This window comes from Adiantum capillus-veneris, chromosome 24, assembly GCF_014529385.1.
Source record: "Adiantum capillus-veneris isolate H3 chromosome 24, ASM1452938v2, whole genome shotgun sequence".
Lineage (NCBI taxonomy): Eukaryota > Viridiplantae > Streptophyta > Polypodiopsida > Polypodiales > Pteridaceae > Adiantum > Adiantum capillus-veneris.
In genome coordinates, this window is record NC_140954.1 from 41,353,908 (window position 1) to 41,425,996 (window position 72,089).

General features: G+C 43.5%; 1 protein-coding gene across 1 annotated transcript; it reads left to right on the plus strand.

The window, feature by feature from the left end:
* Nucleotides 1-12,996: 12,996 nt before the first annotated feature.
* Nucleotides 12,997-49,365, plus strand: LOC147426262 (Ribosomal RNA processing Brix domain protein). Its single transcript, XM_086498636.1, has 8 exons — nucleotides 12,997-13,154; nucleotides 13,277-13,486; nucleotides 41,375-41,620; nucleotides 41,688-41,753; nucleotides 42,078-42,251; nucleotides 42,330-42,395; nucleotides 48,563-48,670; nucleotides 48,764-49,365. The coding sequence occupies exons 1-8, from the start codon at nucleotides 13,086-13,088 to the stop codon at nucleotides 48,767-48,769; spliced, it is 945 nt and encodes a 314-aa protein (XP_086354762.1). The 5' UTR covers nucleotides 12,997-13,085; the 3' UTR covers nucleotides 48,770-49,365.
* Nucleotides 49,366-72,089: the final 22,724 nt, after the last annotated feature.

A 72,089-nucleotide genomic window follows, 5' to 3' on the forward strand; every position in this document is an offset into this window, starting at 1 on the left:
AAGAAGTCTTCTTTGTCGACATAGCTTTGGACATGAAGCCTCAACTTCCCAATCAAGGGAGTAACGGAGGCTTGTTGTCCCTTGAAAGCTGCATCAGCTGTTACTATATCTCCCATCTCAAAAGCTTGAATGCCCAACTTGGTGGCCAACTCTATTGATATGAAGTTGAGAGTAGAGCCAGGGTCAAACAAGATGAAGGCATCATGCTCTCTTACCTTTCCCCAAGCATAGGAGAGTGATGATCCTTTGCAATGAGCATCCTCTTTTGGAGCTTCGATGGTGGAAGCCCTAGGAGTCTCATTGCGAGTATTCTTCTTGGGGCAAGAACGATAGCCATGTCCTTGCTCCCCACATTTGAAACACTTATGGTCCTTGTGAAAAGCTTCAAGCTCTTCAGGAGAGAGTTTGTTTTTACCTTTGTAAACTCCCTTCTCCTTGGACCGATTGTTGCTGTTGTTGTTGGAAGTGCCTTGGGAATTATTTTGAGCATTGGATTTCCCCTTTGCATCATTTTTATCTTTGTTTTCCATGGGCTTGACATTACGTCTAGCCCCTTGATGGAAATTGATGCGTGAAGCAACCATGGTGTGGTGGATTACTTCGGTAATAGTACCGGGCCGTTGAGAGTTGATATATTCGGCCATCTCGTCAGGTAATCCCGCACAGAATTGTTGTCTTTGCTCGGCAAAGTCTATCTTTTGAAAGACAGTAGCTTTGAGATGTAAATCCCAAAACTTATCTACATACTTGTTGATAGACTTATGAGAGAGGAGCTTCAAGCAGCGCCATTCGGTAAGAACTTTATCTTTAGTATCGCTTGGAAGAAATTGCTTCATGATGGAAACTCGTAGAGTTTTCCATGTCTTTGGGGCTTCTCCATTGCCACGAAGGCTAGCCCACCATTGACGAGCTGATTTTTGGAAGTGCATAGCTACATGGCGTAGCTTGGAGGACTCTGTGAAGCCCTCGTCCCCAAAGGCCGCATCAAATTGCTGGATGAAGGCCAACACTTTGTCGGTAGCACCAAAGGTGCCATCGTAGGTGAGAAAAGAGATACTCTTTCCTCCCTCCTTGAACTTCTTTAGCTTTTGTGACCTTCGCCATGCAGGAAATGATTTGCGATGCCCTCCCCTCTTGTATTCTCTAGGAGAATAGCCATAACTTTCATCGGGAGAGAAGGAAGGTGAAGAAGAAGGAGAAGAGGGTGACCTCTTCCTAGCCCTTTTCTTCCTTTGTTTCCTCTCTTGCCTTTGAGAGTGATGAGGAGAAGGACTATGGGTTGCTCTTTTCCTCTTGGGAGGAGTAGGCGATCGTCTAGACCGCCTTCTTCGTGGAGCCACATCTTCAGAAGAACTTAGACTTTCATTGCTTTCTTTCTCTTTGGATTCCTCCTCTCGAATGGGAGAGAGCCTTCTTTTGGGGGTCTCTTCAAGAGGCCTCCTAAGCTCTCTCTCCTCTTGGAGAGGAAGGGAAATTCCATAGGCACGAAGTTGTTGAGTAACTTCGGCTTGCAAGGTAGGGTTGCCCATAGCTTGTTGCAACCTAGTCACAAGATAATTCACAAACATGGGAGCATCATCATTAGCACCTTCATGTGCAAAATCAAAGCTATCAATGTTCATTCTACTCTCTTGATTATTGTCAGCCATGTTAACAAAATTTTATGTATGTACTTAGTGTATGCTTTGGCAATTCAAAACCTTAGTTGCCACTCCTCTTAGCCTTTGAAAATCGGCTCTTAAGTATCTACACCCACGGCTCAAAGTGGTTAATTATAGAGAGTAGAGGAGTAGGTCTAACATAGCAGAGTTGCCAAGGGCTAGCTCCTTTCGGACTTCTTATGGCTCAATAATGGTAAAGCCGTAGGCAAGTCTAAAAATACTCCATTATTAAGTCCAAAGCTCCCGAGGTGTGCACCATCCCCCACATAGTGGGCTTAACAAAACCGGTATTAGATCCCAGTTCCACTTACTCTATTATAATTAACAACATCAACCATTTATAGGCTACTTAAGGACCTCTCTTCTTAAGCAAGAAAAGAGAAACCAAATGCTCTGATACCAATGTAATGGAATTTGCCTATTCAATTTGAGAATAGCGGAATTTAATGAGAGTACTTTCAAGAAATGATTTTGTGAGCATAGCGGGTATACATAATTGAAGATAGCAACATAATCATAGCAATTAGTTAACTTGGCATAGACAATACTTTTGCAAGAGAGAGAGTTTAGACAACATGACAACAATTGAGGACCGGATTTATGTGGAGCCGGTCCCCCCTCCAATAGGCATTTGTATTATGATTTCTCCCATAAAGAGAGACTTGTTACAATACAGTCTTTGTGTTCCTTGTGACCTAGGTGATGCCATGAAGATGGAAGGCTTCATGCACCACAAACATAACATAAACTTGAAGAAAGCTTTAACTATCCCAAGCCTCAGTCCCAAGACCTCAAACACCTTCGAAGGTGGAGAGAGCTAGCAGGGAATGAGGATAGGGAAGAGGAAGAAGAAACATTTCGTAGGAGAAAGAATTAGTTCCTCACTTATCATACTCTTGTTGCTAGCATACATAATAGCATAGTAATGAAGAAGAAGGAGATGGCAAGCTTAAGCATTGAAGCATGGCTCTTGGTTGGATTTGCACTCCATAGCCAAGAGTGTTGGTGTAGGCTCTCAACCTCTACTTGCTTGGAGAGGGAGCTCTTGCACTTTGCATATCACACAATGAGAGTGCTTGTGAGTGTGTGTGGGTGAGTATACCCCCTAGGCACCCCCCTAGCTTGCTTGGGTCGACCCCCCCTTGTAGCTCATGCCTGAAGCTCATTGGACCCCTCCAGGCCTAGCCAATCACAAGCAGGAGCCATTACAAGCAACATGGGTAGCCTTGGGACAAGTGTCCCCCTTTCCCCTTTGAGAGAGAGGACTTGATAAATGCTAAAACAATTAGATAATTCATGTAATTTATCATTGGACCCCTTTGAAGCCTAGCCAATAGGCTTCAAGCAACACATGAAGGTAACATGGGTAGGGGCCTGACATGTGTCCTTGCTACCTCTTCAAGATGGGCTTCCCTTGTGTGTGTGAGTGGGTGTTCTCTCTCTAGGCCCTAGGAAAAGGGCTCGCCCCCCCTCTTGTAGGAATGCTTTTGACTTTTAGGTGATCAAGCACCTTACTCACCAAGCATGACAAAGCACTTGAACTAGGGGGGGTTCCCACAAGCATCTCAGGCAAGCTTCTCAAGGCACCTCAAGTACTTTAATCATGCAGCAAGTCAAGCACCTCAAGCATGGAGCCAGTCAAGCACCTCAAGCATCTTAATCAAGCACCTCAAGCATGAAAAACACCTCAAGCATGACAAGCACCTCAAGCAGGACAAGCACCTCGAGCTTGGGCCGGGTTCCCACCTCAAGCTTAGCCCTAGCTTACTTAAGGTCAAAAGGACTTTTACACACATTTATTGGAGGTCTTCAATGAAGCTAACCCTAAGGTCTTATGATCCATTGGTTAGCCTTGCTCTTTGATAGACCATCTCCCTTTTGGGCCCCTTTACATTGGCCCCGTGTTGAGATAGATCTAAAAGCACATACCTATATCTTAACACTTGTTCCCGTTTATTCTCCCACATTAAGTGATCAATTTAATATGAGAAAATCATTTGGGTTAGTTAGATATTAGATTTTATGACATCACACACCTTTGAAGATGGTGAGAGCTAGCGGGGTATGAGAGTAGATTGAGAGAAAGAAGGAGTATTCTTACGAGAAAGATGTACATCTCCTCACATAATCACTCCTATTAGCATAGCTTAGCTTAGTAATTAGCATGGTAGAGAAGATGAGCATGCATTGAAGCTTGGCTCTTGGTTGGATTTGCATCACAAAGCCAAGAGTTGTTGGTGTAGGCCTCCCTTCTCACAAGCTTGGAGTAGGTGGTAAGCTTTCCATTAAAGCTTGAGAAGGAGAGAGAGTCTTCTTTGCTTCACACATGAGATTGTGTGAGTGTGTGAGTGATAATGCCTTGCAAAAATCAACCCCCTCTCTCTCTTGGTCGACCTCCCTTGCTAATTACTCATGCTACATCCCTATTGGACCTCCCCAGCAGCATAAGTGATAGCCTTCTGACATGTGTCCCCTTTCCCCTTTTGTGAGAGCTTTAGGTAATTAATAAATGAAACTAAACTCTCATTGGACCCCTTTGCCTCCTGGCCAATAGGAATCAGGCAAGCCATTGGGCTACTGAGGACCCCTTGGGAGACTGTCCAATAGTCTTCTAGAGAGCTTAATTCTTATTGGTTCTTTTATTAAGTGTTTTTAAATTAATTAAACTAGACTTACTCAAGCCTAATTCTCATTGGTCCACCTCCAAGGCCATCCAATAGGATTTGAGTACACCTTGTGGGCATATGGCCTAGGGAGCTGACATGTGTCCCTCTTTCCCCTTGTGTACAAAGGAAGCTTGTGAGTGTGTGTGGGTGTTTCTCTCTCATCCCCTACTTCTTGGGCTTGCCCTCTCCTATGTAGGGCTTGACAAAGACTTTTTGGGGGACACTCAAAGCATCCAATTCCCCTTATGTTTGACCTTTGGACACAACCTTTGAATTTTGGAACCTTAGCATTTTGGAAGTCTTAATGGGTTGAACCTTAGGGTCTTTGAGCCCATTGTTGCACATAGCTCTTTTGAAGATGCCCCTCCCCTTGGATCCCTACTGTGGCCGGCCTGCTAGCTTAACCAATATTCTAGCTTTTTCTCCCCTTGCACTTCCCCATATTAAATGATCAATTTAACATGAGAAAATCATTTAGGAGAATTAGATATTGATTATTATGAAATTACCTCTCTCTTGAAATCATAGTCGTCCTCCACTATGGGGTAGAGAAGATAAATCATATTCATTAGTCCTTTTCCTACCGGGTAGAGGATCCCTATGTTACCCTACGACATCATTCCAGAATGGATGACTAGTCCATTTGGCGCTTGAGAGCCTAAGCTGCCGCAAGCATGTCTGCACATTAGTCCTATCAGTCTTCCATAGTAGAGTGACAAGCTCTACTTGGTGTTCGGGAGACGTCGTCTCCGCAAACTTGATCTAAGCATGCATACTACTTCAGTTTTGTGCACAATAAAGAAAAAGAGAGTCTTATAAGACAAAAACTTTGTTCATTTTAAACATTTGTACATTTGCTTACTCTAGGGAAGCATTGTAAGCATTGACAAGGTTTAGGTTATCCTTTAATTGTATGCCTTGCATCCATCTAGTTCTTGAGGTGGCTCTCCTTTGTAAGGCTTTAATAGGCTCACATGGAAAGCATTGTGTATGAGCCAATGGTTGGGCAACTTGAGTTGATAGGCCATCTCATTGATTGGCCTAAGAATTTGGAAGGGACCATAGTACCTTTTTGCTAACTTAGCATAGTACTTTTGGTGTCCTGTAGGATTCTTGCCCGTCGTGTGCTTTAATCGAGCCTTGGGAAATTTGAGTAAGACCCAATCATTTTCTTTAAAGGCTTGGGCTCTTCTGTGCTTGTCAGCAACAGCCTTTTGCCTTTGCTGTGAGATAGAGATAGCATCCTTAATATTTTGGAAAGATTCTTGTAGGTCTCGGTTATACTCATCTACAGCGAAGATCTTCCCGTGTACTTAAGTAGCAAGGGACTTTTTGATCTTCCCTCTATTACCTCAAAAGGTGCTTTTCCCGTGGAAGTATGTACAGTGTTATTATAGGCATACTCCACTAAGGGTAAGTACTTCTTCCATTGGGGCCTTTGATCTACTTCCGTTACATAGGCTTTTAGTAGATCAAGAATGGTTAGGTTAGCTATTTCACTTTGGCCATCCGTTTGCGGGTGATAGGCCGAAGAGAAATTTAGCCTTGTCCCTAAATTCTCACAGAGACCCTTCCAGAAGTTACTGGTCATTCTAGGATCTCTATCCGACACTATGGACATTGGCAATCCATGGTACTTGAAGATTTGTGAAATGAAGAGGGTTGCCATTTGATGGGCTTTGATAGTCTTTTTGATAGGTATAAAATGAGCTTGTTTACTGAACCTGTCTACTATCATCCATATTCCCGTATTCCCATGGATAGACTTAGGCAATCCAAAGATAAAATCCATGGATATGCTCTCCCATGGTGAATTAGGGATTGGCAAAGGTTGAAGCAATCCAGGTTGCTTCCCTCTATCAAACTTTGTCTTTTGGCATACCACACATTTAGAAACATACTCTTGTATGTTTGCTTTCATGGTAGGCCAATAGAAATATGTTGCAATCCCCTTTAGAGTAGGCTGAATCCCTCTATGCCCTGCATAAGGAGGAGCATGTGATTCATATATTACTTTCTCACGTAGTGAGCTAGTAACGCATAGTCTATTGCCGTAGAGAAGATAACCATCTTGTAAAGTAAATGGTTCCTCTTTCTTCCCTACTACAAGGGCTAAAACCACATCTCTAAAATCGGGATCAATAGCATACTGATCTATCATAGAAGATAGATCATTGTGAGTTTCTATGGAAACCGCATTCACTCTCGGCCGTCTTGAGAGTGCATCGGCTACTTGATTATGCTTGCCAACAATGTGAGCAATATGAAAATGAAATTGCGAAAGGAAATTTTCCCATCTCATTTGTTTGTCGGAGAGCTTGGTCTGCGTCATAAAGTACTTAAGGCTTTGGTGATCCGTTCGCAGAATGAAAGGAGTCCCCAATAAATAGTGCTTCCATGATTCTAAGGCATGTAGAACTGCAAGGAGTTCCTTTTCATATATGCCTAGAGCTTGCTCAACAGGGTCGAGCCTTCGACTTTCATAGCCTACAACGTGCCCTTCTTGAAGCAAAACAGCTCCAAGGTAATCACCACAAGCGTCACACTGGACCTCAAATGGCTTTGAGAGATCCGGTAGTGTAAGCACAGGTTGAGAGATAAGCTTTTTGAAAGCATTGTTCTCCTTGGCAGACCATGTGTACCTAACGTTTTTCTTTGTTAGGTATAATGGTCCTGCTATTAGTGAGAACTTTTCTATGAAGCGTCTATAGTATGCACACATACCTATAAAGTTTCTTAATTCATGAAGATTCCTTGGTTTAGGCCATCCTTTTATTACCTCTAACTTTGATGGATCCATTTGGATGCCATCTTGAGAGATAATGTGACCTAAATACTGAATCTCTTGGAAGAAAAATTCACTTTTCTTTCGATTAACATAAAGTTTATTCTCTCTTAGAACTTGAAATATTACTTGGAGGTGTTGCTTGTGTTCGTCTAATGAATTAGAGTAGATGATGATATCATCAAAGAACACTCCAGTAAAGGTTCGGTGAGGCCTGAATAGCTTCTCCATCAAGCGGTTGAATGTGGCTGGTGCATTGGTCAAGCCAAAAGGCATGACAATGTATTCATAAAGACCAAACGTAGTGCGAAATGCGGTCTTCACAATGTCTTGATCAACTATCCTTATTTGATGATAGCCACTTTTTAGGTCAATCCTACTGAAGTAGGTGGACCCTTGTAGCTTATCAAATAGGTCTTCTACCCGTCGAACGGGAAACCTATTCTTGACAGTGATCCTATTTAGTGCTCTAGAGTCGACACACATACGATATGTGTCGTCTTTCTTTTGCACTAGTAGCACATGAGAACAAAATGGAGATGAGCTAGGCCCAACCATGCCCTTCTCGACTAACTCATGCACTTGCCGCATAATCTCCTCTTGTTGAGTTTGAGAAACTCTATAAGGAGGTTTGTTAGGCGGTGAACTTCTTGGAAGAAGTTCAATTGCATGGTCATCATTACCTCGTTTAGGAGGTAGCTCACAAGGGATGTCGTCAATAAATACATCCTGAAACCCCTTGAGAAAATTGGATAACTCTAATTCCTTTTGATTGTGTATATTTTCTTTTGCTAAAACATTAGGTTCATTTTGAGAATCTTTAACAAAAATCATGTACACGGAAATAGAGCTCTTTATTGACTTGTTGAAAGCTTGTGTATGTACAATGGGTATAGTGTTACCCATTTCCTTAGCATCTATATACATATTTTTTTCCCTGAACTTAAAGGAGATTCTCCTTTCAGGGAATTTAACATTGGCAGCCATGCGATCAAACCATGGTGTCCCTATGATTACATCCTCATGATTGAGAGGAGAGATAAAGAAGTCCTCTTTGTCCACATAGCTTTGGACATGGAGCCTCAGTTTCCTGATTAAGGGAGTGACTAAAGCTTCTTGCCCCTTGAAAGCACCATCTGCGGATAGGACATCTCCCATCTCGTAGGCTTGTATGCCTAGCTTGGTGGCCAACTCTATAGATATAAAATTGTGAGTAGAACCAGGGTCAAAGAGAATAAAAGCATCATGTTCTCTTACCTTTCCCCAAGAATGGCATAGAGGAGATCCTTTGTGGTGAATTTCCTCCTCTTAGATTTCGACCAAGGTAGCTCTAGGAGGTTCATGGCAGGTGTTCTTTTGGGGACAAGCGCGGTACGCATGCCCTTGCTCGCCACACTTGAAACAGCGTTATCCTTGCGATAACGCTCAAGCTCTTCAGGAGAGAGTTTATTTTTGCCTTTGTAAACTCCCTTCTCTTTAGCTTTGTTGGAGTTGCCCTTAGGAGACTTTGGACATTGTCCTTCCCCTTATGCTCAGTGGAACCCTTATTTTCCGTGGGCTTAGAATTTCTTTTCTTCCCCCGTTTGGAAATTGATTCAAGAGGCCACCATAGTATGATGTATAACTGTCGATATGGTGTGTGGCCTTTGGGAGTTGACATACTCCGCCATTTCTTCAGTTAAGCCCGCACAAAATTGTTGCTTTTGCTCTCCAAAATCCAGCTTTTTGAAGACAGTGGCTTTGAGTTGTATGTCCCAAAACTTGTCTACATATTTGTGAATGGATTCATAGGGAGAGAGCTTCAAGCTTCGCCATTCGGTGTGTACTTTGTCTTCGGCATCGGTGGCAAAAAATTGCTTCATAATGGAATCTCTTAAAGCTTTCCATGTTCGTGGAGCTTCACCGTTGGCCCGTAGGCTAGACCACCATTGTCTGGCAGACTTTTGAAAGTGTATAGCTACATGGTGTAGCTTAGAGGACTCTGTGAAGCCCTCATCTCCAAACGCCGCATCAAATTGTTGGATAAAGGCCAAGACTTTGTCCGTAGCACCAAAAGTTCCATCGTAGGTAAGGAAAGAGATGCTCTTCCCTCTCTCTTTGAACTTCTTGAGCTTGGATGACCTCTTCCACGCGGCATAGGATTTCCTATGGCCTCTTCTTTTTGATGGTTCAAAGGTTGCACCATCACCTTCTTCAAAAAATGAAGAATTTAAGGAAGATGGAGAAAAGGGTGACCTCTTTCTCGCCTTTTTCTTTCCTTGATCTTCGTTGTCTTCACCATCACTTTCATAAGAGGAAGAGGATGAAGAAGATGGAGAAGAGGGTGTCCTCTTTCTCGCCTTTTGCTTCTCTTGCTTTTTGTCATCCCTCTTTGAAGTATGGTGTGGATAAGTATGCGATGGTCTTCTCCGTTTTGGAGGTGATGGAGAGCGTTTAGCCCGCCGTCTTTGGGAGCCATCTCCACCAAGGTGGCGGGAGACTCGCTTCTTTCTCGTTCCTTCGGTGGAGGCTCTTGAGTTCTCCTTTGAGAAGGAGATGCGTCACTGAGCCCTTCATAGGGATCCTCTTCTTCTTCCCGAATTGGAGAGAGACCTCTTTTGGAAGTCTCGCAAGGAGGCTTCCTAGGTGCTCTCTCGTCATGGTGGGGAGCTTGGAGAATCCCATGAGCACGAAGCTGCCGTTGCACTTCACTTTGGAGGGATGGATTGCCCATGGCTTGTTGAAGCCTAGAAACAAGATAGTTAGCAAGCATCGGGGCATCATTAGTAGCTTGCTCATTAGCAAAATCAAAGTTATCAACATTAATTTCACTCTCTTTACTATTGTCAATCTTCCTAACAACTTTTATGTGTAAACTTTTTAGGTGTAATTTGGCACTTCAAGCCCTAGTTGCTACTCCTCTTTACCCCTTTAGAAAAAGCACTCAAGCTACTGTACCCGTGGCTCGAATACCATTAATTGCAAGGAATAGAAGAAAGGGTTGTTCAACACTAAAACAGCACCGGCTCCTGTCAAGCTTCTAATAGCTCAATAGTAAGCCATAGGCAAGCCCCGTAGGACTCCACTATTAAGACCATAGCTCTCGACGGTGATGCCCCGTTAACTGCACAAAGGCAGGCGCACTGCAAGGCTGAAAATCCCTATTCTACTTACTCACATGCAATTAATAGTACCAACCATTTATAGCTAGCTTGAGGACCTCCCTTCTTGAGCAAGAAAAGAGAAACCTTGTGCTCTGATACCAATGTAACATTTAATGGCCTAGTAACTTGTGTGTAGCGGAAAATAGCATGAACATAGTGAGCATTTCATTAGAATAGATTCCTAATGAGATTAACAAGAGTGCTTGGGTGGAGAGAGCAACAAAAAGCATAACACCTAGGTAGATAGCATGAACAATACTTCAAAAGAGAGAGAAATTAAGCAATTGACAACAATTGAGGACCGGATTTGTATGGAGCCGGTCCCCCCTCCAAAAGGCTTTGTATTATGGTTTCTCCCATCAAGAGAGACATTTTACAATACAATTCTTTGTGTTCCTTCAATACTAGCTAGTGCAATGAAGATGGAAACTTCATGCACTAAGCAAAACACTTATCAAACACAACATCAATTCCCTCACGGTCTCAGACCCAAGACCTCACACACCTTTGAAGATGGTGAGAGCTAGCGGGGTATGAGAGTAGATTGAGAGAAAGAAGGAGTATTCTTACGAGAAAGATGTACATCTCCTCACATAATCACTCCTATTAGCATAGCTTAGCTTAGTAATTAGCATGGTAGAGAAGATGAGCATGCATTGAAGCTTGGCTCTTGGTTGGATTTGCATCACAAAGCCAAGAGTTGTTGGTGTAGGCCTCCCTTCTCACAAGCTTGGAGTAGGTGGTAAGCTTTCCATTAAAGCTTGAGAAAGAGAGAGAGTCTTCTTTGCTTCACACATGAGATTGTGTGAGTGTGTGAGTGATAATGCCTTGCAAAAATCAACCCCCTCTCTCTCTTGGTCGACCTCCCTTGCTAATTACTCATGCTACAGCCCTATTGAACCTCCCCAGCAGCATAAGTGATAGCCTTCTGACATGTGTCCCCTTTCCCCCTTTGTGAGAGCTTTAGGTAATTAATAAATGAAACTAAACTCTCATTGGACCCCTTTGCCTCCTGGCCAATAGGAATCAGGCAAGCCATTGGGCTGGTGAATGCTCATTGGACCCCTTGGGAGACTGTCCAATAGTCTTCTAAAGAGCTTAATTCTTATTGGTTCTTTTATTAAGTGTTTTTAAATTAATTAAACTAGACTTACTCTAGCCTAATTCTCATTGGTCCACCTCCAAGGCCATCCAATAGGATTTGAGTACACCTTGTGGCCATATGGCCCAGGGATCTGACATGTGTCCCTCTTTCCCCTTGTGTACAAAGGAAGCTTGTGAGTGTGTGTGGGTGTTTCTCTCTCATCCCCTACTTCTTGGGCTCGCCCTCTCCTATGTAGGGCTTGACAAAGACTTTTTGGGACACACTCAAAGCATCCAATTCCCCTTATGTTTGACCTTTGGACACAACCTTTGAATTTTGGAACCTTAGCATTTTGGAAGTCTTAATGGGTTGAACCTTAGGGTCTTTTGACCCCATTGTTGCACATTGCTCTTTTGCAAATGCCCCCCCCTTGGATCCCTATTTTCCCTCCTTTGGATCCCTACTGTGGCCGGCCTGCTAGCTTAACCAATATTCTAGCTTTTTCTCCCCTGGCACTTCCCCATATTAAATGATCAGTTTAACATGAGAAAATCATTTAGGAGAATTAGATATTGATTATTATGACATTTCCAGAGTGCTCCCACAATGATGTTTGTGGTTTGATGCATAACCAAACTTTTGGCAACCATTTTATTTCATGACTTCAACTTTGGTTGCTTTTTGGACTTTAAGGACCTATGAGGACAAGGCCAAGGCCACTTTGTACTTGCAATTTTGTGAGTAGACTCACAAAGCAATTATACAATCACTTGAGGATTATTTTCTTAGTAGAGTGTATCCCACACGGATTGTACTATGTGTGAGAAGTCCAAAGTGCCTTCATTTTTTATCAATCAAAGTGCAAAGTTCGAGAGAGGGATGGGCCATGGCCAAATCCTGCTTCCTATGTGAACTCCTATTTGGGCATAAACATTATAAATCATGGATGGAGAAGAACATCTGACATACCATATGCTCGAGTCAAATATTCATGCATCCCTAGAGTTGTGGGGTTAGTTTTGCCACTTGTTGTCTGAGATCATGCAATGTGTTAGCCCTACATGCCCAATCCATTCCTATATAAGAAGCCTCGTTGTACTTCTCTTTCAACAATGCAAAATTTTGCTTTGTCTTTTGCACCATGAATGCTTCACTTTGTTAATCACCCTAACAGAAATGGTGTGACATCCATCAGATCAATATTGAGCCTTGTACACAAACATTATTGAAAATTGACGACCTAGCAATAGTTAAGGTCAACTCCTTTTCTAATAAATATCATAGGCTACATGCCTACTTCAAAAACGATAAAAATGAGGCCTTTGCTTGATCAACCCTAGCACCACACCCCTCCACAATATAGGACAGGTGAAACTTTTACTGCTTTGGGTGGCTATTGATCTTTCAGGAGAAGTGCACACGGGCATAGTGCATAGGGCACACAATACGAAAGGTAGGGTCGTGATGGGTTCAACGGGCATAGTGCTTAGGGCACACAATACAAAAGGTAGGGTGGTGATGGGTTCAACGGCCAGGGTGCCCGAGATGGAGCCCAACCCAAATTCTCTAAATTTGCCAAATTTTAAAAGTACATCGGAAGGCTTGATCCATTGATTCCCCCCCCCCCCGCCACGTGTTATCAGATAATGCCTTGGCCCGCCGCTTGGGTTCAAACCCTGTTAATGTCTTGGTTATGAGATATTGAGAGAGAGAGAGAGAGAGAGAGCGCAGCCGCCAACTGTCAACATGTTACGGGTTGTGAAACCTAAGACCAAGCGAGGCCTCAGGGAGCTCGAGAAACGCGCTCCCAAGCTTGTAAGCTACCTCTTGTTGACTGGGTGTATGTGTGTGTGATCAAGAGAGAAAAATAAGAAAAATTGTGCTTGATGCGTTTGTGCATGTTCTGCGTGTTTGATGTTCATCACAACTTTTTACAGACAGAGAATGGAAAAAAAGTACTTCTCCTTCATGGCACAACGACAAGTGTTATCATCAAGGGTGTCCTCTCAGATTTGTACAGTCTCCGGAAAGCCGGTGAGAATGCCATCAAATACACAAAGAAGAATGCGAATATACGCCCTTTTGAAAGTGGCGGCGAAAGCTATCTGGAGTATCTTTCTCGGAGGACAGACTGTAGCTTATTTGTGGTAAATTTTTGTTCCTGCAATTGATGTTGCATTTCTTTATAACTGACACCTTGTAAAGGATGCTAGTCCTTTTTTTCTTGTCAATCAGTTTGGCTTCTTCATGGTTGATCTGAAAAGATACTGTCAAATAAATAAATAAATAAATGAATAAATATATGAAATGATATATTGATGTCTTTAAAAGGCCAAAGTGACCTATGAGACCAAAAAATTAAAAAGTGGTGAATCTGATACAGTGCCTTAGTATTGAAAAGCAAAGACTACATGGTACTGAAAAAGATAATCTAACATCCTAAACTGCTGGAAGTGAGCTCAGCAGCTAACTGGAACTTTGTAGGGTATGAGTAAAGGGCTGATACAGTGAGTGATACAATCTCAACGGAGGTGAGTGCCATGGTCAGTGCTCTGACTGGGCGTCTCGCGTGTCAAGCTAGAATGGTCTGTGCAGCCTCTGTTGATGCTGTGAAGCTTGTGGGCGTTTGGATCAGTCACTTGATCAATCAACGTTCCTCTGATGCGGGTGAGATCTGAGCTCCGCTGTGAGAGCTACTCCTCAGGCTACCCAGTGGCTGATCTAAAGAAATCTGTAATTTGCGTATGAGACCGGCTCTCTCCTGATCTCCTCAATAGGCTCTCTGTGTGACTGCACAACTCTAGTAAAAACAGTCCAAGACATCTCTGATTCTGGTATCCCATGACTCTAGAAAGTGGTCCAAAACCCTCTCTGAACAGGCAATGAAAGCAGCCATGTATCTCATAGTATACCGGGCAATGACATATTAGTGCAGCTCTTATCTCTGGCTCCAAATGGCATAAGTGACATATCTCAGCCTCTGCAAGTACTTCCCCTCCAAATCTACCAGTCTCAACTTGAAGCTGATGGGAAGATGACCAGTAGCACACCGTATCCCATGCGATAAGTGTGTATACATGTATCCGGGCCTAGTCACAAAGCCATCTTCCATGAGTTCGAGAAGATGCTCTCTACAGAAAGCCATCGTCATGCCCCACTCTTATGTCGACTGTATCTAGGTCCTCCTGGTATCTAGAATCAAGTCCCGACGGATTGAGGTAGTGATCTCTATCCTTGTGAGAGTCAAAGAGGGTGCAATATTGTAAGGGGGGCAATCTGTCCATGCTGAAACCATGATGTCATCTGTCCATACTAGCAGTATAAGGAGACTCATTGAGTAATTGCCTCAACTACAAGGGGAGGTGCTGCCGACTCGGCTCGAATAATCTCATGTGGTACGGAAGCCTTGGCTCTAATCATTCCACACACACACACAGAGAGAGAGAGAGAGAGAGAGAGAGAGAGAGAGAGAGAGAGAGAGAGAGAGAGAGAGAGAGAGAGAGAGAGAGAGAGATGAAATGTTATATTAATGTCTTCAAGAGGCCAAAGTGACCTATGAGACCAAAAGTTACAATTGGTGAATCTAATACAATGTCTGAGTACAAAAAGTTCAAAGAGCTGAAAAAATTGAAGCTGAAACGAAATAGGCAGGGAGGGGTGATGGTGTCACATGCACATCGAACCCGATGTTCATGTGGACAAGCTGTACCTACTTCTAGGGTTTAGGTAGCCTAGGAAGTGTTCTGGCACCTTTGTGAGCCTGTACGTAGGACGTGCATGTCAAGGCACTTAGAGTAGCTGCATACCCTCTGATTGCACAACCCATGATCATTAGCATCAATATCCAATTCCCAGCATGAGCATTTTCCACCGTATGAACCCAGTTTTGCAACTGCATGTGAATCACCTCTTATAGGGCATTTTATTATTAAGTGACTTATTATTATTTTCAGAATTCAGAATCGTGGGGCTGAATATGAGGCTGCTCGACCTAGTTGTATGCACCTATAAAAGGAGACCCAGGGCGCCTAGTAGAAGCAGAGCAGGAAACAGACAATCCTTTCCTCAGCAGCAGACCAGCAAGGCCAGCATTTTTGCACCAGCAAGGACCAGTGTTCTGCAAACCCAGAAGGCTTGCGTTTTGAGATCAGCCCTTAGCCTTGCCGTACCTCACCCATCCGGTAGTAGATCCTCGCCATTTTCCATCTATTGTAGCAGATCAGCCAACGCTTAGTTTTCAGCCTCAATAACAGCGTTTTGTAGATTCAGCCCAAGAACTGCCAGCGTTTTGCAGTTCTCAACCCTTGCATTCATCGCCGTTGCAGATCAGCCGGGTGTTGTCAACGTAGTGCAGATCCACAACAGTAGACCCTAGCGTTTTCAGATTTCAGCCCATTGACAGCCTCGTCGTTGGCACCGTCAATGTCGTCGTCATCATCGTCGTCGTTGTCGACAAAGACCTCATCAAGAATCATAGTATCTAGACCCATTGTGCCAGACTTGTGCAATCTAAAGCAAATACCTAGCAATTGAGAGGGGGGCCCTTGGAGGGGGCTTTGGGACCCCATTTGGTGTCGTCTCTCTCTCTCTCTCTCTCTCTCTCTCTCTCTCTCTCTCTAGCGCTCTCATGCACTCACTCACAGTTTGCATTCCCTTTTGTTTTGGTCATTGCAGGTTCTCTCATGAAGTCGAGGAAGGCTCTCCCTTTCTCTGAATCTCGAGCACTCACTATTCACTCATCCTGAGCTTACGCTATCATTCACTTCCGCTGCACATTACATTGGTATTAGAGTTCTATGGTAGTGTTCGATATCATCACTCATCTTGAGCTTACGCTATCATTCACTTCCGGTGCACATTACATTGGTATCAGAGCTCTTTGATAGTGTTCGCTCAAGGAAAGAAGCACACACGTAACCAAGATCACTTGGGCGTGTCGATCCCTAGTCTGTGTTTTTGAAGAGTGGCAGGTAACCCAAGAAAGAAGGGCTTGTCCAGCCTCCCTTCATTCCTCTTTTCCACTCTTTGAGAGCGGACCTTGCACTTAGTGGCAGACCAATCGATGTGAAGTGGGAAAAAGCAACCTTCGTATGAGCGCAAGGCGGCCAAAAGGTGCACCCACAGGAAGGAGTTGAGCTTGGGTAAGAGAAAATTCTTCTTAAACACAGGTTGCAAGCCAAGAACCTCGAGTACTCAAGAACCCCAAGAACCCCGAGTATCCAAGTGCTCAAGCACCCAAGAACCCAAGAACCCCAAGAACCCACGGTCATCTTCCGAAGCGGAACGGATACTTTGCGTAAAGATGATGAGAGTGGAGTTGGAGAAGAAGAAGTTTCTAGACCAAGAGGATTGTTCCATGATCCTCCCTTATTTCCATCTACGCCACAGATTGTACCATACCCTATCTAGGCTTTGGTGAAGCCGATGATGGAGATGATGCTACAACAAGAGGCGCAACGCGCAACCATGGACCGCGACCGTGAAGAAAGAAGGGCAGCTATGGAGCTCGAGCGTGAGCAAGCACGCGAAGCTCAACGCTTAGTGGTCGAAGACAGAAGGGCAGCTATGGAGCTCAAGCGTGAGCAAGCAGCGAGGCTCAATGCATAGCGGCCGAAGAGAAGCGAGCGACTATGGAGTTAGAGCGAGAGGCGCAGAGAGACCAACGCATGCAGGAGTGGGTCTTATAGGTACTTTCGTCGAAGACCGAGCCACTCAAGGAGGTTGGCGAGTCATCACGTAGCACAGGTAGAGGCGACGACTCTGACTTCAACAATCCAGTCACTGAGAAGTTGACGTTTAGTAAGTATGATGGTAAGATGGATGTATCTGTGATTCATTCTTGGTTGCATCAATTTAATGCTTGCTGTGCAACTAACATGAAAACAAGCAACACTAAAGTGTTGTTATGTATCTAGCAGGTGATGCCATTAATTGGTATCAAGCTTGGCAGAGTCACAGTTGCCTGAGCATCTTGAGCATGCCAAGGAAGGCATATCTCTTTTAGTTGGGTCGACTTCGAAGACAAGCTCAAGGCACTCTTCATGCCGCCACAGTACCTTAATCGGTTAAAAGAAGATTGACGTGATCTTAAGCAAAATGGCACTCCCGTTATGTCTTTTTCTAACCATATTTTGCAGATTGACGTTCAATTGCGCAAATTGGATGCTGAATAAAAAGAGGCTTTCCTTCTCGGGCTGGACGAGTACATCAAGTTCGATGTGCAAGTCTTCAATCCTACGGACTACAATGATGTCGTTAGAATTGCTCTGGCACCAGAGATGAAGCACGAGAAAGGTAAGCCGAAGGAGAACAAGTTGAGTACTTCTCAAAATCAACCGAACAGTAAGACCAATGGTAAGCAGAACGGTAATTCTTCTTCTCAATCTTCTTCTACACCTCTAGCACATAACTCTCACAATGATAATAAAGAAAAGGCTAAAACTCAGGAAATCCCTAAGTTGACACCGATGAAAAATCTGCTCAAGGAATTCTAGAAGGTAGGTTAACTCTTGAAGAACGAGCCGTATATGCACACCAAAGGTCACATTAATCGAGTTTGTTCTAAGAAAGCACCTAAAGAACCCACAAAAGAACCCACAGAAGCCACGTCATCTGTTAATGCACGCAGTGAGAACACTAATGTGTCCGAAGTTTCTTATGATCATGTAGATGAGTCTGTCATGCAGTGTTATGGTCATGTGAATAGTAAGTGCATTGTGATCTTGTTTGATTTGGGTAGTATGCATGATGTAATTAGCGATTCTCTAGTGAAGAGCGCACGTTTAGAAGCTCTTTCCATAGATCCCATAGCGATCTTTGGTTTTGCTCCTGGCATGCACTCTTCTTTCAAGCATGAATGTCTTGATGTGCCAGTGTTTGTTCAAAATGTCCGTTTTTGTTGTAGATTTGTGGTTTGTGATTTAATTTTTGGCATCAGAGGATATAATCCACGCATTGATTGGAAAGAAAACACTCTCTCTCTCATAGTTGAAGGAGCACCTCCCGTGGTTCTTCGCTGTGACAAGAACATTCCGTCTTTGCCATTTATCTCTCACTCTCATGTATTGAAAGAGGATAAAACACGTAGTCTCATAGTCTCTCTCAGTACACAGTCCCACAGTTTAGAAAAGAATTAGTCATTGCATGAAAAGGGATCTCTCTCAATATTCATAGTCGCTCTCAGTACATAGCCCCACAGTTTAGAAAAGACTCAAGAGTTGATCATTGCATGAAAAGGAATCTCTCTTTGTCGTTCATTCTCCTAAGCACGATACACATTTTTTGCATGATAGAGATATGATAGTTCGTAAGGATCATCAAGCCTTCAAGTTGCTCCAGTGTGTACCGAGTACACCTTGGGGTGATCATCAGGCTAAATGGTTCCAGTCTTGTGAGCAATTTGGTGGTTTGGATGATGATGTTTCTATAACAGCTAACCTCATTGCAGTCTTTATGTGTTACCTTTTCATAGGAATGCCGTATTGCACGATGCACATGATTCACTCACGGATGAGCACAGATGCATGACGACCGCTCTAGAAAAGATAGAGAGTTTGCATTCAAGGAATTCACGATGTTTCATCATTGTTAGTCATGCATTCCATCTGCAGTCATTTAGGAAGAATACTCTTTTTTCAGTCACTCGACAAGATACGAATATGTTTATGGTTTTGTGTTTGAAGTGGTTTCAGGGATATTCCTCAACGGAGATCTCTGAAGAAGATGAACCCGAGATCGTAGACTCAGTTGAAGACATAGAGCTGCAACAGATTTTTCTGTGTTACTTTCGGCGCGGCCCAAAGAAGCAAGCATTACAGACTTTCCTGAAGTTCAAGTATCGTGCGACCCACGCGATAGAGTGGGCCGGCGAAGAGTTCTTCGCAGACTCCCAAGAGTTGTTCGAAGTGTTGGACACTCCAAGTCGAGAATCTACCGCGACAACACAAATAACGGCTTCAAAACATTTCACAGTTCACAATTGATTCGACACTGGCCCGACGGATTTCCGTGCCTAGAGATATTGGCCCCAAATTCTGGCGCCCCTTTCGGTATTTCTTTTTATATTAATCTGTGTTTAAAGTACAAGAATGCGGGCAGACACTCACACTCAGACTTTGCGTCCAGATGCTCTAAGTTATGAGGCCCTGTCTGCTTATTTAAAGAGTACAAAGGGATGCTAAAAGCAGAGTCCAAAAGCTGAAAATCAAAAGCCCAAAATAAAGCAAAGGCTTTCTCTCTTGCTTGTAAAAATAAAGCAAGTTTCAAAAAGTTGTCCATAATTTGCTTTTTAAATAAATAAAAAAAGCTCTCTCTTTCTCTTCAATGACATAGAAAAGCAAAAGGGCTCTCTCTCTCTCTCCCTTGCAATTGCGTAGCCTAAAAAGCAAAAGCTGCTGCTGAATCAGCCCCCAAAAGCTGCGTCGTAAATCGTGAAATTCGTACAGCAGGTCTGCCACGTCAGCGTGCCATGTGTCATTTTTCCGCAAGCTGCAGCCATGTCAGCAATTCGAGACCACCATGTCGGGACTAGGGGGGGGGTGTGTGTGTACACTGGGCAGCCACGTCACCAGTTTGTGACATACCCCCCTCTTGAAAGCATTGTAATCGCCCTCGACTAAGCCTGCAAAACAGACAGAAGCCATAAACTGTCTTAGCAGACACTGACTGCTAGTACCTACGCACTAGGAACACACATCTAGCACATGTACCAATCGACAGTCACATCACACGTCCATTCGACACACATCCTTCTCCATTCCAGTGCGAAGTAGGTCTTGAATTTAACCAAGAACCGTCAATTCGCTTTACCTTCTTTCTTTCTTTCTGTGCCAATGTCAGTCCTGGAACGAGTATCTGCTTGTTTTCGTCCATTTCGGGTTGTTCATCATTAGGCACATCGCCTTCAAAAGGCTTCAAGAGACTCACATGAAAAACATTGTGAATCCTCCAAGTATTCTGGCAGCTTCAGTCGTAAGGAGATATCGTTTATCTTTTCGGAAAATTTGGAAAGGTCCACACTATCTCATGCTAAGCTTTCAAAGAAGCCGCTCCTTTCCCTTTTTTCTTTCTCGGGCGTGCCTTCCCATAATGTAAGAGCACCCAATCATTCTCCTATAATTTCAAATCGCGACAATGGCGATCTACTGCCTTTTTCTGTCTTTCTTGAAATTTTTGCAAAGCCTTTCGAACCAAGTCCCTCGTGAACTGGTCGGCTTCAAAGAAAAATCTTTTCTTTCGCGCTAAGGAAGGGTGGAACCTTCGTAGCAAATTCAAGAATCTCAAATGGCACCTTCCCCATCAAAGAGTTAAGCGTGTTTCACTGAATTAGCGATCTCTGATTGCCCGTCAGTTTGCGGGTAGAACGATGACGAGAACTGCAACTGCGTGCCTATGTTCTCCCAAATAGCCGTCCGAAACAAACTCGTGAACCTGGGGTCCCCGTCGGAGACAATCGTCTCAGGCATGCCATGTAATCTGAAGACCTGGGCAATAAACAATCGTGTCCACGCTGTGTTCTCGGGAGGTGAAATCCATTGCAATACTTTCCCAGGGGTGGGTGGGTATGGACAAAGGCTGTAACAATCCCCGTGCTTTATGCCTGTCAAACTTGACCTTCTGGCATACCAAGCAATTGTGCACAAACTCGTCCACATCCTTCTTGAGTCTCGGCCAAAGAAGTATCTCTCTACCCCTTCCAAGGTGATAGCAATGCTGCGGTGACCCGTAAAAGGTGGACAGTGGCATTATGTTAGAACCTTTTCCCTCAACGGTTGTGTAACGCACAACATGGTTTTCTTCATCAAGTAGCTATCCCGAATGGAATAGTCCGCTACCATCTCCCCTTTCTGTATTCAATTGAATACATCTGCAAAATTTGTATCTGTGGCGTATTGACTGACCAATACCTCAAAGTTTCTATGATGAATCGCGGAAATAGCCAGAACCAACGGCTTTCGGGACAAAGTATTTGCCACCAATTTCTTCTGTCCCTGCACATGGACAATCCGGAAGTAAACTGTGACAAGATGTTTGCCAACCACATCTGCTTTTTCCGATAGTTGCTTCCGTGACAAGAAGTAGCGTAAACTCCGATCATCTGTGAAAACCGTAAAATCGGCTCCGAGTAGGTAATGTCGCCATTGAATAAGAGCATGGATAGCCGCCAAAAGCTCTTTCTCATAAATCTGTGCTGTCAATTCCGGCCTTGAGAATAATCGGCTCTCGTAAGCAATGACATGGCCTTCTTGCATTAAGACCGCACCCAGACTACGACCACAAGCATCACAATATACTTCAAATGACTTCTGCAAGTCCGGCAAAGTCAAAACTGGTCCCGTAGTCAATTTCTCTTTCAAAGTCTGAAAGGCAGTCACCTCTGTGGGTCCCCACGAGAAAGGGACTCCTTTCTGTGTCAAGATATGCAAAGGGGAAGCAACCTCTGCAAACTTTCTAATGAACCGCCTGTAGTACGAACACAATCCCAAGAAGCTTCTAACTTCATGGACATTCTTCAAATCGGGCCAATCACGGATAGTGTCTATCTTGGCCGGATCCATATGCACTTCTGTTGCTGACACAATGTGTCATAATAATCAATATCTAATTCTCCTAAATGATTTTCTCATATTAAATTGATCATTTAATGTGGGGAAGTGCCCGGGGAGAAAAAGCTAGAATATTGGTTAAGCTAGCAGACCGGCCACAGTAGGGATTCAAAGGATGGAAAATAGGGATCCAAAGGGGGGGCCATCTGCAAAAGAGCCATGTGCAACAATGGGCTAAAAAGACCCTAAGGTTCAACCCATTAAGACTTCCAAAATGCTAAGGTTCCAAAATTCAAAGGTTGTGTCCAAAGGTCAACCCTAGGGAAAATTGGATGCTTTGTGTGTGCCCTAAAAGTCTTTGCACATCCCTACATGGGAGGGGGCGAGCCCCAAAGGTAGGGGATGAGAGAGAAAGCCACACACACACACACAGGCTCCCTTTACACAAAGGGAATGAGGGACACATGTCAGCTCCCTAGCCCAGATGCCCACAAGGTGTGTCCAATTCTTATTGGAAGACCCTTGAAGTGGACCAATAAGAATTAAGCTAGAGTAAATGTAGTTTAATTAATTTAAAAACATTTAATAAAAGAAACCAATGAGAATTAAGTCTCCTAGAAGACTATTGGGCAGTCTCCCAAAGGGTCCAATGAGCATTCAGAAGCCCCATGGCTTGCCTGATTCCTATTGGCCAGGAGGCAAAGGGGTCCAATGAGAGTTTAGTTTAATTATTTAATTACCTAAAGCTCTCACAAAAGGGGAAAGGGGGACACATGTCAGAAGGCTATCACTTATGTTGCTTAATACCCATTGGCTTGACTTGGGGAGGTCCAATGAGGCAAAAGCCAGACCAAATTAGCAACAAGGGCTCGCCCAAGAGAGAGAGGGGGCTGATTTTTGCTTGGCATTGACACACACACACACACACTCACACTTGACCATGTGTGAAGGAAGAATACTCTATCTCCTCCCAAGCTTTAATGGAGAGCTCATCACCTACTCCAAGCTTGTGAGATGGAAGCCTACATCAACACTCTCTTGGCATGTGGATGCAAATCCAACCAAGAGCCAAGCTTCAATGCATGCTCATCTCCTCTACCAAGCTAATTACTAAGCTAAGCTATGCTAATATGAGTGATTATGTGAGGAGATGTACATCTTTCTTGTAAGATACTCCTTCTTCCTCTCAATCTACTCTCATACCCTGCTAGCTCTCACCATCTTCGAAGGTGTGTGAGGTTTTGGGTCTGAGAACGGGGATAATTCAAGTTGTGTTTGATTAAGTGTTTTGCTTGGTGTATGAAGCTTCCATCTTCATTGCACTAGCTAGTCTTGAAGGAACACAAAGAATTGTATTGTACAATGTCTCTCTTGATGGGAGAAACCATAATACAAAGCCTTTTGGAGGGGGGACCGGCTCCATGCAAATCCGGTCCTCAACTGTTGTCAATAGCTTAATTTCTCTCTCTTTTGAAAGTATTGTTGATGCTATCTAACTAGGTGTTATGCTTTTTGTTGCTCTCTCCATTAAGCACTCTTGTAATTCTCATTAGGAATCTATTCTAATGAAATGCCCACTATGTTCATGCTAATTTCCGCTACACATAAGTTACTAGGCCATTAAATGTTACACAATGTGTCCCAAAAAGTGTATCTCTGGTAGGAAAAATTCACTTTTCTTCGCATTAATCACTAACTTGTGATCTCGTAATGCCTGAAAGACTTGAAGCAGATAATCTCTATGTTCTGCCTCATCCTTGGAGAAAACAATGATGTCGTCAAAGAAAGTGCCAACAAATAGTTTGTACTCGCTAAAAAATCCTGTCCATCATCCAGTTAAATGTCGCAAGAGCATTGGTTAAGCCAAAAGGCATCACCAAAAACTCAAATAACCCAAAAGTCGTCCGAAAGGCTGTCTTGTAGACGTCTCCTGGCGCGATTCGGATCTGCTGATATCCACTCTTCAAATCAATCCTGCCAAAACACGAGGACCCCTGTAATTTATCGAGTATATCATCGATCCTAGGAATCGGAAATCTGTTCTTGATGGTGATGTTGTTGAGAGCTCTATAATCGATTCACATTCTCCAAGATCCGTCTTTCGTCTTTCTTCAAAACCAACAACACTGGAGAGCAATACGGTGAAGTACTAGGCTGGACAAGACCCTTTTCCAAGAGGTCTTTCACTTGGTTCATAATCTCTTCGTGCAGGGCTCGGCTCACACGGTAAGGTGGCCTGTTCGGTGGTGTGCTTCCAGGTATTAGATCAATAGTATGATCTTCAAGACGAGCGGGTGGTAACTCGCCTGGCAGGCCCTCTGAAAAGCAATCGGGATGAGTGTGGAGAAAATCTTGGCGTTCTTTTGTTCAGGTCAAAACATATTCGACCTTCATCCTCTTTCAGTTCTCTCCCAAAAAGTGAGTAAAGAAACTGAAGTTCATCAAGTACAATCTCTCTGAGCCCTTCATTTGTCAAAGTCGCATTCTTGGCCCAGTAGTCTACCACGGCGTTGTTCTTGTGGTACCAAGGGGTTTCGAATAGAACGTCACAACCTTCCAAGGCAATTACGTAAAACTCCGTGTGCCCTAAACACCCCTGTCATTGCAAACGAAGTTTGCCCATGCTCGGTGTAATGGCAACATCTCGTCTGTGTGCCACTCGAACTACCTCCGCCTGTGGCCTCAGCCTGTCGGGCATAATTCCAAATCGAGCCGCCAAGTCAAAAGAAGTTGGCCTTGGCTCATTCAAAAGAGCTTCCTGATCTTTCGGGTCCCACACAATGTGGTACCAGTGCTGCTTTTTATGTACCTTTTCTGCCACGTCCCTCAGCTTCTTTAGAACTTTATGGCCTTTCTTCATCCTGTTCATTCAATGCCTTGTCAGGGCACTTCACGGATATATGCCCAGTTTCCCCGCATTCAAAGCACTTCCCCTCCTTTATGAAGCGAGCCCTCTCTTGAGGAGTAAGCTTGGGTCGTGCGTCCTTATCTTTCTGTTCTGGGTTGCTCTTTCTCTTTCTACTTTCATTTTTCGAAGTCTGTTCGGCTCTGTGTCATGATCTCATCTGTGGGGTAGGTCAGACTGCCAGAGTGAATGGCAAAACCCTGTTTTGCCTGACTCATCAACTCTTGAATGGAAGCTGATTTTTGTTCCAAGCAGTGATCTCGGATCTCTGTAGGTAGACCTAAGGTAAACCGCTCAATCAGTTCCTTGAACGAGATCTTCTTAAATGAAGAGGCGGGTAGAAAAGAGCTCCAGAATCTCTCGCAATACGCGTCCATTGTATCCTTCTTGGTCATCTGAAGATGGTTCCAAGCAGTTCGTATGTCGTGTTCATACTCTCGAGTCAACCATGAAGAAATAAAAAGCCTCTTGAATTTCAGCCATTTAACTGGCGTTGTCTTGTTTAATAGAAGCGTGGACCACCAAGTTCGAGCATTCCCCTTAAAGTAAGAGGCAGCTCTCCGAATCTTAGAGTGCTCTGAGTAACGCCCTCCCGCGAAAGCGATGTCAAATTGATGTACATAAGACAAAGTCTTCGAAGCATCTCTATAACCAAAAAAAGTGTCAAATTTAATTGACTGTCCAACTTCCTTAAACTCTCGGACTTTCTTGCTTTTGTCTTCTAGAAAGTCATATTGGTTGGCTTTGTAAAAATTTTTCTTCTTTGCATAGAAGTTGCTGTCATCAGAGTCCGAACTGTCTGTAGGCGAGTTCTTTGTAGAATTGTCAATCACGGGGCGAGATTTACACTTCTTTGCCTTTTTCTTGCCCTTTCCGAAGCGTTGCTTTTCGCTTCTTTTTTTGCCTTTTCTGTCTTCTTCGCTCGAGTTAGATGAGCTAGAAGAACTATCAGAAGAAGAAGAAGAAGAAGAAGAAAAAGAAGAAGAAGAACTGGGTATCCCTTCAAATTGAACACGCTTCTTTTGCTTTCTTGCCTTTTCAAAAGGAGACTGACGACCCAAATAACCCAAGAAGTCAGCACCTTTCTTTTGCTTTTTGTCGTGCTTTTTAGCTTTGTTTTGCGTGTCAAAAAGCTGAGCAATTCGTGCATCAACCACCTCTTCTAATTCTTGCTCCGTGTACATCCTGGGAGTAGGAGGTTTCTTGGGTGGTTCTATGGTGTGCCGCCGTTGCGGGTGCACCTCCTCGAAAGAGGTCTCGCTCATATATTTTGTCCTTCGCAAAATTGAGCATCATCTTTGTTGCGTCGCCGTTCAATCGTTGACGCTCCATCTCTTGACGCTCCACTTGAGTAGGCCGAGGCGGGCCGTACTCCTTGCCTGAATCTTTGTTGTGATCCCTTCCCGCATCTCCGGATGCAGAGGGAGTCGACTGATCTTTGCCTGAAGCCATAGGTGCCGCGGAAAATAAAATAAAATTTAGGGATCGGATTTCCCGTAGAAGAGAAATTGGCCGTGCTCTGATACCACTGGAGTAGACTTGGACAATCCAAGTCGAGAATCTACCGCGACAACCCAAATAACCACTTCAAAACAGTTCACAATTGATTCGACACTCGTCCGGTGGAGTTCTGTGCCTAGAGATATTGGCCCCAAATTCTGGCGCCCCTTTCGGTATTTCTTTTTATATTAATCTATGTTCTAAGTACAAGAATGCGGGCAGGCGCTCACACTCAGACTCTGCGTCCAGATGCTCTGAGTTATGAGGCCCTGTCTGCTTATTTAAAGAGTACAAAGGGATGCTAAAAGCAGAGCCCAAAAGCTGAAAATCAAAAGCCCAAAATAAAACAAAGGCCTTCTCTCTCTTGCTCGTAAAAATAAAGCAAGTTCCAAAAAGCTGTCCATAATTTGCTTTTAAAATAAATCAGAAAAGCTCTCTTTCTCTTCAATGGCGTAGAAAAAGCAAAAGGGCTCTCTCTATCTCTCTCTCTTGCAATTGCGTAGCCTAAAAAGCAAAAGCTGCCACTGAATCAGCCCCCAAAAGCTGCGCCGTAAATCGCGGAATCCGTACAGCAGTCCTGACACGTCATCTTGCCACGTCATCTTACCACATGTCACTTTTCCGCAAGCTGCAGCCATGTCAGCAATTCCAGCCCACCATGCCGGGACTAGGGTGTGTGTGTGTGTACATTGGGCAGCCACGTCACCAGTTTGTGACAGGAAGACAATATGGGAGCCATACAGCTCGGTTCCATACCTCACCTTGATAAGGGGGGGATGTCATGTGCACGTTCAACCCAATGTGCATGTGGACAAGCTTTACCTACTTCTAGGGTTTAGGTAGCCTAGGAAGTGTTTTGGCACCTTTGTGAGCCTGTACGCAGGACGTGCATGTCTAGGCACTTAAGAGTAGCTGCATACCCTCTGATTGCACAACCCATGATCATTAGCATCAATGTCCAGTACCTAGCATGAGCATTTTCCACCGCATGAACCCCGTTTTGCAACTGCATGTGAAACACCTCTTATAGGTCATTCTATTATTAAGTGACTTATTATTATTTCCAGAATGGTGGGGCTGAACATGAGGCTGCTTGACCCAGTTGTATGCACCTATAAAAGGAGACCCAGGGCGCCTAGTAGAAGCAGAAGAGGCAGTAGACAATCCTCTCCTCAGCAGACCAGCGAGGCCAGCGTTTTTGCACCAGCAAGGACCAGCATTTTGCAGACTTAGAAGATCAGCGTTTTCAGCCAAGAAGACCTGCGTTTTCAGATCAGCCCTTAGCCTCGCCGTACCTCACCCATCCGGTAGTAGATCCTTGCCGTTTTCCACCTATCGCAGCAGTTCAGCCAGCGCTTAGTTTTCAGCCTCAAGAACAGCCAGCGTTTTGCAGATTCAGTCCAAGAACAGCTAGCATTTTGCAGTTCTCAGCCCTTGCATGCATCACTGTTGCAGATCAGCGTGGTGCAGATCCATTGCAGTAGACCCTAGCGTTTTCAGATTTCAGCCCATTGACAGCCTCGTTGTCGGCATTGTCAACGTCGTCGTCATCGTCATCGTCATCGTCGTTGACACAGAGCTCATCAAGAATCATAGCATCTAGACCCATTGTACCATACTTGTGCAATCTAAAGCAAATACCTCTCTAGTAATAGAGAGGGGGGCCCTTGGAGGGGGGTTTGGGACCCCATCTGGTGTTGTCTCTTCTCTCTCTCTCTCTCTAGCACTCTCACTCACAATTTGCATTCCCTTTTGTTTTGGTCATTGCACGTTCTCTCATTAAGTCGAGGAAGGCTCTCCCTTTAAGTAAAAGGAACCTTGCGCACTCACTGTTCACTCATCCCGAGCTTACATCATCATTCACTTCCGCTGCACATTACAGATGGGGTGAGGGCTGATATAATGGGTTAGCTGATGGATACACATCACTAGTGATCCAAATGCAAATGAGATACAATTCATCAGAGGTAGGCGGATCAATCTCATACGAGATTCCTCATCGGTTGCCGCCGAATCTCGTCAATATCCTCCATGGTCAATACTCTGACTAGTTGTCTCGCATGTCGAGCTAGGATAATCTGGATCCTTGACTGCCACCCCTGTCGATGATGTGACGTCCCCCATGGTCGTGGGTGCCTGGATTTGACTAGCTCAATGGTTCGATCAATCAGCGTACCTCTGGTGTAAGTGGGATCTGAGATCTGCTGTGATGACTGCTCCCCTGGCTGGTGTAAAGACGTCTGTGTTATGTCTTTGAGACTGGTTCTCCCGTGATGTCCTCAGCAAGCTCTCTCTATGTCTGCGCAACTCTAGTAGAAACAATCCAAGACATCTCTGATCCTCGTATCTCACGACTCTAGAAAATGGTCCAAGACCCTCTTTGAACAGAGTGTAAGCGGCCTCGTATCTCACAGTACACGAGGCAGTGACGTGTAGTGTAGCTCTGTCTCTTGCTCTAGGCGACATAAATGACATATCCTAGCCTTTACTGGTACCCCTCGAAATCGGCCAGTCTCAATCTGGAGTTGATGTGAGGATGTGCGTATCTGTCCGATAGCACACGGTATCCCATGAGATAAGCGTGTATCCATGCATGCAGGCGTAGTCACATAACCGTCCTCCCTGAGTTGGAGAAGATGCTCTATATAGAAAGCCATCTTCGTGCCCAACTCCTGTGACGGCTGTATCCATGTGCTTCTGGTATCTACCTGAATAAGATCCTGACGTACGAGTCCGGTGATCTTTGTCCGTGTGAGAGATAGGGAGGGTGCACCCAAGGAGTATTGGAACGGAGGCAATCTATCCATGTTGAAACTATGTGATTGAAACCATGAAGTCATCTGCCCATACCAACATGCCGTGTCACCCTGCAGTGCTAGCTGGCGGGATGATGGGATGATTCCAAGGCTAGCTGAGCGTATCTGTCTCTGGGGAGGTCCCATACATTGTGTATAAATGTCACGATTGTGACTATGTTACAGTACTACATCTACTCCTAGTTGCAGATATGCAAAGTGCCATGCCAAGGAGAACCCCTACGCTTGGATGGTCACGACCCTTCGCTTAAGAGACGTACCTCTTCGCCAAAAGCCACACTCCTTCGACGATTGGTCACACCCCTTCGCTCTACGGTTGCGACTCTTCGTCCAATGGTTGCAGCTCTTTGTTGAAAGGATGTGTCTTAACGTCTAAAGTTGTGTCTCTTTACCATGAGACGCGTCTTTTCATATGTGTCCTTAATTCCAGATTCCTCTACTCCATAACTCGAACCTGTTCGGGACAGAGTTTCCACTCTCGGAGCACCCATTCAAGAACCTGCTCTCGAACAAGAACTTGCACCTATTTGAGTTGCCTTTGAGGCGTAACCATGCCGACATCACACGACGGAGAAGGTCAATCTGAGGATGCCCTTACTCTCATCAAGGAGCAGATGGCCACACTTTCCATAAGTCTCGCATCACTTCACACTCGCTTGGATAAGATGCAGACGCAAAACACTCCTCGGAGTCGTCCTACGACTTCTCGGACGACTAATGTTGCTTCTTCCACACCTTCTTCCAAAGCTTCAGTGGACGAATCCAACTGATGAGGTAGACAATTGCGAACTTCAATTACTTTATACAATTTTTAATGCTGCACAGAAGAAGAAACTGGATGTTAAATTGGCCGAGCCTTATAATGGTCGCCGCGACAAGCGCATACTGGACCAATGGCTGTTCAAAATGGAGGTTTACTTATCAAACACAAATCTAGTAGAAAGCAAAAAGTTGCACTTGCTAGTTCTCTGCTCAAGGGCACATAATTTCTTTGGTGGCAACGACGGGTTGTTGATGATAAACACACCTTCTTGGGACAAATTCCGGCGTGTTGTTTGCAAGGCGTTTGAACCTGCCAATGCGGATTTTCATGTCCGGTCCTCTCTTTGCCGCCCGAGCCAATAGGTTCCTTGGCCGCGTACATAACAGAGTTTCAAAAACTAACCCTGGAGATAGAGAATCTTAGCCCCTCTAAATAAACTACACAGTTTCATTGACGAGCTTGAACCAACCCTGAAGGACGATGTGTACAAACACAACCCTTGTCACAAACCACGTGCCAATAGAAAAGAGTAGATTGAACAAACTTTTAGCACTTCAATAACAATTGAATTGAGAGAGAGAGACAACACGCGACACGGAGTGGTGGAATTCCACCCCAGAGAGTATTGGCCCCAAACCTTGGCGCCCCTTTCGGTATTTCTTTATATTGCATCAACACAGTACAAGTCGGTACTCAAGACTCTGCATCTTCTCCAGGAAGCATGTCCAAGAATGAGCCCATGGCCTCATATTTAAAGGCCCTAGGCCCCAAATGCAGTCTACAGTAAAAAGCCTTCAAACTCAAAAGCTTCTGGTCCAAAGGCAATGCCAAAAAGTTGCCAGCGTAAAAAGCGGAAATTTGTACAGTCCTGCCACGTCAGCATTGCGAGTGTAAAAAGCGGAAATCCGTACAGTTCTGCCACGTCAGCAGTCACCGGAATTTCCGGAGCCTCCGTACAGCTGCCACGTCATTTAGTTTTTGGCGCAAGCCTTTGTGTGTGTGTGTGTGTGGGTCCTGCTTTATTTTAATTCCTTGATGTCTCTTGGGGCCCCATTGGACGGAGTTCCCATAAGTTGGTAGGATTTCTTCTTCTGTTACTTATTCTTCTTAAGGTTTAGGCCCCTCCGCCGGCATCTGCAAGTTGGCTCCATTCTTCAGGGCTTTGACACGTCAGCAATTTGTGACAACCCTACCACCTTAGATGCTGCAATTGCCTATGTGGAGCGTCTTGGCGATAATCGGCACCCTACATGGAATTTTTCCCTTGGTAACAGATCTTCAAATAGCGCTCGCTTTTCACAGCGCGATCGCAGAGTATCTATAGCCAAAGTCAACAACAACAATGTCAGTTCAGACAACAAGCCACATCACCTTATTTAACTTCAAATTATCGACAACCTGGTTTGCAACTCAGAAGACATCTCACTTATATGATGTGGAATTAGCAAACGGATCAGTTTTAACTTGTGTTGAGACGGTTCGACGGTTGCTATTCAGTATTCAAAATTATGCAGATCAATTGGATCTCGAAGTCATGCCTTTATCTTACTACGACAGGATTCTCGGTCAGCATTGGTTATTCTAGTATGATCTAGCTATTAGCTTTCGAGGACATACTATCAACTTGTTCAAAGATGGACGTGAACTGATTTTACAGGGGCTTTATCATACGGAATGAGTGATTCAAGCCTCACGTGTACAAGTCAAACAACATGATTTAGTGGATTATGAAGCGAATATGATTTTCGATGCAGATGCAGAAATTATAATTGAAGAATTTTTGAATTTATTCACTTCTCCCGAATCAATCGACGAAGACAAAGATGATTTCGAGTAAGAAGTTTTTCCAAGAGATACTTCGTTATGAGACAAAGATAAGGACATAGTTGCTGATTCTGAGTCAGGACTTAGAAGATGATTAAGCTTTCTTTGATTCTTTGTTGGATGATGATATACCAATTGCAAGTCATGAAGTGGCAGTTTCTGAAGATGAATCTGAAGAATTTTGGGATTCGTTATTGGAAGATGATTGCAGTCTCAATCCAAAATCCTCTTCAGTGATTCGTAAAGATGAAGTTACTCTCTTTGAAGAATGTCTTGAGAATATTTCCTCTTCACTAAATATTTCATAGTTATTGGAAGATCTTAAACCAGAAGTCTTACATGACATGAAGGATTTTGAAGATCAATCTCTTGTTGCAGTCAACCTAATTATGCCAGATTCCTCTAAAAAGTCTTTGAATAATGCAATGACATGGGATTTAGCAGTCAAAGAAAAAAGGTTTTGCAAGAAGCAAAAGTTCAAGACAAAGGTTTCAGATAACTCAAAGACTGAAGATTTTCGAAGATTCAATGCTTTTCGAGAGTTCTATCAACATCAAAAGTCATTCCTTTAACCGGAGCTCTCATTTTAAATGGGAGGGAATGTCACGCTTGTGACTATGTTACAGTATTACATCTACTCCTAGTTGCAGATATGCAAAGTGCCATGCCAAAGAGAACCCCTACCCTTGGATGGTCATGACTCTTCGCTCAAGAGACGTGCCTCTTCGTTAAAAGCCACACTCCTTCGACGACTGGTCGCACCCCTTCGCTCTACTGTTGCGACTCTTCATCCAATGGTTGCAGCTCTTCGCTGGAAGATGTGTCTTTACGTCTAAAGCCGTCTCTTCACCATGAGAAGTGTCTTTTTATTTGTGTCTCTTCGTCTCCTATATAAGGAGCCTATTGTACTTAGTTTTCAAGCATTCATTCAATCAATCAAACATACATTTAGTCTCTTGAGTCTCAGTTTGATCTTAAGTATGAAGTTTAAGTCTTAATTATAGGATTAGCACTACTAATCCTCACAATAAAGGATACTGATCTAGTCAATGCCTCGACCACGAGGGGTGGGGCAGCTAGCTCGGCTTAGATAATCCCATGTGGCACTGAGGCCTTAGCCCGAATCATCCGAGAAATCATAGAGACCAGAGGCCTCTCCATACATCTCCATACATATCCATCCATCCGTGTCGCCAGATCTACCCCGGTGGTCTACTGAGGGTCCCCATATGTGAACTCTGTAAAGCATAGCTGAAGCCACTAGAGTGTCAAAAAGCCAGAGCTTTGTTCGCGGTTCCAAAAACTGAATTTGCGAACACATCCTCTCCAATCCTCCCAAGGCTGCATAGGCTCTCGTCAATCTGGTCTCTGCTGCTCTCCTTAATGAAAACACCGGTCCTCTGAAGACTACCCCAAGATAGGTGTATGCATCTGTGTACTCCACTGTCTCCTGGCCATACATAAATGTGGGTGCCGACCTCCTAACCCACTGTGATGTGGTGTTCAACACCATAACCTTGGTTTTCCCAAGGTTGACAGACAATCCACTATCATGGGCAAATGTCGAAAGACAATTCGTGATTGTCTATGTGTCATTGTGTGGTAATACCCATGATCATCTCCCTCTGCGTTCTGATCCTTGTCTCTCTACTCTCCTCATCAAACCAACTATTCTAGGGCATGCTTCGAGATCGTCTCCGTGTAGGCTTACTGTGGGGATATGCCTTTGATGCTGCATCATGGAGCGTGTAGCAGACTTGGACACTCCAAGTCAAAAATCAATCCCGACAGCACCAAATAACCACTTCAAAACAATTCACAGATCACAATAGATTTGCACTGGCCCAACGGAGTTCCGTGCCTAGAGATATTGGCCCCAAAGACTGGCGCCCCTTTCGGTATTTCTTTTTGTATTAATCAATTCAAAGTACAAGAGAGTGGCTCGGGGTTCACTCTCAAACTTTGCGTCCAGATGCTTTGAGAAGTGAGGGCCCAAGCCACTTATTTAAAGGTTTACAAGGGATGCCAAAAGCAGAGCCCCAAAAGCTTGAAAGCAAAAGCTCTTTTCCCTCTCTCACAGAGAGCTTCTGAAAGCAAAAGCAAATTCTCTCTCTCTCAATGAGAGCAAAAGCTGAGATTTGCGTCGCTAAAAAATATCCCAAATTTTTTTCCCCCCCTCCGTGATTTCCGGAAATTAGGGTTTTTGGTAGAAATTAGGGTTTGCAAGAATTTTAGGGTTTTTGGCAGAAATTAGGGTTTCTGCTGTCCGCCACGTCATCACTTTGTGACATACCCCCCTCTTGAAAGCATTATAATCGACCGCGATTACGCCTGCAAAACCGACAAAAGCCATAAACCGTCTTAGCAGACACTGACTGTTAGTACCTACGTACTAGGGACACACATCTAGCACATGTACCAAATCGACAGTCACATCACACTACATCACATGACATTCAATATTCATTCGGATCTTAGACCATGATTTATCGGCAATGTAGCTGACAATCACATCTAGGTTCAATCGGGACCTCATCGATGTTCGATTGACTAACCCCTATTGCAACCATGTCTATTCGAGATCAAGTAGACCAAAATGCTGCAATCATTTCGTCTATCAGTTCCTGCACTCAAAAGAAGTCAAGAACAAATCAGTATCATTATCAGGAATTCCATTTCATAAAGTCATCCAGCAGAATACTGTCAGCTCTCAGTATCCCTGAAGCTCAAAGAGACATCAGTGACTTTAGTATCAAAATCAAGGCATCTGTTGACAAAGGAGCAGAGTAACTCCCCTCTTGTGCATCCCACTGCATCAGATCTTCGGCCAAGCTTAATTTCTGGGTTCCGTTTGGAGTAGACTATGCTAAACCAAAGCATCGAGGTAAAGTTTCACAATCCGAGGAGTATCTTCTAGGTCCTCCTCCTCCATCCACTTCGCATCAAATGCAGGATAGTTCTTGAACTTAACCAAGAACCGCCTTCGGACTTAACATTTCTTCGTATCCATATGTGCCAAAATCTGTTCAGGAACAAGGGTCTCCTTGTTTTCTTCCACTGCGGGTTGCTCATTAGGCTCCCCATCATCAGGCACATCACCCTTAACAGGTTTCAAGAGACTCACATGCAATGCATTGTGAATCGTCCAAGTATCCGGCAGTTTCAATCGGAAGGAGACATCATTTATCTTTTCAGTGATTTGGAAAGGTCCCTAGTATCGCATACTAAGCTTTGGAAAAAGCCTCTCCTTTCTCTTTTTCTTTCTTAGGCGTGCCTTCTCAAAACGTAAGAGCACCCAATCATCCTCCTTCAATTTCAAGTCGCGACGATGGCGATCCGTTGCCTTTCTCTGTGGTTCTTGAGACTTCTGCAAAGTCTCGCGAACCTTGGCAAAAGCCGTATCCAAATCTCGCGAATATTCATCCGCTTCATATATCTAATCTTTCGTGCTCAAGAAGGATGGAACCTTTGCAGCACTTTCAACAATCTCAAATGGCGTCTTCCCCGTTGAAGAGTGTATCTTGTTATTGTAGGCAAATTCCACCAAAGGTAAGTTCTTTTCCCATTGAGTCTTCTGATCAGAGATACAAGACTTCAATAAATCTAAAACCACTGAATTGGCAATCTCAAATTGTCCGTCAGTCTGTAAGTGGAACGATGACGAGAACTGCAACCGCGTGCCAATGTTCTCCCAAATTGCCTAACTCATAAATCTGGGGTCTCTGTCGGAGACAATCGTCTCAGACGTGCCATGTAATCGGAAAATCATCGTGATCCTTCTGTGTTCTCGGGAGATCAAAAATGAAATCCATTTCAATATTTTCCCAGGGGCGGGTGGGTATGGGTAAAGGCTGTAACAATTCCTGTGCCTTATGCCTGTCAAACTTGACCTTCTAGCATATCGCACACATACTCTTCCACATCCTTTTTGAGTTTCGGCCAAAAGAAGTATCTCTCGAGTCTCTACCCCTTCATGGTGGTAGCAATGCCGCGGTGACCCGTAAAAGGTGGATAGTGGCATTCAGTCATAACCTTTTCCCTCAACGGTTGTGTAACGCACAACATAGTCTTCTTCATCAAGTAGCCTTCCCGAAGGGAGTATCCAGCTACTGTCTCCCCATCCCGTATCTGTGTGAAAAATATCTGCAAAATTTGTATCTGTGGTATATTGATTGACCATATCCTCGAAGCTCCTATGATGTATCGCCGACATAGCCAGAACCAACGGCTTCCGAGACAAAGCATCTGCCACCACATTCTTCTGTCCCTGAACATGGACAATCTGGAAGTGAAACTGTGATAAGATGTTCGCCCACCGCATCTGCTTTTCCGAAAGCTGCTTGTGTGACAAGAAGTAGCGCAAACTCTGATGGTCTGTAAAGACGATTACATCCGCTCCGACTAGGTAATGCCGCCACTGAGTAAGAGCATGGATAACCACCAAAAGCTCTTTCTCATAAATCTGTGCTGTCATCTCCGGCCTAGAGAACAATCGGCTCTCGTAGCAATGACATGGCCTTCTTGCATCAAGACCGCACCCAGACTACGACCATAAGCATCACAAAATACTTCAAATGACTTCTGCAAGTCCGGCAAAGTCAAATCTGGTCCTGTAGTCAATTTCTCTTTCAATTTCTGAAAGGCAGTCACCTCTGTGGATCCCCACGAGAAAGGGACTCCTTTCTGTATCAAGAATATGCAAAGGGGAAGCAACCTCTGCAAACTTTCGAATGAACCGTCTATAGTACGAACACAGTCCCAAGAAGCTTTCAACTTCATGGACATTCTTCAAATCGGGCCAATCACGGATAGTGTCTATCTTGGCCGGATCCATTTGCACTCTTGTTGTTGAGACAAAGTGTCCAAAACAAAAAAGCATCTGTGAAGCATATGATCTCTGTGTTCTGCTTCATTCTTGGAGAAAACAATGATATCATCAAAGAAAGTGCCAACAAATAGTCTGTACTCTTGAAAAATCCTGTCCATCATCCGGTTAAATGTCGCAGGAGCATTGGTTAAGCCAAAAGGCATCACCAAAAACTCAAATAACCCAAAAGTCGTCCGAAAGGCTGTCTTGTAGACGTCTCCCGGCGCGATTCGGATCTGATGATATCCACTCTTCAAGTCAATCCTACTAAAGCACGAGGATCCCTGTAACCTCTCGAGTATATCATCGATCCTAGGAATCGGAAATCTGTTCTTGATGGTGATTTTGTTGAGAGCGCTATAATCGATGCACATTCTCCAAGATTCGTCTTTTTTCAAATCCAACAACAATGGAGAGCAATACGGTGAAGTACTATGCTGGACAAGACCCTTTTCCAAGAGGTCTTTCACTGGGTTCATAATCTTTTCATTCTATACTCGGCTCACACGATAAGGTGGCTGGTTCGGTGGCATGCTTCCAGGTATCAGATCAATGGTTTGATCTTCAGGCTCTCTGAAAAGCAATTGGCATGAGTGTGGCGAAAAATCTTGGCGTTCTTTTGATCAGGTCAAAACATATTCAACCTTAATCCATCGTTCAGTTCTCTCCCAAAAGAATGAGTAAGAAACTGAAGTTCATCAAGTACAATCTCTAAGCCCTTCATTTATCAAAGTCGCTTTCTCGGCCCGGTAGTCAACCATGGCGTAGTTCTTGTGGTACCAAGGGATCCTGAGTAGAACGTCACTCGCGTGCCCTGAAAACCCCATTGCAAACGAAGTTTGCCAATGCTCGGTGTAATGGCAACATCCCATCCGGGCGCCAGTCGAACCACCTCCGCCTGCGGCGTCAGTCTGTCGGGCGTAATTCCAAATCGAGCTGCCAATTCCAAGTGAAAAGAAGTTGGCCTTGGCTCCTTCAAAAGAGCTTCCTGATCCTTCACTTTGCCCCAAAAGCGGCAAAGTTTGTACTTTCATTCATTAGATTCGGTGCAGGTCCCACGCCATGTGGTACCAGTATTGCTTTTCTATCTGCCTTTTCTGCCACGTTCCTCAGCTGCTCTCGAACTCTTAGGCCTGTCGTGGTCTTTATCATTCTGTTCTTTCTGTGCCTTTTTAGGGCACTTTGCGAAGATATGTCCTTGTTCCCCGCATCCAAAGCACTTCCCCTCTCTGATGAAGCGAGCTCTCTCCTCAGGAGTAAGCTTGGGTCGTGCATCCTTTTTCTCTGGGTTGCTCTTTTTCTTTCTACTTTCATTCCCAGAAGTCTGGTCGGCTTGTTGTGTCATGGCCTCATCTTCGGGGTAGGTCATACTGCCATAGTGAATGGCAAAGCCCCGCTTCGCATGACTCATCAACTCCTGAATAGAAGCTGACTTCTGTTCCAAGCAGTGATCTCGGATCTCTGTAGGTAGACCCAAGGTGAACCGCTCAATCTGTTCTCTGAACGAGATCTTCTTGAATGAAGAGGCGGGTAGAAAAGAGCTCCAGAATCTTTCACAATAAGCATTGATTGTATCTTTCTTGGTCATCCGAAGATGGTTCCAAGTAGCTCGTATATCTCGTTCATATTCTTGCGTCAACCAAGAAGAAATAAAAAGCTTCTTAAATTTCAGCCATTTAACTGGCGCAGTCTTGTTTAAAAGAAGCGTGGACCACCAAGTACGAGCATTCCCCTTTAGGTAAGAGGTAGCTCTGTGAATCTTGGAGTACTCTGAATAGCGTCCTCCCGCGAAAGCAATGTCAAACTGCTGTATAAAAGACAAAGCCTTCGAAGCATCTGAGTATCCTGAAAAAAGTATTAAACTTGATCGAGTGGCCACCTTCCTTAAACTCTCGGACTTTCTTGCTTTTATCTTTGAGAAAGTCATACTGGTTGGCTTTGTAAAAATTCTTCTTGTTCGCATAGAAGTTTCCATCATTAGAATCTGAGCTGTCTGTAGACGAGTCCTCAGTAGAACTGTCAGGCTCTGGGCGAGATTTAGCCTTCTTTGCCTTTTCCTTGCCCTTTCCGAAGCTTTGTTTCTTGCTTCGCTTTTTACCTTTTCTGTCTTCTTCGCTCGAATCTGAAGAGCTAGAAAAACTGTCAGAAGAAGAAGAAGAAGAACTGGGTACTCCTTCAAATTGAACACGCTTCTTTAGTTTCTTTGCCTTATCAAAAGTTGACTGACGACCCAAGTATTCCGGGAAGTCAGTGCTTTTCTTCTGCTTTTTGCCGTGCTTTTTGGCTTTCTTTTGCTCGTCAAAAAGTTGGGCGATCCGTGCATCAACCACCTCTTCTAATTCCTTCTCTGAATATTTCTTGTGATCAGAAGGTTTCTTGAGAGCGGGTTTCAGGGGTGGTGTAGTGGTTTTCTGCCACTGTGCATGCACTTCTTGAAAAGAAGTCTCGCTCATATATTTTGCCAATTTCGGATCCTTCGCAAAACTGAGCATCATCTTTGTTGCATCGCCGATCAATTGACGACGCTTCATCTCTCTTTGCTCCACCTGAGTAGGCCAAGGCGGGCCATGCTCTCTGCCAGAATCTTCGTTGTGATCCCTGCCCACATCTCCAGATGCAGAGGGAGTCGACTTATCCTTGCGTGAAGCCATAGGTGCCGCGGAAAAAAAAATTGGGGATCGGATTTCCCGTAGAAGAGAAATCGGCCGTGCTTTGATACCACTGTAACAGACTTGGACACTCCAAGTCAAGAATCAATCGCGACAGCACCAAATAACCACTTCAAAACAATTCACAAATCACAATAGATTTGCACTGGCCCGGCGGAGTTCCATGCCTAGAGATATTGGCCCCAAAGACTGGCGCCCCTTTCGGTATTTCTTTTTGTCTTAATCAATTCAAAGTACAAGAGAGTGGCTCGGGATTCACTCTCAGACTCTGCGTCCAAATGCTCTGAGAAGTGAGGGCCCAAGCCACTTATTTAAAGGTTTACAAGGGATGCCAAAAGCAAAGCCCCAAAAGCTTGAAAGCAAAAGCTCTTTTCCCTCTCTCACAGAGAGCTTCTGAAAGCAAAAGCAAATTCTCTCTCTCTCAATGAGAGCAAAAGCTGAGATTTGCTTCGCTCAAAAATATCCCAATTTTTTTTTTCCCCCTTTCCGTGATTTCCGAGAATTAGGGTTTTTGGCAGAAATTAGGGTTTGCAGGAATTTTAGGGTTTCTGGCAGAAATTAGTGTTTCTGCTGTCCGCCACGTCATCACTTTGTGACAGAGCGTCTGTGTCAATATCTGAGTGAGCTCATCTAGTGGCCGTCCTCGCTCTTGAGTGTATAGTTGCCTGTATATCTCATCCACCATGTACACGGAATCCTTCTCCCTCATATAGGTATACCGAGTGTGTGGAGACCTCTTCTAGTTGAGCTGTGCTGAACTGGAACGTGAGAGTGAAAGACAAAATAGCATGATCAGCTGCTGCTCCAATTGGCCTAGTGCCCACTATGAAATCTTGAAAGGATGGAATGAGACATGGCTAGGCATAACATAATCCACTGTGCTAGCCCCATGTCGGTGTGGAAAACATGTGAAACCTCCCGATGTAGGAAATCTCTGTAGACCATTCAAAATGGCCAATCCATGTGCAGGCCCCACATCTATCAAGTATTTGCCATACTCAGTGTGCTCCTCATCCTGTGATAGTCTGGATAGGCCCATCTTTGTACCATCAAGCTCTTTACGCATCTCCTCTGAAGTATCATAGAATATTGTTTGATGATGGGCAGTCCTAGCATTGAAGTCCCCCAGTATGATAATGTCACCATCCCTGGAAAACTCCCATATATCATCATCCAAGATAGAAAGGGGGGAATGTCCTCTAGGTGGTGCATATACTGACGTACTAGGAGGGAAATAACAAATAGAAATTTAGAGATATCTGCCTGTCTCTGCCTTGAGTCTCACCCACATGTACCTAGCCTGCTCATCCTTGCATGCTATATGTATCAATGGTTGCAACTGCCACTCCCCTTGAGCCCCGTCCTCGATGCACTGATCGGATCTCCTGTTGCAAGCTGTCTCCCATCTATATCCGCTCACTTGTGGCATGGACTACCCAGGAGCCTGATGTGTCTCGGAATAGAAAATGATGTCCCTCCCAGTGAAACTATCCTCAAAAGCACCTACATCAAGGTGTAGAGATGAGAGTTACTTGGAACGCGGAACGGGAACGGCGATGGGATCCTTGCGGAACAGGGGAATGGTGTGGAACAAGAGGCATAAAAACACCCAAATAATGCAATTTTAAGCTCTGTGTGATTGAATAGAAATAGTATCAGAGTCCTTTGACTCTAATACTAAAAAAGAACTTGATTTGAAGACCATTCAACCTTACTATGGCAAACGTGTGTCGTGTAGGCTTGAGAGCTTACACAAAAGTACACTACACCACTTCATGCCATTGCCACCACCTTCACTTGGGCATTGAGAAGTAGTGTGCCAGAGAGAGAGAGAGAGAGAGAGAGAGAGAGAGAGAGAGAGAGAGAGAGAGAGAGAGAGAGTTCAGTATGTAGAATTTCAGATTCTTTTCTAAGCCATACCGTTCTAGTTTGTTCAAAACAAGCGTAGCTAAAAAATGTGTGGGTAGGTATCTCTTGAATTTTCTGCTTCTGATTCTTCTTTCATTGCAAACTTCAAAGTTTACATAGTGTCTCTCTCTCTCTCTCTCTCTCTCTCTCTCTCTCTCTCTCTCTCTCTCTCTTTCTCAGTTATTTGTCATTTTTTTGGGGACTGCATAGATGGATTTGAATTGGTGAAATGATTGCAGTTTGGATCACACTCAAAGAAGAGGCCCCACAATTTGGTGATTGGTCGTATGTATGACCATCATGTGTATGATCTTATAGAGGTTGGGGTGGAACAGTTCGAACCCATGGTTACTTTTGGCGGTGCAAAAAAATATTCACCACAAGAAGGTTCCAAACCTTGCCTTGTGTTTATTGGTGAGGGCTTTGAACAAGATGATCAACTGAAGCACTTGAAGGAGATTCTGATCGATGTTTTAAGGGGAGAGGTAAGAAAGGTATCATAAATTATTTTTCAGCAGTTGCAAGGCTTTCCTAACATGACGTGGGTCACAGGTGGTGGAGGCCATAAATCTTGCAGGCCTGGACAAGGTTTTTCTGTGCGTTGCCGTGGGAAAGAAGGTGGCACTCTTTATTTTCTTTAGCATTCATTCTTATGAGTGAATGAGTGAGGGCAAGATGGCCGATTATGATTATGATTGTCAACTTCAAAGTATGTAATGCAAGAGTTTTCAATGCAATAGCGCTTTCCCATATAAAAAAGTGTATGGACAGAACTAGCTTATAAGTACTGATTATGCACATAGACTGAGATTCTTTCGGTACTGCATGCCACTTATACATATACGTGAGTATTTGCTATTGGATAAGGTGCGAAGGATGCGTCTTACATGTGTACTCGCACTTTGATGTTGCTAGTTTCTAACGTGCTTTTGTGTCCAACAGGTATACTTCAAGCATTGTGCAATTCGGCTTAAAAAATCAGGTACCAAAGTACCAAGGATCGAACTGATTGAGGCTGGCCCTTCAATGGACTTAATAATTCGGCGGAATAGATTACCTAACGAGGAGTTGAGAAAAGAAGCAATGAAGACGGCCTGGAAATCTAGCAAACACAAGGTAATTGCCAGTTTATCTTCTACTTGCTGTGATCCTTTGTACTTTTCCATAACCCTTTGCACTTCTCATCACATGCAGGTCAAGAATGTAAGCAGGGACTCTCTTGCAGGAAAAGTGGGGCGAATTTACATGCCACGTCAGGAAGTAAGGATTGATTTTTGTTTTTTCAAAAAGATGAAACACCTTGTTTGTTGTGTTTGCTGCTTGATATTTTCCTTTTTCTATGAGAGAGAGAGAGAGAGAGAGAGAGAGAGAGAGAGAGAGAGAGGACTAGCATATTGTCTCCTAGAGGAGAAACTGCCCTAGGAGACAGCTGGATTTACAAAGTACTTTCTATGAGCATGATTTGTACGGAGTTTAAGCTTATATCACCGATTGATGACATGGCAGGCTGATTGCTGACTATTTAGGAGTTTACTGATATGTCAGCAGCTTGCTGACGTGGCAGGCTGATGATGGGCTGCTGAGATGATAGGCTGATGGCACGGCAGAATCTTGTTGATGTGGCTATGACATGGCAGCAAGAGAGAGAGAGAGAGAGGAGAGAGAGAGGGGGGGGGCTTGATCGGTCGCCCGTAACCATCATGACCAAAAGAGGGCGCCAGATGCAGATAGGATGGTGTGTGGACCAAGTGCCCTAACCCTTCCTTACATATCATAATATCAGGTTAGGGCTGGGTCGGGCAATGTCCACTTATAAACCCAATGACCCTTATATAAATAAATAGGAATGCCTATATAAAATAGCATAAGTGGGTGCAAGATCAAAACATGGACGATACACGGAGGGCTGGTCTGTAAGTTTTCAATCAGGCCAGATGCAGCCTAAATGCGTATGTAGTGGGTGGCTAGCCCGGGAGATACACTAGCCGTACAAGCATGCTCTAGACCATAATGAAGCAGCAAAATGGTGTAAACTGTTAACACCCCTCTTAGCACTTGATGTTGAACAAACTGCAAGAAGTTGAAGATGTGAGGTTGACAATGAAGCTGTTTGATGTGATGTCCACAAAAGGACAACTCCACGAGTGTATCAGCAGTTTGGTGAATGAAAACTGTCTAGAAATCTCTGTAGTAAGATGCCATCATAAGCAGTGTAGAGAGCTGTTGTTCTCTACCTCTGCAGAGCAAAGGTACTACTCCAAGAGGTAGGTCCAAACTGAGTGAAGCAACTACTCTTGAGATGAGACTCGAGTGCCTATAGGCTTGCAAATGTCCAATGGACAAGCCACTAGTGAGGCGGTGAATCAACAATGAACACACGTTGGAACTTGAAAATTGTAAATATTTGAACTTCAAAACAAATCAAGTCAAGACACAGCAGAGCGGAGTTCTCTACCCAGATGCACTGGCCCCTAAGTGGGACGCCTCACAACTAGTGTAGACAGAGGCACCAGAGGCATACTGCTTGATCGGGTGATAAGAGTTGGGGCGGTCCCGTCGCCCACGGATGAGAGGGCCCTCTCGATATCGACGCAGATTGCGACAGAGGATCCATACCATACTGGCGCGACATAGAAGCTGTCCCGGATACTGATGTATATGTATATGATGCCTCGACTGTCAGAGAGCTCCATTGTATCAGCTCACCTTTTGTATTAGCTTTCACCCCACCCCTACCCACTATTTTCTTTTAGTTCTTTGTACTTTTTGTACGCAAACCTGATATTAGATTCACCACATGAAACCTTTTGGTCTCATAGGTCATTTTGGCCTTTTGAAGACGTTAATATTACATTTCGTTTCATTTCTCACTATGACCTCCATGAACCATGCATGGGTAGCCTCTCTCTCTCTCTCTCTCTCTCTCTCTCTCTCTCTCTCTCTCTCAGGGGTTTCTCCACTCTTGATCATGTTCTGACGCTCAGAGCCATCATTGAGGAGGGCAGGTCACATGGGAGATGGATTTATTGTAGCTTTGTGGATTTCCGCAAAGCATTTGACATGGTACTCAGATTTTGTTTGATGCGCAAATTGCATGAGATGAGGGTGCCCATAGTGTTGATTTAGGGGATTATGGCTCTATACAGATTAGTGATGGGACATGTACGCACCCCGGAGGGGATATCTGATTTAGTTCACTCCACCATTGGGGTGAAATAGAATTGCCCATTGTCTCCTACTCTATTTGGTATGTATGTTGATGAGGGTGTCCTCTGTCTGATTACATTGACAGATAGATAGATAGATAGATAGATTGAATTATCGTCCACGGAGGTCAGATATGACCCATGGGACCAAAAACAAAACATTACAACCAGTTCTTCTAAGTGCGGGCAATCGATACATATCAGTTAAGGACTGAGGGTCCATCAAAAGAAAAATAAAAGCCTAAGGAGAGGTCCTATGGGGTAGGGGCTAGTTTAGGCGTTCGAAACTCCTGAATGATGGCCTTCCCTCCGCGGTATATTACCCACTTGCCTTTGGCTCGTGCTTCACGCACTTTTTTCAACTCTTCACCTTTGTGCTTGACTTGTGTCGGGGTGAGTGGAAACTTGTGTGAAGACAGAATTGCGGGAACGTCAGCTTCAAGAAGAGAATGCCCTCAAGCTTCGCATTGGAGGGCTGCCCCAAGCATGGGATGAGTGCCAACAAGACTTCTGCAAGTTAATCGACCTCCTCAACGAAACTCTTAAACCGGTCCATATCGACTACGATCCGGTGGAATGTATCGTCAACAAGTTCAACACCAAGCGCACACCTAGTGGACATGCCATTCTTGAGTTCAAAGACAAGGAGGAATGGCTCCGATTACTCCAGCAATCGCGTCTCCTTAGAGACACCGGATTTTTATATGCTGGCAGGGACGTGGATCCCATTGTTATATGCTGGTGATTGTGTTGATCTCTGACTCACCAGAGGGTATGCAGCGACAATTGGACGCATTACACAGTTTTGCAGAGGATAGTGGATTGTTTGTAAACCTTGGTAAAACCAAGGTTATGTTGTTTAAGACCGCACCACAGTGGATCAGTGGACCTTCTGTAGGCCAGGATGGTTGGAGACATATGGAGAGGCCTTTGTATCTATGATCTCTCGACTGATCAGAGCCAAGGCTTCCGTACCTCACGCTATCATTCGAACAGAGCTAGCTGCACCTCCTATGGAGATTAAGGCTCTTACCAAATCAGTCTCCTTTGTGAACATCTTGTGGGATACTACTAGAGATAGATATGCTAGACTGGCCCTTGAGTCTTCCAAACAGTTAGCTCTTCCGGGGACACCATGCTGGTATGCACAGATGACATCATGGTTCCAAACGCATGGCTTCGCCATGGACAGGCTGCCCCCTTTCCAGTGCTCTTTTCAGGCACCCTCGATGTCTCTTACACGAGTGGAGATTGCTAGACTCATTCATCAGGACCTAATCCAGCTGGATATTAGGAGGACATGGATAGAGTTGCCACAGGAGTTGGGCACGAAGATGGCTTTCTATAGATAGCATCTTCTCCACCTCACAGGAGTTGGGTGTGTGATTCGACCCAAGCTACATGGATACACATATGTCTCATTGTTGCGGTGTGCCATTGGTTAGATACGCACATCCTCACATCAGTTGGAGATTGAGATTGGTAGATTCAGAGGGATACCAGCAGACAATAGGATATACCGCTTATGCCAGCGAGAGCCAGAGACAGAGCTATATTACATATGTCATTGCATAGTGTACTATGAGATACGGGGCCGTTTCCACTCCTTATTCAAAGAGGGTTTCGGTCCTTTCTCTAGGGTCATGAGTTATGAGGATCAGAGATGTCTTGGGCTATATCTACTTGAGTTACACATATATAGAGACACTTTACTGGGGAGAGAGAGATAGAGACAGTCCGAGAGACAGATTACAGATTTCTTTTCACTAGATATGGGACAGCCAGAGGAGCAGCCATCACTGCAGAACTTGGCCCACACTCATTCGACCATACCGGCACTCTCATTGACCGAGCACTGGAGCTACGGAGATCCTGACGGCCACGATTGAGGAGAGGGGCTACACAGCATCGACGGAGACTACAGTAGAGGATTCGAGCCATACTCTCTCAACATCCAAAGTGCAGATGAGGATGGATTCTAGTAGTAGTATCTTTGTTCTAGTTCTTTTGTTTGTACCCAGACATGGTATTAGATTCACTATTTTGTAACAGTTTGGTCTCATATGTCATTTTGGCCTTTTGAGACGTTAATATAACATTTTATTTCATCTCTCTCTCTCTCTCTCTCTCTCTCTCTCTCTCTCTCTCTCTCTCTGACCTCCATCAACCATGCATGGGTAGCCTTGTGAAAGGCTCTACTAAGCACTGCATTCCCTGTGCTGCTCTCTGAGCTGCATCCCAGTTTGCAAAATCTCCCCCATAGAGTTTCTGACAAACTCTCTTCCAAGTTCCAAGAGCACAGCCTCAGAGATTTGAAGTTTCTGAATTACCTCCTTCCCTCCCTCTTAAAGGATTGGAACCAGGAGGAGGATTCGGCCAGAATAGGTATAGAGCCTCCTCTAGACCCTAAAAGTTCGCTAATATACGTGTTCAGACCGGGGTCAGTCCGTATCTGAACGCCTGCAAGGCTGCGAAAGACCAGTGTGGCAAGAAAATTATAGATTGATATCCACTGGCTGCCTCTGCCCCTGCCCATGAGTCCCCATAGGTGAATACATAGCAAGGGGCACTATGCGGGTCAACAATCAAGGGCATAGCCAAGTGTCTCCAACTCGAACCATTTGGTACTGACAAACCAAAGTGCACTCAAGGCCAAAAGGTCTTCAGAAAGTCTGTTACCCCAGGTCTTTCAGGTGGTGAGAGAACTCCAAGACCTAGGTCCTAATGGAAGTAGAGACACGGTCCATCGACCAATCTTGTTGACCTCTCCATGCCACAAGAGAAAAGAGAAGCCAATTGCTGTATCTACAGCCTCTTCCTCTTTAGCAAGCACGGGGAAGATGTAAACTCTAATAGGGGAAGGGCCCAGGGGTGACATCTGCCTTTCTATCTCCAAGATAACGTGTGAATGAAAAGGCAAACCTCTCCCCTTTGCGACTCTGGTAAAGCCTGCCCAACGAGTGCCATGCACGAGGTTACCTGCTCCAGCAGAGGAGGCCAAAACAGAAGACTCACTTAGTAGAGAAGAGACGGAGGTAATTAGAGTGGGTCTGCAAGATAAGGGTGGGGATGCCGAGCATGGTCACCATGAAACGTGTTTCGGCATGTAACCTGGGCTGAAATGCCCCTTGATCCTTCACTGCAGCTCACGAAGTTGAGGAGGTAATGAGAGCGCATCTGTGAGAGGTGGGTGGATAAGGGTTGGGTTGCCGAGCATGGTAACTACTACAGCTCACAAAGTTGAGCCGTTCTGTGTAACTTTCTCTTGACATTTATGTATTGAGGTTTTGGTTTGGCATTTCGTCAGGTTGGGACGTGGATACAAGGGGTGAAATGGTTCATTTCGAAACTCCTCGTTTCAGTATGAAACGTTTCAGTCCTGAAATGTTTTGCAGTGGCACTGGTGCTGCACTGTTGAGGTCAAGGGGAGAGTGGAAGAGGCGGGGGAAATGCAAGCTCTCTGCTTGTCAAAAAATTAAGGTTCAAGACAGTGTGTGAAGTATGAATCCCACGGCTGAGTGTGGATGATAACCTTTGAACACAAGAGCGGAGGAAAAGGGGAGCGCGATGGCGGGGGGAGATGATGGCGATGGCTGGGGGAGGCAGCAGCATAGTCGAGCCCTTCTGCTTGTTGATTCAAGCACAAGTTCTCTGTGATCTCTTGGACTTGACTCTTCACCTCTATGGCTGTATTGAGTTTGAATTGTAGCAATTAAGTCTTGTATTGTGTCATCCTTGTTGTGATTGTCTTTAAAGTGGAGTACTTGTATCAAAGTTTCAGTGAAGTAAGTTTTTCTTGTTTATTTTGTCTAAGCCTTTTTCTAAAGCATTCTAAATAAATGTGGTATGTCAGACTGTATCAATTTTTCTGCTTTGAAACAAATAAGGTAATTGGGTGATTTAGTCTTGCTTCTTTATCTGTTCTCTTTTGTGTATGTGCGCCAGTGTGTGTGTGTGCGCGTGTGTGCGTGTGTGTGGTGTGCTTCACAAGTTCTTTTATGATTTTAAAATTCCAGAGTCTTCTGACTTTATGAAGGTATATATAACTGTCATTCGTATTTGTTTATATATTTGTTTTAGGTGATTCAAACGAACCTTGGCTTCGTTATCCTCTTTCTTTGTGTTTGCTGATCATGTGTTTTGTGCAAGTGTTTATGGCCCTCCTCTGGTTCATAATTTCAGAATTTCTTGACCTTATGAAGTAAGTCGGTTGTAATTCAGGTGAACGGTATGGCACTGGCAAAGATGAAAGGCCTGAAAAGACGTAGGCAGGAAGCTTCTTCTGATCCTGGGGCCTCAAAAAAGGCTCGTGATAATCATAATGAAGAGGTCAGTGTTGGCCGTATTGTTATTTGTTGAGTATCCTATGTGTGCATGCTTATTGGCAGGAGTTAATTGGTAAGCAATAAGTTTGATGTGCAGGTGTGAAGGACACAGTTAAATCTTATTTTTGGTGGAAATTTTTGTATACTGGAAATGGAGAAGACATGGTCTATTTGTGCTTACTGTCTACATGCATGCATCTGCGTACGATACACCTGGAAACTTTCCGCACCGGAAGGCAGATCTTATGCTTTGCTAATGTGACATTTTTCCAAGATTGGCAGCCCCTTCTTTAACCAACAGATACTCCAAATGCAGCAGCAAATTTGATGATGGGTTTCAACTGAGGCAGAAATGTTTGATCGGGAGATGGTAATCATCCTGAAAGTCAAGATGAGTTGGGTGTTACCTTCGGCAACTTCCGTTACTATTTCCCTTTTGTGGAGCTCTTTTGTAGGATCTGGCTCCCCATACTCTTGACATGCATGAAAAGCAGTGCAATTTATCTATTATGTTATTTTGAGACTTTGAGGAGTACGAAGACACCATCAAGGGGACACCTGTTTCTGCAAGTTCGCAAGGTAGCTGCTTGTAATTTAACTGCTTGCTACTTGATCACTCTGGTCAGTCCAGTTTATGGTCAGTAAAATTTTGGTAAGATGCAATTTATTCAATGAATTAAGTTTATGATTTTCTGTTTTGATTGAGAATATGTTCTATTGTATGGGAACAGATATAGATACCTAGTTCTAGATGCAATTTTGACCAAGAATGTAGCAGTATTTACTTAATACTAATATAATCACGATGGGGCTACTAACACAATGCTTAGTTTGTGGTCAACATCAAGAATGTTTGAGCGATGGTGTATTGTCGATATAGTTAGTCTTTCACTCATACTTTCCTTGAAAAGACTTTATTTAAGGCAGGGTCGCGTGTTTGTGCGTATCATTGCTCATAGCATCCGGAGGGTATCGCTACACACTCTGGGTTCTAAGAAGACACTGTTCTGTAGGTATGAGTTTTTGTGCACATGCACACTCATGTAGGTGAATAAATAGCATCTTTTGTCATTGGTCGTTGAGGTTGGGGAGTTTCTGGTAATTTTGTGTATGAGGTATGTGGTCTCTTTTTAAAAACATCAATTCCGCAATTCTTCGATCTTAAAGTCCATTTGTGAAGTGCTGCATAGCTCAGCCCAACTGTTATAAATATATTAAAGTAGTGGGTGACAAATGACGTATGTCTTGTTGGGAAAAATCCATGGGGCCTATCCAAAGTCTAGCCAGGGCGTGGATCAAGGCTGTTATATATGCTTTCAAATGTTGGCGAGATTCATTCAAGCATGTACAATGGATGCATTTCCCTGTCTTTCAGATTCGTCAATGCTTTGTAATGGACACCATTATTAGGTCTTTCCTTGTTGATTGCAGAGATCTTGCAATAACTTTTTGGCAAGAGGACTATTATGGCATCCCTTTTTCAGAAATATATGACCGCATCAAAAGTGTATATTGAGAGACATTGTTTACAGTAAATGATCAAATAAACAAATTGATGGTTAAGATGCAGCAAGATTGACTTTGTAATTTGTGATACAAGCATGTAAATGTAGTTATGTTTCTCTGCAAAGAATGTTGTAATATGACATTAAATAATCTCCACACCCATATTAAACAAAGAACCATAGGTGCTCAATTCTTGAGGCCTTAATATGGGGAGTTCAAACGGGAACACTTGTCCCGATTTACGAACAGGGACTGGATCAAATGGCCACCATCCGATCGCCTATTAAACACAGTCTCAGTCTTATATTTAAAGGGGACAACTTGCATGTTCCAAAGAATATGTGTGGGTCACCCATCACTCTTGGATTGTCTTGTGTCAATGAGTATGGTGAGTAGCAGGGCCTTGCCATTCATTGATGTATGAAAGGAAGAAAAGTAAAAAAACAATGGATTTTGAAAAGACACAATGACCTACTACCTAAAGTTTATAATGTGTAACTGATCATTGATAGATGATGTGTGTGTGCGTGCGCATGTGCAGAGTGCATGCCTATGCGTGTTTTGAGAGCAAGGTGTAGTGTAAAGGGTCCATTATTAACGAATACAAAAACCTACAAGTATAATTGTTGTCATAAAATCTAATATCTAACTATGCCAAATGATTTTTTGTTATTGAATTAATCATTTATTGTGGGAAAATGAATGGGAACAAGAGTTAGAATATAGATATGTGCTTTTAGATCTATCTCAAAACATGACCAAAAGGGAGAGAAGGCTACATCGCATTAAAGGTCCAAAAAGGAGATTGTTTACCAAAGAGCAATGAGCAGGTAATGTAGCTTAAAAGACCTTACGGTTAGCTTCATTAAAGACTTTCAAAGATTAGTGTTAAAAGTCCTTAGACCTAAGACCTTTAGGTACTTTAGACCTTAAGCAAGCTAGGCATGTGCTTGAGGTGCTTGTCGTGCTTGATGACTAAGGTGCTTGAGGTGCTTGATGGCTAAGATGCTTGAAGTAAAAAAGGTGCCTATAAGGTTGCCCTCATAATGTGCCTAAAGCCTATTGGATGAGCTTTAGAGAGGTCCAATGAGAATTTAAATTAATTAAATAATTATCCAAGCATTATTCAAGCTCTCTTTCTCAAAAGGGAAAGGAGGACACTTGTCCAAATGCTACCTCTATTGCTAGTTATGACCAAGACCATTGATTGGTTCAGCTTGGCAAGGGCCAATGAGTGCAAGCATGAGTTAGAAGGATGGGTCGACGAAGGCTTGTAGGGGGCTTGCTTTTTGCATTTTCTTCCACACACACACTTACACACATTCTCTCATTGTGTGGAGCAAGAACTCCATCTTCTTCTCCAAGCGTGAGAAGTAGAGAGCCTACACCAACATCTCTTGACTATGGAATGCAAATCCAACTAAGAGTCAAGCTTCAATGGCATGCTCATCTCCTTTACCATCTATATTACTATGCTAAGCTAAGCTCTAAGAGTAATCCATGGTGAGGAAAGTACTTCTTTCTCGTATGTTACTTCTTCTTCCTCTTCCCTTCCCTCACTATTGCTAGCTCTCTCCACCTTTGAAGACGTTTGAAGTCTTGGGATTGAGATCGGAGACAATGCAAGGTAGTTACGGGCATAAATTTGGTGCATGAAGTTTACCATCTTCATTGCATGAACAAGGTCTCAAGGAACACAAAGCAAGTCTCTCTTCATGTAAGAATCTATAATACAAAAGCATTTTGCAGGGGGGACCGGCTCCAAGTAAATCCGGTCCTCAATTGTTGTCAATTTCTCTAATTCTCTTTTTATAAGTATTGTTCATGCCAAGATAACTAGGTATATTGTTCATTTTCCTACCTTTAATCAAGTTCTCTTCTTATGCTCTATAAGAATTCTCTTAAGGAAATGCTCACTATTGTTTCTTTGATTCCGCTACAATCAGTGTTTTAGCCATATTCTGTTACATTGGTATCAGAGATATTGGTTTCTCTTCTTGCTTAAGAAGAGAGGTCCTTAAGTTGTCCATGAAAGGTTGGATCATTACAAGAGGGTAAGTGGGATAGGGACTTCATATCCCAGTTGAAAAGAACTTAATTCGAGGTACACCGTTGGGAACTATAGACTTAATAATGGAGTCTTTTGGGGCTTTCCTTTGGCTTAACCATTATTGAGCTACTAGTAAGGTCAACAAGAACCATAATCAACCGAGCAATGTTAGATCCTCTCCACTACTCTTTGCAATCATCAGTCTCTAAACCATGGGTGTGGATGCTTGAGAGCTAATTTTCAAAAGTAAAGAAGAGTAGCAACTAAAGTTTTTGAGTTGCCAAAGCACAAAGTAGTATAGATATAAATTTCGTTAGTATGGTTGACAGTAACAAAGAAAGTAGAATGAATATTGACAACTTTGATTTTGCACATGAAGGTGTTACTAATGATGCCCCCATGTTTGTGAACTATCTTGTTACTAGGTTGCAACAAGCTATGGGTAACCCTAGCTTGCAAGCAGAAGTTAACCAACAACTTTGCACTCATGGGATTCTCCAAACTCCCCAAGCGGAGAGAGCTTATGAAGCCTCTTGCAGAGACTTCCAAAAGAAGACTCTCTTCGCTGAGATAAGAGTAGGAACCCTATGAAAGAGAAATAAGTGAATCTCCAAATTCTTCGAAAGATGTGTCTCGGCGAAGACTGCGGTCTCAATGATCTCCAACTATTCCCAAGAGGAAAAGACCGTCATATAGTCCGTCTCCTCGTCACTCTGAGAGGGAAGAGAGGAATCGAAACAAGAAAAATGCGAGAAAGAGGTCACCCTCTTCTCCATCTTTATCATCCTTCTCCTCTTTCGATAAAAGCCTTTTTCTCCTAGAGAATACAGGAGGAGAGGACATTGCAAATCCTATGCTGCTTGGAAAAGGTCCTGCAAGCTTAAGAAGTTCAAGGAGGGAGGAAAGAGCATCTCTTTTCTCACCTAAGATGGCACTTTTGGTCCTACGGACAAAGTCTTGGTCTTTATCCAACCATTCGATGCGGCCTTTGGAGATCAGGGCTTCACGGGTCCTCCAAACTACATCATGTAGCTTTGCAATTTGAAAAGTTTGCCCGAAAATGGTGGGCTAGTCTACGAGGTAACAACGAAGCTCCAAAGACATGGAAAACTCTATGAGTTTCCATAATGAAGCAGTTCCTTGCAAGCGATGCCAAAGACAAAGTCCTCACCGAATGGCAAAGTTTGAAGCTCTCTCCCTGTTACCACATACATGTGGTAGTGATGTGTGTGAACACACTAGGACCGCCGGGGCATTTTTTCCCTCTTTAGGAGGTTTTTCCCCCCAAGCATTGTATATACGCCCATCACTCTAGGGCTATCTATCTTTCCATTGCACACTAATTAACACACTCTCCATTGTGTGCCTTGAGCTTCCTTTGTCTTCTCCAAGCTGTGTGTGTTTCTCTGCAACCCTAATTCCACCAATTGGTATCAGAGCAGGTTGCGTCCTCCCGGGCTCAGTCGCCAGCTGCTCCAGCACACGCCTGCTCACTTTATCCGATTTCAGTGAGCTTGGCAAGCGTTTGCAAGTTGACATATACTTCGGGCTCATTTCGGCCTCCGTTTCCACTACAGGCAATATAGCACAGGCTATTTCGTCATTTTGTGCAGAATTTCTATCAGTGCCGTTTTCTGCATAACAGGTGTTTTATAGTCTTCTACGTTTGTGCTATATAGCATTGGTTGTTCCCGCTCCATTTCTCCTATTTTCGGGCAGTTTTCACATCAGGTGCAACATTTACCATGGCTGACAACAACAACACAAATGTGTTCAAGATGTTTGCTGCTGAGGACAGGTTGGATGGGGACAATTACCCTATGTGGGCTTACATGATGCAACATGTTCTTGTGTCAAAGGGCGTCTGGAATATTGTGCAGGGCATTGATGTACGTCCTGGTTCTGAGGATGTAGGCGATGTTGAGGATGTTGCAGGTCTTGCTGCAAGGATTGCTGCTGTTAGAGTTGTTTTGCCTACCGCAGAACAAACTCGTTGGGATGTTAAGGATGCATAGGCTCATGCATTGATTGCGTTGTCTGTGAAGCGCACCATTGTTCCTCACATCCGTTCAGCAATATCTGCAAAACAGGCTTGGGATATTTTGGCTGGTCTTTATGCAAGTCGCAATGAGGCTAAAATTGCTTTGCTGCGTAAAGAGCTGGAGTCGAAGATTATGCATAATGAAGATGATATGGACACTTTCCTTGCTAGTGTCAAGGATATCAATCAACAACTTATTTCTGCAGGAGAAGTCATTTCAGACAGTTCCCTTGTGCAGACTGTTCTTGATGCCTTACCAGATTCTTACCAAACTTTTGCTAGCACTTGGAGACTTATGACCCAAGGAAATCCAGAAGTTGTCAAGTTTGATGCATTCTGCACATTGCTGTTGCAAGAGTCACTTTCCAGAAAAAACAGGACTAGACAGCGTGCGGTTGAATATGCTTTTATTGCTTCTCAAAGAAAGGGTGGTAACAGCAATGCGGCCACTTCTTATGGTTCTGCTGCGAGTGGCAAAACTTCTGTTCCTAATGCTTCTGCTGGCAGCAATTCGTCTCGCAATTCTGGTGATAAGGGCAAAAAGAAGATGCGTTGCCATCACTGTAAAGCTAATGATCACTTGATCAAGTCGTGTCCTAAGTTGAAGGCCAAAGAGCCTAAGAAGAAAGAGGGTGGTTCCACTGCAAATGCTGGTTCCACTACAAATGCAGCCATTGTTGAGTCTTTTATGAAAGGAGATTGTAATGCTAATGTTGATGCAGAATGGGCTTTTAGCGCAGAGTGCACTTACAATCCTGCTGTCCATGATGCATGCTTGTCAGTTGCTGCAGATTCACATGTGTGTTATTTCAACAGTGGTGCTACAAAGCACATTACCTCACATCGTGAATTGTTTACCTCTCTCGAGTCTGTCCCTCATGGGAATCCAGTCACTTGTGCCAACAATGCCTCGTATCCGGTTCAGGGAGTTGGAAAGATTGTGCTTATTGCTGCAAATGGCAGTTCCTTCACACTTGTTGATGCACTTTATGTACCTGGGATCAAGAAGAATCTCTTGTCTGTATCCGCACTTGCTAGACTTGGACTTGTAGTCAAATTTGTGGATGACAGATGTACAGTTCATGATCTCAGTTTTGGTGATGACATTGTTGCATCTGGGCTTTTGTGCCGTGGGCTGTATAAGCTCACTTTGTATGACAAGTGTTGACAAAAATTTTCAAATGCTCTTGCAGATTCAAGGGCTATTTCAGATGCAAAACTTTGGCATGCACGTTTTGGTCATCTGAATTTTGCTAGTTTGCTGCGTTTGCAGAAATTTGATATGGTTGCTTCTTTGCCGCCTCTTGAAGCACCTGTCAAACATGTTTGTGAAGACTATATTTTGGGTAAGATGCAGCGTTCTAAGTTTCCAAAGGATGGTTCAGTTCGGGCCACATGCAGGTTGCAACTTGTGCATAGTGATGTTTGTGGGCCCATGCAAACTCCGTCCTTGGGCAATAACCTTTACTTCGTGACTTTTATTGATGATTACTCCAGGAATGCATGGGTATTTCCGCTTAAAGCGAAGTTTGAAGTTTTTATGTGCTTCAAACAATTTTTGGCTATGGCTGAAAATGTCTCGAAATGTACTATGGGCACCCTCCATTCCGATCGAGGGGGGGAGTATATGTCTCATGAATTTAATGCATTTCTGGCTAGTCGTGGGATAAAACACCAATGTACAGTGCCTTATATACCTCAGCAAAATGGTGTTGCTGAGAGGAAAAACAGGTCACTAACAGAAATGGCACGATGTATGGTCAAAAGTCAAGCTTTGCCGCATTCTTTTTGGCTTGAGGCTATCATGTGTGCCACTTATGTACTTAACAGGTGTCCTACGAAAGCTTTGCATTCTATTACTCCATATGAATCATGGCATGATAGAAAGCCTTCTATTGAGCACATGCGTGTTTTTGGCTGTTTGGCATATGCTTTGGTGCCACAAACACAACGCAGAAATTGGATGATAAGGCTGTCAAATGTATTTTTGTTGGTTATAGTGCTGAAAGGAAAGGTTACAGATTGTATCATCCGCAAACAAAACATATTCTGGTCTCACGAGATGTAGTGTTTGTGGAAGATTCTGTTCAGCCCTTACTGTCATGTACTAGAGACACTAATGTAAGCTCACAGGACATTTATGACACTTTGTAGCCTCTTTTAAGTGGTGGAAATACGAATGTAAGTTCCAATGAGGCAAATGTAGAGCCTATGGGGGTTTGTGAAAATGTTATAGATCAGCCTATTACTGATGCAGATGTACATGATGAGGAAAGGGCTGAAAATGAGCAGGCTAGAGGTATGCCAAAATGGTTGGTGCACACTTTGCGTGATAGTAAATTGGATGCACCTTTGTCTAGTCGTACTCATTTAGGCTCTCGCCATGCATCTCATGCATTAGATGGTTATGCTTTGGCTGTGTCTAGCTTACATGATGTTGAGGAGCCTCTGTCTTTTGATGAAGCACAGAATTCAGAAAATTCTATGGCTGCCATGCAATCGGAATATGATGCACTTATAGAAAATGACACATGGACTTTATGTGATTTGTCTCCTGGCAAAAAGGCCATTGGTACGAAGTGGGTTTACAAGTTGAAAACGCAAGCCGGATGGTGAGATCGATCGCCATAAGGTTCGACTTGTTGCAAAGGGTTATGCACAACAAAAAGACATAGATTATGAAGAGACTTTTGCTCCCACTTGTCGTATGACTACTGTGCGTTTTCTATGTGCATTGGCAGCTCATTTTTGTTGGGATGTACATCAGTCAGACATTGTTACTGCTTTCTTGAATGGTGACATATTTGAGGAAGTTTATGTAATGCAGCCTCGCGGTTTTTTCAAGAAAGAAGAAGAGGACAGAGTGTGTAGATGTAAGAAGGCTTTGTATGGGTTGAAGCAATCTCCTCGTGCTTGGTATGAGAAAGCTGACACTCATTTGGTCAAACACGGCTTTCGTAACAGTCCAACAGATAGCACATTGTATGTAAAGCGTGAGGGTGATGTACTTCTCATGGTGGTTCTTTATGTTGATGATTTGCTAATCACTGGACCAAATGAGAGAAATATTGCTGAATTTAAGGCTGATTTGAATGTAACTTTCAAGATGAAAGATTTGGGGTTGTTGCATCATTACTTGGGTATACAGTTTAAGCAGTGTGATGGTGGTATTGCCTTGTGTCAGAAAAGTTACATAGAGACATTGCTATGTAAGTTTGGACTTGAGGATTGCAAACCTATTGCCACTCCCATGGAAACAGGTTTGAAGTTGAGTGTACATGATGCTGGCGATCCTGCTGATGTCACTCTTTACCAAATTGCTGCTGGCTGCCTCATTTATGTATGCAACATGAGGCCGGATATTCACTTTGCAGTCTCACAGGTCAGCAGATTTATGCATAGCCCAGGGTCTAAGCATTGGTAGGCTGTCAAGAGGATTTTCCGCTACCTTAGTGGCACTTTACATCTTGGCTTGTTTTATCCCAAGGGGGGATCATTGTCGCCAGACTTACATGCTTTTTCGGACTCAAATTGGGCTGGTTGTTTTGACACGCGAGTGTCCACAAGTGGTTTTTGTTTCATGCTTGGCAGTTCATGTATATCATGGTTGAAAAAGAAGCAACCTACTGTGGCCACTTCTAGTTGTGAGGCTGAGTACAGGGAAGTCTTCACAGCTACGGTTGAGTGTGTATGGATCATACGCCTTATGGCTGATTTGGGTGTTGGACAGGACACTGCCAACACTATCTACACTGACAGTCAGAGTGCATTGGCAGTTGCGAGGAACCCAGTTTTTCATGCTCACACAAAGCACATTGATGTGCATTACCACTATGTCAGGGAGAGGCTCTCAGCAGGAGAGATCAGCTTGGCTTATGTGCTAACGCAGGACAACCTTGCAGATCTTTTCACAAAGGCATTGTCTCGTGAGAAGCTTGAAGCTTTCCGCAAAGCTTTGGGCTTACTCCCCTTTGTGGACTGATCATGTCCTCAGGGCATGGCACTTCCCTTTACTCATGTGCCAGCTCTCGTTCATCGCATCACTCCAGGGGGGATTTGTTACCACATACATGTGGTAGTGATGTGTGTGAACACACTAGGACCGCCGGTGTATTTTTTCCCTCTTTAGGAGGTTTTTTCCCCCGAGTATTGTATATATTCCCATCACTCTAGGGCTATCTATCTTTCCATTGCACACTAATTAACACACTCTCCATTTTGTGCCTTGAGCTTCCTTCGTCTTCTCCAAGCTGTGTGTGTTTCTCTGCAACCCTAATTCCAACACTCCCAATAAGCTTATCCACAAGTATGTAGACAAGTTTTGGGATTTACATCTCAAAGCTACTGTCTACCAACAATTTTGTACGGAACTAGTTGAAGATATGGCCGAGTATGTCAACTCTCAAGGGCCTGTGACCATCACTGAAGTGATTCACTGTACTATGGTCGCTTCATGAATCAGTTTTCAACAAGGGGCTAAAAGGAATTTTAAGCCCATGGAAACTAAAGACCAAAATGACCCTAAAGGAAAGAACAATGCTCAAATTTCTTTCCAAGGCAATTCTAACAACAACAACAACAAGACAAAGGAGAAAGAAGTTTTCAAAGGTAAAAATAAAATCTCTCATGAAGAGTTAGAAGCTTTTTGCAAAGACCATAAATGTTTCAAGTGTGGGACGCAAGGATATGGCTATTGTTCTTGCCTCAAAAGAAATGCACGCAATGAACTCCTAGAGCTTCCACGGTCGAAGCTCCAAAAGAGGATACTCATTTCAAAGGATCATCCTGTGCGCGTATGTCACATGTGTCAATGCAAGGAACTTGCCGATACACCGTGTGCGAGCCACAAATGGCTCCAAGCACACAACAAGCCTAAACTAGTAAGCTCAAAGAAGGCGATGGTGTGTCACTCACCGCTCTACGCTTGCTTTGTGGAGGATTCCTCGCCGTGAAGAAGAAGGAGACGCTGCGACGCCGCACTCAACCGCTTCACCGCCGTCGTGCCTTCGTAATGCTCGATCGCCCACACACACACACACACACACACACACACACACACACACACACTCTCTCTCTCTCTCTCTCTCTCTCTCACACACACACACACACACATACACACACACACACAAGGAGGTGAAGAAGAAGGAGATGGAGATGGAGATGGAGCAAGAGCACTCTTCTATTGCACAAATGAGAGAATGAGTGAATTTTAGGTTTAGTTGACTTTTATATGAGCTCGCCCCATTCACACTTGGGCGCCCATGCTTAGCCAACTAATCCCTTGAATGTTCCAGTTAGAGTGCGCCTCTCATCGGCGATCACTCTTACCCTTTTCCTATTGGACGGACAAGCCCGGTACCTGACTCTACCAAATAAATAATACAATGTCCGTCGTAGGTTACAACGTCCATCGTAGGTGATAGGGTGTCCGTGAGCTGTGAGGGTTAACATGGCCCCCTTCCTCATGTAGATTCCATCCTCGGAAGCTATTGAGTTGAAGCTCGTTCGTCGAGGTGGAAGAGCATTTGAGATGAATGTCCTTAGCCTTCTTCAGTCACTGCAAAATCAAACAACATTGGCACAGTAATTGCATTCTCATAAGCGATTAAAAATCATATGCAGTTTTAGGCAGACAAATTGATTGGTAACAGAATTTTAAACAATTTGTCAGCAATAAACATTAAATTGCAATATAATCAAATGCATAAACAGATGTAAAGGTAAAAAATTAAACAAGTCTGGGGTTGCTAATTTAACGGTCGAAAGGCACTAGAGATCGACTATTAATACCATGGGTAAGCTTCTTAATTTTCTCTGGTCAATTAAGTTGTTTAATCGCAAGAGCCAAGTATTTCATGTTCGAGGGCTGACTAGAGGCTATACGTAGAAGACCTTGTAGTTAAGCTACGATAAAAGGAATTTCTCATGAAATCATCGCCTGACTGATTACCTTTTCTTTGACCCCCCAAAGTCTTTTCAGAGTGATTCAATTCTGATGTGTGTGCTTATTTTATATGCCTTGGGTTTTTTGCTTTTCAAGGACAAGCGCCCACACTGGGAACCTCTAGGGCTCTAGTACCATAGGCGATACATGTGAGTGAAGTACCAAATCAAGCTGAGATTTCTCTTCCAGCTTAAGATTTTACATTGTGGCACTTTGATTTTTTGTTTGTTCATTTTCAGCATTTTAATTTTGTAACTTTGAGGGGTCATATAACACTGATACACCTCCCCAGGCTCATCACACTAGTAAACTCCCTTTATAATACTTAAGCTAAAGGTCAATAGGGACTAAGCCCACTAGAAAGCCCTAGTACATTTCACACAATGCTGCCTAAATCGGATTAAGAACGTAAGTAACCATTGATTATTAGGAAGGCATTCCCCATGGTATTGATAGAAGATCTCTAACACCTAACTTGGTCAAACTAGCTTAGTCGGACTGCTTGATTTTTAAACCTAGACAAGTGATTATGACAAAAGATTACATTGAATTAAATGTTTGATACTAAGCAAATGGATTGAATATTATGCTACCAATCACAATCAAAGCAGACAATCATGGATGCAAAAAGATAAAGGGAAATGCTAATGGACAAGAAACACCTGTTTGTGTCGATGGTCGCGCTTGATTTGAAGTGTGAATGAGAGAAAGATTCCATGAAGGTCCAAATCCTAACAACAACAACACATTCCTGTACACACTAGGAAACACAAAGAATACCTCTAGGAGGCACATCAGTGGGAAGAAAGAACTTTGCTAATCACTCAACTCTAAAACAGAAACACTCCTATTGTAGTAATTCTACCTACCCTCCATCACTCAAGTGATGAGGATCAAAGGTGTTTGATGACATAGGTTTTTGTTTCAATGTACAGAATGTGAATGTGTAGGTCTGGTCAAATGTTTTGACTTTTATTGTGCATACTCGTTTGGTAATGCTCTTGCTCTTTATTATTTTTGTTTTTTGTGAGTATAAGTCTATATATATACATTCCCTAAGATTGGGAGATTGAGAGGTCAGGGAGGAAGGTTGAGAGGGAAGCAAGTGAATGATGACTGTCAGTAAACACTCCCCCCTTCCTTGGGTAGATCATACCGTTTGAAATGAGCTCGTCACCCTTTGAAACCAATCGTTCTAGTTGATAATAGGTGAGGATTTTTGCCAGTAGTTTTCTCTTACCTTAGGTGCCTCATCAAGTTGCAAGGGTGGTAAGGTACTCTCCCAGGATCGGACTTGAAGTGGTTCATCAGGTGATTCTTGAACGCTGGGAAGTGTGGATTCCTTTGTAACTTTATGGAGGTCCACTATTGTAGGTGGAGGCTGTGGAGAAGCTTTAACCTCTATGGATGCATTATATGAGGAGCTAGAAGCTTCATGGGACTCCCCCCTCCCTGAGCTAGGTGGAACAAATCGTTCTTTCTTTGGTACCCAAACTAGCTTTGGAGCGGGTGTGTAGCATTCTGTGATTTTTTTCTTTCCGCGATTGTCGATTCGTTTTGGAGCTATGGGATTGGGCTCACATGGGTCAGGTGACAGGTAAGAACACAATCTACGTTTGGGCACCCAGATTTGATCATTTCCTTGATAGTAGCCTTGGGCTTCCAATAGTCATTTAGGAATCCATCGCAACATTTTCTTACTTTTCTTGGAGCGAGTGGTACGTTTCTTACAAGGCTTTCGTTTTTTAGTTCTAGCCATGGTCGCTAAAGAAGCTTTAGGGACCCACTTGTATGTTTTCTTCGTTACATTAGGATGAGTCTTGTTAGAAGCTATATACATTGCTTGAAGCATATTTAAGGGTACGAGCATTTCATCCCCCTCAGGTGTTACCCAGGTCGTCCCCCTGTTTCCCCAAGTGTCTATGGTTGCTGCTAGGTGGACCCAATCCACATTGTCCGACTTAGTCATCCCAGGTAGTATATCCATATAAGGAGAATCTTCCCCAACATCAGTGTCCGCTTTACACGTGTAACAATACTGCAATGGGGCCGAGTGAACTGTGGTGTCAGATCTATGATCAATTATAAACCTGTTTCCTAGAGGATGTGCTCGACCCGTCACAAGATCAACTCGAATGACAGAATCTTGGAACTGCAGGTAGACATGGTTTTTGGACCAGTCATGCACCGTTTTTGATTCCCTCATGAAAGGACGTCCTAAGATCATCTGTGATGCCATAGTGTGTTTGGAGAAATCCATAACAATAAAGGTAATCCTTATTTTATGTCCAAAGACCTTGATCTTGAGATCTTCTAGCATCCCAATAGGTTTAACAATAGACCCATTGGCCATCTTCACTACTATGGTTGTGGTCTCAAGGTGAGGTCTTCCCATAGTTTCCCAGCAATTTTTAGTCACAATGCTAACCCCAGCGCCACCATCAAGGATTCCCTTCACAGTTAATCCCTTAGTAGTGATTGGTATGGTCGCATTGGATTCATCACCCTCAAAGTATTGTCCCAACTTGTTAACAGGTATTTCTATAACAAGGTTCTCATCTAGGTTGAGTTGTGGATCTAAGTGTTCCTCCTCTGTTGGCATCTCCCCAACTCCATCCATCTGTGCAAATTGTGGTAGCCCAAACTTCAGTTCTCCATTGAGGAAGGCTCGAAGAGCTGAGACTAGCTCGGGGTCTTTATATAGTTTAGACATGATGGTGGTTCTAACTTCTGAAGACATAAAATCCATCAATTTGGCAATGTTTAACGGCACCTTTTGGCCTTGAGTCCCTTGACGTGGGGAAGATGGGATCTCCATTTCTTCGATAGGATCAGGTAGTCCCTATGTAAACATTCTTTCCATCAAGCAGTGAGTACGCCCACTTTCCCATGACTTTAAGTCACTTTCTTCTTGGATGACACTAGGTATGTCCAAGGGTCTATGGACTTGGTGAGGTTGTTGTTGCGTAGGGAACACGGTGTCTGTAATCTGGATCTTCCTAGGTGCTGGTTCTAGATCCCTTTGGGTATCTTCTACAAAACTCCTTAATTGCTTGACTCGCTCAATCTCCTCTATAGGGTTTGGGTAAGTTCCTATCTTCTTTTTGGATCCTAGCCATTGTGGCTCATGAAGATCTTCCTTGTTGGTTTCTATGTTAGTGGTCATTTTGGTCTCCATGGTTTCACCTGAATCAGAATCTTCTTCAGCGTCGTTCATATATACGGGGTCATCACCAGTCCCTATGTTGGTCTTTGAACAGGGGTCTGACTTCGCTGCTTTGTGCGATCTCTTTCTTCGCGTTTTCTTCTTTTTCCAGAGATTGGGCAATTGATGCCGTGTCTCTTTCCTCAAGAATATAATTTTCTTTTTGGAGCATCGGTCGTGTGAGTACGTTTACTGGTACCACGGGGGCACTTGGTGATGGCTCCTCGGTAACTTCAATCAAGTTTAATGGCGTGATCTTCGGTGCATTTGGATTATTTGGACATTGGGCAATCAAATGATCTATGCCACATCGATTACACATGAGTATCGGCATTGTAGACGTGCTCGCTTGATTGGTTTGCATTAGTGTGGCGTTCTTTTGTAGCCTAATAGGACACTCGGCTACACGATGTGGACCTCCACACTCATAGCATTGAAGAGGTGGTCTCTTAGCAGTGTAGTTGATATTTTGGCCTCTTGCCGCAAGAGCAGCTACTTGATATACAGGTTTGACTTGTCCCCAATAGTCCTCCATGCAGTATTGTGGACTTTCTTCAAGCACATCCATCCCATAGGCAATATTAGGATCTATATCTTCCTCATAGCCTTCCAAACAAGCAATAGATGACTCACAACCCACTTGATTCACAGAAGTGATTCTTGGATGTGGTGGTTGCAGTCCTAGCACTGGAGGTGGTAAGGGTGTTGTTTGAACAACATTTTGGGCCCTAGGGACCATATGTTGTGATGTTTGTTCAAGAGGTGGGGCCGGCATCAATGCAGGCACTCGAGGTGTGTCTGTCCATGCTAAGGTTAGTCTATTGGCCATCGTACGCTTAAATACTATGCAATCCTTAGCTTGATGGCCATACCTCCCACAGGCATTGCAGTTCCCATTGAATTTTACTCTAAAAGTAGGGCATTCACTGGTACTATGCGGTCCATAGCACACTGAGCACCATTGTTGCTCCCTTCTTGGATACATATGATTGTTCTGCGAAGCACGATTGTCTCTAAGACTCTCTTGAATAGCCTTGGTGAGATCTGCTAAAGTCATCTCAGATATCTTTGGCTCCTTAGCAATAGGCTTTAGGGTCATTGGCTGATGCCCTGATGCTTGCGAGCTAATAGATTTAGGCTCAACAGACACTCTTTCTCCTTGTATCATTAAATTATCCTCCAATTGGATCGCATTGGTGGTGACTGCTTCCCAAGTGGTGATACCTCTAATGACTAGGCCATTGTAGATATCCTCATGTCGTAATCCCTGAATGAATCTATCAAGCAATTGGTTATTGTTGAAGCGCTCATTTGGATTACAACGAGAGTTCAAATGCTTCAAGCGACTTATAAAGTCTCTCACCGACTCTCCTTCCTCTCGTTGGGCTTTCTGAAGCTGAGAGGCTACACCCCAAAGCACTCCCTCTCGTATGTATTCTTTCAAGAACAGTCTCCAATCGTTTTTTCTTCCACCCTTAGGGTTCTATACCAATCCCTAGCCTTTCCACTTAAGGTTAGGCTTAAAGCATTGCTCTTATGCAGGTCATTGTGTTCTCCTAGAGAATCGCATATTTGTTCAAACACTTCGATATGCTTTCTCACATCCCCGTCTCCACTAAATTTTTGTGTGAGCTTGGCTATTTGTACTGCCTTACTTCTAGGCTCTCTATCAGGCGTGTTACGCATATTCTCAGCAATAGATTGACCAATAGCTTGAGCAAATGTTGCCAAGTCACCTAAGTGAGCAGGCACCATGGGTGAAGGCGCTCCAGAGACTACATGTGGAGTAGGTATTGGCATTGGGCTTGGCGCATAGGAAGCCTTTGGGTTCCACGTTGGGTACAATGTTGTGCCATGTGGTGATCCATAGTTCATATGGGTGGCCCTAGGCATAGTAGACGTCAGATGTGACATGCTAATGCTAGCCGGTATAGTCCCATGGAAATAAGAACTTGTGTATTGTGGTTGTGGAGCATAGGTATTTGAAACAATGGGAGGGGTAGGGACTGCATGAGTGTGATGACCCATAGGTGCATACGATTGGTACGCACTTGTAGGTACTGTTGCAGGCATTGAGCTACCATGTAGTGGTGCTTTACTAACAAATGAGGTCCATGGCGTGTTTCTCGGCATGCCCATCATTGGGGTAGGCATGGTATCCGTGGTGTCATCCAGGGAAAGATGAGCTAGACTTGGAAAAGTAAAGCTATCACTTGTGGGCTTAGATTGCATTGAGACCCTTGGCGAAACAACATATGGGGGATCGATGGGACTCACTGGGGGAGTCTCCATTTGTGATAGAGTGGGTTGTTTCCCTTTGTCCGTGTCTAAAAATTGCATAGGACCCGTCGAAGGTATGTTTATTCCTCGATTTTGCCTCTCGGACTGGATAATCCTATGGATGCCATTGCAGATCATGTGTTGTTGTTCCTCCAGACTAGTGGCACTAGATGTGGATTGTACAACTTCTAACCAACCCACATGGTATGTGTAGCCCATGTATAGGTCGGTCAAAGTCTCCGTGTGTAGGTCATATTCCCAATTTTCATTGAGAAATACCCCGTCCAAACTTGGTGTATTAAAGGGTTGCCGTGAGGTGGATGCAATGTTGCTTCACGTGTTTTGACTTTTAGTCACCGCTACCTTAGAGGCGACTTTGGAAGGTGGTAGCTCGGTAAGGCCCTCATTAAATGAGGTAGGTAGAATGTCCACGTGGACACTCTGAGGGAGTGTGGGGTCTACAAGAGATGTGAATGGTGATTCTACTTCCCCACCCCCTTCGTTTACTTCACTAGCCGTAGGTTCAGAGCGCGTAGCTCTACTAAAAGTTTCCATCAAACGGCTAAAAACACTACTTCCAGGTTGTTGGGCCCAACTAGGCACGGTTTCATTTGTTCCCCCGGGGCTTTGTGTAAGATGCTCTTCCATAATATCGTAGTCAGAGGAAGAGTCGCTAGCCGCTATATTTGGGTCTTGGGTTGCACTACCTTGGGTCCCTGCCGAGGGTGTAGACCCTAGCGTGGAAGGATAGTGAGTACCCCCGTAAATCGAAGCACTAGCTAGTTGTTCGGACTCTAGCACACGACCAGAACGTATATACATGTGCTTTGGGTCCCCTACAAGTGTCGGCAAGTATCCTCAAAGGTTACTTGCTTTGTTTTGCGGGTGTTTTGCACCCCGTTTTCTACTTGATTTTTTCTTGTTTTTGATGTTTTTTAATGTTTGATTTTTTTTATTAAAGTGTGTGATAGCTCGAAACAAGCGTATTACTTAGAGGGTCGCTGTGTGCTTTACAACACAATTTTTCAGGCATCTGACGTTCTGTTGGTCCTCAAAAAATCAATTTTTAGTTACGTGTGAAGCTAAAATTCGTTTTTTTTAAAGGCGATTGAGGCCTAGGCATGAGCGTGAGCTTGGGCTTGGGTCTGGGAGATATTTCCGATCCCGGTCCTACCTTTAAATTATTTTTTTAAACTTTTTTTTAAAATTAAATTTTAATAAAGGATAAGGCCGCGGCGCCTGCGCGAGAGCACACACACACTCTCTCTACCTACTTCTAACTAATACACCTACTCTTACACACTAACACACTCTATTAACTCTCACTAATCTACTTCCTACTTACTGTACATAGAAAACTAACTACCTTAATACACAGAGAATAAACACAAAACCTTTGAAATCTCTATTAACAAAGAAAACTAACTACCTTAATACACAGAGAATAAACACAGAACCTTTGAAAACTCCATTAATAAAAAAAACACACAGTATAACACCAAATCCCTCTTCTCAACACACACACACACTCCTTCCTTACCTTTCCTACAATAGAAATTGCACCACGGAGAAGCACAGAGTGCTACTTGAGCTTAATGCACGGCATTCCCAAGCAACGGCGCCAAAAATGTGCACGTATGTCGCACGTGTCAATGCAAGGAACTTGCCGATACACCGTGTGTGAGCCACAAATGGCTCCAAGCACACAACAAGCCTAAACTAGTAAGCTCAAAGAAGGCGATGGTGTGTCACTCACCGCTCTAAGCTTGCTTCGTGGAGGATTCCTCGCCGCGAAGAAGAGGGAGACACTGCCACACCGCGCTCAACCGCTTCACCGCCGTCGTGCCTTCGTAATGGTCGATCGCCCACACACACTCTCTCTCTCTCTCTCACACACACACACACACACACATACACACACACACACACAAGGAGGTGAAGAAGAAGGAGATAGAGATGGAGATGGAGCAAGAGTACTCTTCTATTGCACAAATGAGAGAATGAGTGAATTTTAGATTTAGTTGACTTTTATATGAGCTCGCCCCATTCACACTTGGGCGCCCATGCTTAGCCAACTAATCCCTTGAATGTTCCAGTTAGAGTGCGCCTCTCATCGGCGATCACTCTTACCCTTTTCCTATTGGACCGACAAGCCCGGTACCTGACTCTACCAAATAAATAATACAATGTCCGTCGTAGGTTACAACGTCCGTCGTAGGTGATAGGGTGTCCGTGAGCCGTGAGGGTTAACACATCCCTTTCCTATGCTTGGGGAAAGGTAAGGTAGCATGATGTCTTTATCCTTTTTGACCCTAGCTCTACTCACAACTTAGAAATTGGCCACTAAGTTGGGCATACAAGTTTTTTAGATGGGAGATACTATACCTGTCGATGGATTTTTCAATGGACAACAAGCGTTCGCTACTTCCTTGATTGAGAATTGAGGCTTCATGTCCAAAGATACGTCGACAAAGAGGACTTTTTCATCTCCCTCTCCAACATGAAGATATTATCTTAGGGGCACCATGATTCAACCGCATGGCTGCCAATATAAAGTTTCCTGAAAGGAGAATTTATTCACCTACAGGGAAAAGAACATGTATATATATGCTAATGAGTCTGGTCGTACTGTACCTCTGTAAGTTCACCTTGCTTTTGATAAGTCAATGAAAAGCTCAGTTTTTGTGTACATGATTTTTGTTAAGCTCATAAAGAGAAAATTAGTGTTGTCTAATTTTTTAAATAGATTCCAAGATGTTTTTATCGACACATACCGTATGTGTGTTGCCTATAGAGCACTAAATCAGATTACTATCAAGGACAGATTTTCTGTACTGCACGTCAAAGATTTGTTTAATACAAGGCTCTACCTACTTCAGTAGGATTGACCTTAAAAGTGGCTATTATCAAATAAGGATAGTGAATGAAGATATTGTAAAGACCACTTTTTGCACAAAATTTGGTCTTTATGAAGATCTTGTCATGCTTTTTGGTTTGACCAATACTCCGGCCACATTTAACCGCCCAATGGAGAAAATTTTTAGACCCCACCGCAAGTTTGCTGGAGTGTTCTTTGATGATACCATCGTCTACTCTAATTCTCTTGAGAAGCATAAGAAACATTTTTAGGTAATCTTCAAGCTTTGAGGAAGAATAAACTTTTCATTTGTAATGGAAATGGTCTATGAAATTTGAGAATAGCGAAATTAAGAGAATTACAGTGAGCATTTTTGTGAGATCACTTTTGAGAACATAGAGGGTGAACTTAATTGATGGTAGCAACATAAACATAGTACTTAATTAACTTGGCATGAACAATACTTTTGAAGAAGAGAGAGAGAGAGAGAGAGAGAGAGAGAGAGAGAGTAGTAGATAACATGACAATAATTGAGGACCGGATTTACTTGGAGCCGGCGGTCCCCCCTCCAAAAGGCGTTTGTATTATAGATTTTTTCATAAAGAGAGACTTGGTACAATACAATCTTTGTGTTCCTTGTGACCTTGGTGATGCTATGAAGATGGAAAGCTTCATGCATCAGAAACATAATATAAACTTTTCAAAAAGCATTAACTATCCCAAGGCCTCAAACACCTTCGAAGGTAGAGAGAGCTAGTGGGGAATGAGAGCAGGGAAGAGGGAGAAGAATCATCCATAGAAGAAAGAAATAGTTACTCACTTATCATCACTCTTCTTGCTTAGTATAGCATAATAGCATAGTAATGAAGATGAAGAAGATGCCAAGCTTAAGCATTGAAGCATGGCTCTTGGTTGGATTTGCATTCCATAGCCAAGATTGTTGGTGTAGGCTCTCAACTTCTCAACAAGCTTGGGGAAAGAGATGGAGCCTTGCCTTTGCACTTCACACAATGAGAGAGTGTGTGTAGTTGTGGGAGAGTATACCCCCTCTCATGCTTGGTTCACTCTCTCTCTGTCTCTCTCTCTCGTATTATTTAATTATATTATTTGGACATGTGTCCTCTTTTTTCTTCTTTGAGAGAAAGAACTTAATTATTTATTTTTATACATCTAAATTCTCATTGGACCCCTTTAAAGCCTATCCAATAGGATTCAAGCACATCATGAGGGCCACATGTGGAGGATCTTGACATGTGTCTTTTATGCTTCTTAAGATATCATGTTTGAATTAAACACTTCAAGCACCTAGCCAATTAAGCATGAAAACCGTTTATGCCTCTTGAGAGATCATCTTCGAATTGAACACTTTAAAAACTTTAGTCATTTAAGCATGAGAAGCATATCAAGCTTGGACAAGGCTCTGGAACAAACCCTAGAAGTAGACAACATTCATATAATCATGTCTACACCCATCCAATGTACTCTTACTTTGGGAGAAATATTGAAAATCAGGCCATATCTATGGAATGATCTCCAGAAAACCCTAGAGAAGGTGGGAATAATGGGGCTAATCGCAAAATTTTTGGGAAAAATGAAACACGAAATAGAAAACAAAGAGATTCGATATGTTCCAATGAACAAAGTTCAAGAATACTATGAAGGGGAAGAAGGAAACACAACCCTTCCAGTGAAATATAATGACATAGAAACCATGACAATACTCATTTGGTAAAGTTAGATATTACATTTTATGACATCATTAATCAAACGAAGAGTAAACTTTTCCTTCAAGAGATTTAATACTTAGATCACATTATCTCTCAAGATGGTATCTGTATGGATCCAACAAAGTTAGAAGTAATAAAAGGATGGCATAATCCAAGGAATTCACATGAGCTACAAAGCTTTATTGGCATGTGTGCATACTATAGACATTGTTTCATAAGAAAAATTCTCACAAATAGCCGAACCATTATATGACTTAACAAAGAAGAACATTAAGTATTCATGGACTACAAAAGAGAAAAATGATTTTGAGAAGCTGATAGAGAATCTTACCTCTCAACCTGTACTTACACTACAGGATCTCTCAAAACCATTTGAGGTCCCATGTGATGCTTGTGGAGATTGACTTGGAGCAGTATTGCTTCAAGAAGGGCATGCCATAGCATATGAGAGTCGAAGACTCAATTTCGATGAGCGAGTGGTGGGCGTATACAAAAAGAAGCTACTAGCTGTTCTACATGCCTTTGACATATGGAAGCATTATCTTTTGGAGACTTTATTTATCCTACGATTGGATCATCAAAGTTTAAAGTAATTCATGACGTAAACCAAGCTTTTCGACAAGCAAATGAGGTGGGAAAATTTTCTTTCACAATTTTCATACTGCTCATTTTGTTGTTGGCAAGCACAATCAAGTGGCCAATGCACTCTCACGATGACCAAAAGTAGATACAGTGTCTATAGCAACTCACAATGATCTATCTTCTATGATAGATGAGTATTCCACTTGAAAGGAGGGGAGTAATTGCGTGTGCTAGTCTCCACCCAACCATGCTATCTTATAGCCTCCCCCTAGTGTACACACTGTCCGACCGTCCGATGGCCTTGCTCGTAGGACCCGTGTCCTTACATTATCTCCCCTTGGAGAATCATTTTCGTCTTCGAAAACAAACGTAGAAAAACATTTCTTAAGTGCGGAGACATTCTCCCATGTAGAACCTTCTTCGGATCTACCTAGCAATTTTACCAACACCTGTCGTCTAACATGATGTCTCGTGTGAAGCTCATGAGAATCCAAAATATTTTCGGGTTCATGAGGGATGTTTGGCGGTTATATAATGTCAACTCACACACCTGTGTCAATGACATTATCATTATGTCCTAGCTATTTTCGTAAAGGGTTAACATGAAAAACAAGACGAACTAGTGAGTGCTCGAGAAGAGCTAACTTATATGCCACTTGACCTTTACGTTTGAGAATGGTAAACGGTCCACATTATTATGGTGAAAGTTTAGTAACTTTTCTCGTCTTTAGACTTTTTGAATGCTCTGGAACCTTGAGGACAACCTTGTCTCCTTCTTGGAAAGTAGCAAGATGGTGATGTTCATCTGTGACTTCTTATATCGATCTTGAGCTTGCTTAACATTCCGTCGAGCAACTCGAAGCATATTAAAATAGTCTTAGAGAAAATCCTTCACTTTTTGTATCTTCTCTATAGCCAACTCCACCATAACGGGTGATCTTGGTTGAAAACCATATAAAATTATAAATGGATTAAACCCTCTAGTCACATGCTTTGAACTATTATAAGCAAATTTCAATATAGCCAAGTAGTCTTCCCAATTGGTTTGCTTCTTGCTAATGTACGCTTGTCCTCTAGCGCTTGATTGATCCTTTCGATTTGACCATTTGTTTGTGGATGATTAGCCGTACTAAGATTAAGTGTAGTTTTCAACTTTTGGAACACAACTCTCTAGAAGTGATTATCAAATTTTCGATCTCTGTCACTAATGGTACTAGCTAGAAGACCATAG

What these genes read in the sequence shown, in the direction of transcription:
- LOC147426262 (XM_086498636.1), top strand. Translation starts at nt 13,086, where the DNA reads ATGTTACGGGTTGTGAAACCTAAGACCAAGCGAGGCCTCAGGGAGCTC. An exon ending in CAGACTGTAGCTTATTTGTG is followed by an intron (nt 13,487 to 41,374) that starts GTAAATTTTTGT and finishes AAATGATTGCAG; the next exon opens with TTTGGATCACACTCAAAGAA. An exon ending in GCGTTGCCGTGGGAAAGAAG is followed by an intron (nt 41,754 to 42,077) that starts GTGGCACTCTTT and finishes TGTGTCCAACAG; the next exon opens with GTATACTTCAAGCATTGTGC.